This window comes from Drosophila innubila, assembly GCF_004354385.1.
Source record: "Drosophila innubila isolate TH190305 chromosome 3R unlocalized genomic scaffold, UK_Dinn_1.0 2_E_3R, whole genome shotgun sequence".
In the NCBI taxonomy this organism is placed as follows: domain Eukaryota; kingdom Metazoa; phylum Arthropoda; class Insecta; order Diptera; family Drosophilidae; genus Drosophila; species Drosophila innubila.
The window spans coordinates 21,054,043-21,113,761 of NW_022995380.1; the positions used below are offsets into that span (position 1 = coordinate 21,054,043).

General features: G+C 39.4%; 8 protein-coding genes and 2 non-coding genes across 11 annotated transcripts; 6 read left to right on the forward strand and 4 right to left on the reverse strand.

The window, feature by feature from the left end:
- Positions 1–3,175: 3,175 nt before the first annotated feature.
- Positions 3,176–10,549, reverse strand: LOC117790305 (cytochrome P450 4c3). The gene is made up of 8 exons (XM_034629716.1): positions 10,212–10,549; positions 6,399–6,514; positions 6,223–6,339; positions 5,992–6,151; positions 5,844–5,913; positions 4,312–4,603; positions 3,968–4,247; positions 3,176–3,905 (listed from the first exon to the last, which is right to left on the reverse strand). Exons 1-8 carry the CDS (start codon positions 10,444–10,446, stop codon positions 3,565–3,567), a joined length of 1,611 nt encoding a protein of 536 aa, XP_034485607.1. The 5' UTR covers positions 10,447–10,549; the 3' UTR covers positions 3,176–3,564.
- A 2,436-nt stretch (positions 10,550–12,985) lies between these two features.
- On the reverse strand, positions 12,986–13,151 carry LOC117793068. The gene has a single exon (XR_004618211.1). It is a non-coding gene; the product is annotated as a U1 spliceosomal RNA (small nuclear RNA).
- Positions 13,152–14,047: 896 nt separating this feature from the next.
- LOC117793069 lies at positions 14,048–14,213 on the forward strand. Its single transcript, XR_004618212.1, has one exon. It is a non-coding gene; the product is annotated as a U1 spliceosomal RNA (small nuclear RNA).
- Positions 14,214–17,164: 2,951 nt separating this feature from the next.
- LOC117792657 lies at positions 17,165–22,614 on the forward strand. The gene is made up of 7 exons (XM_034632873.1): positions 17,165–17,324; positions 17,421–17,514; positions 19,303–19,585; positions 19,645–21,463; positions 21,525–22,012; positions 22,078–22,219; positions 22,284–22,614. Exons 1-7 carry the CDS (start codon positions 17,279–17,281, stop codon positions 22,286–22,288), a joined length of 2,877 nt encoding a protein of 958 aa, XP_034488764.1. The 5' UTR covers positions 17,165–17,278; the 3' UTR covers positions 22,289–22,614.
- A 142-nt stretch (positions 22,615–22,756) lies between these two features.
- LOC117792658 lies at positions 22,757–24,659 on the forward strand. Its single transcript, XM_034632874.1, has 3 exons — positions 22,757–23,115; positions 23,170–23,258; positions 23,318–24,659. The coding sequence occupies exons 1-3, from the start codon at positions 22,844–22,846 to the stop codon at positions 24,133–24,135; spliced, it is 1,179 nt and encodes a 392-aa protein (XP_034488765.1). The 5' UTR covers positions 22,757–22,843; the 3' UTR covers positions 24,136–24,659.
- Positions 24,660–27,118: 2,459 nt separating this feature from the next.
- LOC117792217 (mediator of RNA polymerase II transcription subunit 15) lies at positions 27,119–31,168 on the forward strand. 2 transcript variants are annotated; one of them, XM_034632267.1, is made up of 5 exons: positions 27,119–28,047; positions 28,584–28,693; positions 28,769–29,131; positions 29,255–29,617; positions 29,822–31,168. In XM_034632267.1, the coding sequence occupies exons 1-5, from the start codon at positions 27,435–27,437 to the stop codon at positions 30,164–30,166; spliced, it is 1,794 nt and encodes a 597-aa protein (XP_034488158.1). In that variant the 5' UTR covers positions 27,119–27,434; the 3' UTR covers positions 30,167–31,168. The 2 variants fall into 2 exon arrangements, with proteins under 2 accessions (XP_034488158.1, XP_034488156.1); XM_034632265.1 differs by lacking the exon at positions 29,822–31,168 and having other exon boundaries at positions 29,243–29,341.
- A 629-nt stretch (positions 31,169–31,797) lies between these two features.
- On the forward strand, positions 31,798–33,718 carry LOC117790383 (putative uncharacterized protein DDB_G0290989). The gene has a single exon (XM_034629820.1). It carries the CDS (start codon positions 31,818–31,820, stop codon positions 33,207–33,209), a length of 1,392 nt encoding a protein of 463 aa, XP_034485711.1. The 5' UTR covers positions 31,798–31,817; the 3' UTR covers positions 33,210–33,718.
- Positions 33,719–36,167: 2,449 nt separating this feature from the next.
- Positions 36,168–37,352, forward strand: LOC117792875 (the record flags this gene model as incomplete). Its single annotated transcript, XM_034633181.1, has 2 exons — positions 36,168–36,410; positions 36,467–37,352. Coding segments are annotated over 2 exons (1,029 nt in total), but the record flags the coding sequence as incomplete, so codon positions are not given.
- A 2,207-nt stretch (positions 37,353–39,559) lies between these two features.
- Positions 39,560–40,989, reverse strand: LOC117791860 (cuticle protein 3). The gene is made up of 3 exons (XM_034631763.1): positions 40,820–40,989; positions 40,496–40,743; positions 39,560–40,437 (listed from the first exon to the last, which is right to left on the reverse strand). Exons 1-3 carry the CDS (start codon positions 40,829–40,831, stop codon positions 39,975–39,977), a joined length of 723 nt encoding a protein of 240 aa, XP_034487654.1. The 5' UTR covers positions 40,832–40,989; the 3' UTR covers positions 39,560–39,974.
- A 15,577-nt stretch (positions 40,990–56,566) lies between these two features.
- Positions 56,567–58,190, reverse strand: LOC117790935 (protein tailless). The gene is made up of 2 exons (XM_034630550.1): positions 58,112–58,190; positions 56,567–58,011 (listed from the first exon to the last, which is right to left on the reverse strand). The coding sequence occupies exons 1-2, from the start codon at positions 58,185–58,187 to the stop codon at positions 56,735–56,737; spliced, it is 1,353 nt and encodes a 450-aa protein (XP_034486441.1). The 5' UTR covers positions 58,188–58,190; the 3' UTR covers positions 56,567–56,734.
- Between the last annotated feature and the right edge of the window lie 1,529 nt (positions 58,191–59,719).

Genomic DNA, 59,719 nt, shown 5'->3' on the forward strand with positions numbered 1-59,719 from the left:
TTGTAACTTGTTTAATTAGGAAAATTTTGATGAGAATTTTTTTACAAATTTTAATAAAGTATATTCTTGAATGCAGTAGTTTTTTCTTTATTCGTAACTTGCAACAGCTTTTAACCCAAATCTTTGGATAGAGTGAAAGATTTTATTCAAAAATTTTTAATTTTTTAGCTATCAGTATTTTAAGAAAGTATCTTTAATTTATGAGCTTATTGCAGCAGTTTAATTAACATCCTTTTAATTAACAATAACAATTTTTAATTATTAGTATTTTTTTTATAAATTTTTCAAATATTTAAATAAATTTATTTTAGAAATAAATGCAGTAGTTTACGCAATTTTAGTTGAAGTTGTTGACAAACAATTAGGCAAACAACTACCAAATAACATCCTAAATTAACAAAAAATTAATGTTGATTTTTTAAATAGTAATTCAAATATCTGCATTCGAGAGCTTAAGAAAGGGTATCAGTTACTCGTTGTTTCTAGCATGTTTTTCTTATTTTTTCTGGCATATTTTGCTGGCTGCTGTTGCGTTTGCCGGACGTTTGTTTGCTTTGTCATTGGCATGGCAATTCAGCAGCAAGGACACGCACGGCAGCAGCTCAACGTTAAGAGTGCTGTGAGTCCTGAGAGAGTCCTGCTACATGAGTACGAGTATGTCCTGGTTGTTTGCTTCGCGCATTAAGCTAATTATGCCCAAATAAAGCGGCACGAATTGAAACGCGCGCTCTGATCAAACAGAGCAGACACTGAAAAAGTAAGGGAGTGCTCGGATGTCCTGGATGTCCTGGATGCCAGCACTTAACTTTGGTTTCCTTTATGCGGATGTGGTTGCGTTTTTCTTCTTTTTTTTTTTTTTGATTGTTTTTCAATTTTCTGCATTGTTAAACTTTTTGTTACTCATGTTTTCAGGGGGCCTTGTTTAATTTGCCGGGATGTCACGTGTCGCCAGGCAACTGCAAGTGCAGGCTCGGCACGTGTCCTGATTTCTGCTCTTCCTCACAGTGTCACCAGCTGTTTAATGGAGGCGAGAGATGGCAAATATTTAGCTTGTGCATCGAGCAAATCAATTTCGTATGCCGGTCGTCAAATGGCAAACGAATTTGACATTGTGCACACCCTGTTTTTCCTGCTACTTCCTCCATTCTTTTTTGCTCCTTCCTGGTCCAGTCAACATCATCCGACTGGGCCTGGTCACGTGTCGTCCGTCGCGCCTCTTTCGTTCTTGTTGCTAATCTATCAAAAGCGTTGGCAGCACACCAAATTGAGTTTGTTTGGATATCATTTCTGTGCTTCTACTTGCATCCTTCCGCCGGTTTGGCTACCTGCCCAAAAGCCACTGCCAAAGCCACTTTCACTTGCTCGTTTCAAGCCTCCATTTCCTCCATTTCACTCCAGTTCCCACATTTCTCCCCGCCGCGTTGACGTCCACGTCAATCAAATTAGGCCGGGCGTTTGTTTTCCGTGCCAAAGTTCACACATCCAATTCATGTATTTTTTTAGGGGTGGTTTCCATTTCCCTTTTTCTTTTGTCGGCGCTAACTTGCGATTTGCGTTTTGTAAATGTTTTTCTAATCAGATTTGTGTGCTTTACACAGGGGAGTGCAATTTGTTTTGATGTGAAAGGCGCAATCCGTTTAAGTGACATCAAGGAGTGAGTTCAAAGACAATGCCTTCGAATCACATGTATATAATTACTTCTGCTGGGAGTCGTAATGCCTGCAGCAATAATGTCATTTCATATTTTTGGATGAAATGAAGACATGGCATATGGTCATGTCAGTATCCAGTTTTAGTTGCAGAGTGACACATTTGATTGTTGTACTCTCTCTCTCTCTCTCTCTCTCTCTATCTATCGCTTTTCCCTGTGGCAATCAAACCACATTTGATCGATTGCTTTTTAACCCCATCATTAAACTAAAATAAATAGTAATCGTTGATATTGTAAATTCATAAATTAATATAACAACTGCAACTGCAATTGGCAATCGATTTATTGCGACAATTCAAAAGGCAGCCAAGTTAACAGTTGGCAAATGTTTCCATTTTGCGTGCAATTGACCATGCTCGAGTTTTCTAGTTTTTCGTGCGCTAACCGATTGCATTTCCTCAGCTTTTTCTTGTATGTCTTTTTTTTTAGAATAATTTTCGCCATTTTTGATTTTGGTCGAATCGCATGTTTTGCTTATTTTTTGTCTCGCTCGGGAATTACTTTTTAAGACCCTTTTGCGTTTTGTGGATTATTAATATTTAGCAAGATTTTGCCATTCTAATTGATTGTTTGTCCATTCCCCCCCCATCTCCTCGTGCTTCCTCTTGCTGCTCCTCCTCTCCACAATCGTGGCCAGTGTCTGCTTATCTATCTCTGAGTAACCTATCGATCTAGTTATCTATTCCAGCTCGGCCCGGGGCTTCCACTAGGAGTTACTTAACGCTTTGAAATACGAGTACATATGCTCATAATATCCATTTAGATATAACCAATCGCCAGGTAACCAGGTAACCACTCGCCACATTTGTTTACCTCGCCCGGCATTTATTTGTGCATTACACAGCGTAAGCGCACTTAAGTTCCCTTTAAGCCCTGGCGCCGCTCCAATTGCGAAAAGAAAACGGGCCACAGCCACAGTCAGATACACTTACACACTCACGCAGATACACACACACACACACACACACACATATGCCTGGCATTCATTGGCCAGGCCAACAGCTAACTGGCGCCATTTGTTGATGACTTGATGATTGTCCATTTTTCATTGAAACGTGCGCAGGTGAGCAGCTAAATGAGATCGTGATCAACATGCTAATTAGTTTGACCAATCAACTGATTGTTACATGTGGCGCCATCTATGGAGCATTTGCATTTTCTGCGCTAGCGGTGATCTTTACAGTTGGGTTGTGGTCTTGGCTAAACTGCGTTCATATGTACCCAAAAAAACGCAGCTGTACCAAAAAATGAATTTTGTGGTACATTTGATCTCAGTGAGAATGCTGTGAATATTATACATAAGAACAGGAATTCTAATAAAGTATTCTATATTGCTTGTATTTATCTTAATCAGTTATTTTAATCAAAACTATTTAATAACTAATATCGATCAAGATATCAAGTCTCAAGTCTAGATCAATAGATATCCTAGCCAAAAAAAGAGGTCAAATGAAACTACATATATACGATCAAAATGTCGGCAAGAAAAAGTGTATTTAATATTCATAAAGTCTTTTTAAAGTACAGATTATACTAATGAAATTATAATTAATAATTTTAATAGAGAAAAAGATATTTCAAAATTGCTTATGATGGATAATTTTAAGTTGCTTTCAATAAAAATGAAGATTCTTTAATATAGCTTATTATGGATAACTTTAGCTAGGTTCTCTTAAAAGTAAGAAAATCAAGTCACTGAGTTGAAGGCTTATACTACGGTTATGTATTCCACAGAGGTCAAGGTGTTATTTGCTAATTTAGCATATTAATTGTGCGTACTTAATAATAAATTAAATTTAATTATTTACAAATTAAATACTTTGGAAAGACTAACTGTTCAGTATAGATACTGTTCAATTTCGTGGCGTAATCTTGACTCTAAGGCCATCCTTGGGACGCAGGATCAGCTCTCCCAGCAGAGTCAGATCCTCGCGACGATCGACAGCTTCAATCTTGTATTTACGCAAAACCGTCGAGATGACCGCCTTCTCCTCTAAAATGGCAAACTTCTGTCCAATGCAGTTACGTGGCCCAGCACTGAAGGGTATATAAGCAAAGGGATGACGTCCGGCACAGTTTTCGGGCAGGAAATTGTCCGGATTGAATTGCTCCGGTTTGGGAAAGATGCGGGGATTGCGATGAAGAGCATAAGTCATAATAATCGCCTGAGTGCCGGCGGGCACCAACTTGTCGCCTAATTGAAGAAAAAATATTAAATAAGAATAAACAAACAAGGAAATATATTTTATGTCTTACCTATGGTCACATCCTCGCCCACCATGCGAGCCCACATGGGCACACTGGGAAACAGTCTGAGGGCATCCTTGATGCAAAACTCCAAATAACGCATGTCCAACAGATTCTTCATTGTGGCTGGCGTATCAGTATCCTTGCCAAATATGGACTCAAGCTCCTCCACAACACGCTCCTGATATTCCGGATATGAGCCGAGTAGGAAAAGTGTCCAGGAAATTGCCGCCGAAGTTGTGTCATGTCCCTCAAACATAAAAGTATCCACCTCCTCACGTATGTCCTCCTATAAAATTAAAATTCATTTTTATTTATGTTAATTTATAACAAGTAAATTATATATTACTTACATTCGATAGCACTGTGCCTTCCTTGGAGGCATCGATTAACAGATCGAGAAAGGCCAAGCGCTTCTTTTTGCCAAAATCATCGTAGGCATCAGGCATTTCGTTGTTGTTGTTGTTGTTATCGTTATTGTTGTTATTAGCCACCTCACTCTTACGCTCACGTATCACCATATTGGAGAATCCATGGAGCGTATTAACGTAGCTCTGATGTGTCTTGTAATCGTCGGTCAGGCGGAAAAGGAAATCGTTCTGCAGCCAGATCTTTGCCTGACGACTCTGCACAATGGAACCAATGCTAGGACGAGGCAACGAGGGTGCAAATTGGATGGAGAAAGTATTGCATTAAATTGAAAGTTAGTCAAGTGTTTTGCTGTCAGTCTGGTACGTCGAATGCGAGTATATAGTGTATACACTGTAACTATATCTGTGTGTGCTTTATGAGCCATGTTATCAGCGAGAACAGCAGCAGCAGCAACAGTCGCTCTGGAAGCATCCCATTGACATCTTAATCTCGCATATTTTGCGCTTGAGCGGAGCACACCCCAAATAATGTGTGTGTGTGCGTGTGTGTGTGTGTCTGTGTGTGTTTGTGTGTGAGAGCCTGCCACACCCACTGACAGTTGCACTGACAGCTTTCAATATCTCATACAATCACCCCTTCCCCGAAATGTTGATAACTAGTTTGCTCATTTAACTTGCACTATGAAATTGTGTTCTCTTAAATAATAACAGTAATCTTATAAGAGCAGACCTATTTCCCATCTGAATAGGAGTTGGAAACCAAAACCATACCATTTTTAAATTTGCATTTTAGTTGTATACCTTAAAAACTTTTTTCTATTGTGTTTTTTTCGTTTCGATATTATGTGTCAAATGTTAATTTTAAAATTTTGTCGTTAAAAGATTATAACGCGCTTTATATGAATTAAAATAATTAAAACATTAACACGAGAGTTCAATTTCTGAAAGTTCAAATTGTTCCTATAAAAAAGCGCTATATATCTTTATTTTCTTCGATTTGACGGGGAATTTTAAATTGCGTTTCATTTTGTATGTACTTAAAAATGCACAAAATATAGCTTGAAAGTGTAGATGTTTTTTGTTGTATTTCATTCACGACTGATCTCATTTAGCTTGGCAGGGTGGAAATCGAACCCGGTTGTTTTTTCGAAGGTCGGCGACATCTGTCTGCCTAAATTTTTATTCATTACCAAAATTATTCCAACTTTCATACCAGATATTATTCCCAGTTAATTTCTTCCATTAAAGTTTTCTAAGTTACAATTACTTTGCATAGAAAGTAATATCTACTAGAGCCTTAAAATCGTTTTCTTTCCCATTTCCTTCATTTTCTACCCGTTATCGTCTCAAGCTATCAAAACTATAAACTTTTTCCTGCATTGTTTCTAAGATAAATATTTTTAACCACATCCGAATCAACGGATAGATCACATTCACACTTTCATTTTTGTACAGCAAATTTTAATAAATATTTGAAGGTATTTAATTAGTCCCGTATTTCCCCCTCAGCTTACCCATATACCGCCTTCACATACTCCGATTCACTGTTGCTCTGTGCATAGATTTTGCGACCCATGGCAGTTTCTGTGACGCAATTAGAAAGAAACCGGTTACTTGATACATGATACGAGTGAGTACAACAATTGTAACATTGACACTCACCGCAAATAATGTCCAAAGTGCAAAGTGTGACGTAGGGGAATAAATTGAATGCCTCGCTGCCCAATTCGACGGCCAGTTTGCGGGCCAAGACGGCGCTTTGCTCATTAAAAACATCAATAAAATCATCCAAGATTTTGAAATGGAATGCAGGTGTCAGAATCTGCAAGGGTTTATATACAAATAATAATGGTATATAGTTCAGTTAGTTGATATTGTGACCTGTGACCTTACCTTTCTGCGGGAATGCCATTTGCGATCGGTGCTGGTGAGGAGACCAGTGCCCAGCCAAGGATGCAGATAATCATAGTCATGACTCTTGTTTACATACTTCTGACTGTTTAATATAGGCTACAGAAAGAGTTGCGTAGTGATTAGACAGTCTCCTCAATAAATTAATTGCCACTTACCTCAACTGTCTCGGGCTCGAAGAGCAACACTCTTGGCGCAGTTCCTTGCCACACGCGATTGATGCCAATACGTGTGCCCCACAATTTTTGCATGCCCATAACTCGATTGAAGAGCTCTGCAAAATAAAAACAAAAAAAATACGAAATTGTTCGACACAGTCAAACCAGTTAACACTTGTACTCGTAACTGTCTCAGAGTGTTGGTCGGCCTGAGTGACAGCTAACGAGCGTTTAAGTGTAAATAAATGACAAAAACAATAAATCTGTTGTCAATGTTTCGAGCTACCATCCAGCTACCAGTTTCTGTTTCACGTGTGAAAACTGCTTGCGCCATCAATTAATGAAAAATGAAAAACCATCTCAGATGTGAAAAACAATCAAGGTCGTCATCATGTAAAGCGTTGTGTAAATTTTAATATGTTACACTTGTTTATCACAAAGGTAAACACAAATGAGTTAAGCTCAGGGTTTCCCCTGCCCCTCTTTTTCTTTGTCTCTTTTTATCGCTCTTTCTCTGTCTTTGTGTATGTTTATTGCAAGCGACCTGCGCATTCGCACGTTGCTCATACGCCTGGTTGGTCGCCCATTGCATCAATTAAAACTATGACACACTGTGTGTGACACACTAACACATACATACTTACACTAACACAGTTACACACTTGCTTGATCTGTCTTTGAAGATGTCTTACAATGATTTTATGTAACCCAAACTTGAACGACAACACGAACTACAGAAAGCAACAACACCCCACAACAACAACACCCAACAACACTCTCCGGGTATGCGGCTGCTCTTCTTCTTTTGTCTCTTTCGGTTGTCCGTTAGCCATTCGTCGGAATTTTGCATGTTTAAGGTCGAGCCAAGTTAGGCTATCAAAATGAGTAGCAAATATTAGGCGTGCAAGAAAACAAAACACACAAAATACAGCAAAATAAATTAAAGAAAAAGAAAACAAAACACATTTCAAAAAATTTTTACCGGCTCTCATTATAATTTCCCTTTGAAATTGGTTTATGACTGCTTGTCGTTGTTGTTGTAGTTGCTATTAGCAAAGTTGTCAAACAGCAACAATTTTTGGGCCGCTTCAAGTTGCGTTAACAATTTGCCATAATTTATTTGCCGCTTTCAACAATGTGTCATTGGGCGTCTCGGACTGTGGCATAAATAGTTGCATATTAAAAATTACTTTGCGACTAATCGTAGCTACATCATAGAGCTGTCGATGTTGCATGTTGTTGCTGTTGTTGTAATTATTGTTAATGTCAATCAAGCTGACTTTCAATGCCACGCAGTGAGCACCCACGACCACAGACTGAAACTCAGACTGAGACTTAGACTGAGACTCAGAATCAGAATCAGACGTTAACCGAGACCCAGAGACACGTCGGCACTGACTGCCAAATGTTCTTAACTCGAATTCAAAACCAACGCGGGCCTTGGGGCAAGCACACAGTTCAACGTGTTGCAGTGCTGCAAAGTTGTTTAGAAGAAAAAATAAATTATGATTTAAAAACTGCTGACACTTGGGCCATTTACAGATAGACAACGGATTCTGACCTCGAGTTAAACAATTGTTGCAGCATCATTTTGTGGATGCTTCTGTTTGGCGCTTGATTCGTTCTTAAGTATTTCTTGAATTCTATAAAAACCACTTGAGGCGACATCTCAAGTTGTTGCTTATTCCTCGATTGCCTTGAACCAAACTGACAACCGGCAAAAAGTCAAATGAATACAAAATTAATTATTATCTCTTCTTATTTCAAATTTGAAATTTGCATAATTTGAATCGTCGACTGAGAACATGCATGCAAAAACTTGCAGTAAATTTGATGTTGGAGAGATGTTTATTTATTTCTTTATGTTTTTATCGATTATACGATAAGAGAAAAACTATAAAAAATCAAAAAAATAATTTTAAAAAAATATTGTAGCATATTAAATTTACAATGAAAATCAATATATAATATTGTATTAATTGTGTGAGAACTGAAATGATGAAAGACAAAATTAATAGACTAGTATAGTTTTTATCTTTAGCTAAATTTATTTTATGTTTAACTACAATTAGCACCACTTTTACTATTATTACTTATGAGTATCTTGATATCTCGTCAATCGAATTAAATCGAATGCATTAACATTTGAAGGCAAAGTAGCTGCCAATTTCCGACAGTTTCAACTGCTTAAAACCAAAGTTGATCTGCCACACTAAAACCCATCTAGCCAGAAAAACCACTTCAGCTCACTCCATAGAAGTATTTTTAATGATATAGCAACAGAACAAAGAACAAAGAATGAAATAAAATTTCATTGCATACCAAATTTTTGGAAATTGATTATTCACTTTTTCAATAGCAAGTTAAACATCTTCAGTTGAACTTGGCCAACTGATGAGGCTGAGACTGCTGGCCGAATAGCATGTGCTTAAATCTAGGTAATTTAAATCGATAGATACAATATCTATCTATCTATCTGTTTACCGTGTTTCTTGCAGCGTTTCCGCATTTAAATATCTCTGTGTTTGTGTGTATGTTAATTGGTCCATGTTTCTAGTTTCAGTGCGGAACTGTTATATAAGCAATGAATTAATCATGCAAAGATTTATTGAACGCAGACAATCTTTTTGTGTATATTTTTGGCTATTATCAAACGTTTACGTCAACTGCAAAGCTGCAGAAAAAAGCTTTTGAATGTCAAGATCAAGATCAAAACCAAGTCCAAGATCGTGTACTCCCGATGGCGGCACGTCCGCCTCAAAGACATCGACTTAAGACTGTATTAGACCTTTTTTTGGAGATGAAGTTTATGACCGTTTTTTATAACTCTTCGAGTGTTTGTGTTGGGCTCGTTATACAACTCATTTATGAGCGACTACTGTTTTTTATTTGTTTATTTGTTTGTCTCTCTGTTTTTCTTTCGTTCTTTATAAAGTTGCTTAATTTGGTTTTAAAGCTAATTTCATTTCAATTGCATAGAAATTTTAAATTTATTCATTTAAACGTTTCCGTCAATTTGCTCTTTTTATTTTATCATGTTTTTTTCTGATTGTGGTGAAAGTGATCTTTTATTTTTTGCACTAAACTAGCCACATATTAAGCTCAAAATGGGAACTAGTGCAACCCACGAATTTATTTAATGATTTGTGCTATACATTATTTTTTAGTTATTTATGTGCAGTTTATTCTAAAACTTGAAAAGAGTTTAAACCAAAATTTAATGTTAATTAATGATGCAATATTACTCTTCAAATCAGCTTTAAAATCACTTTTGATCATTAATGTTAATTCGTTTTGGGAATCAGACTTTGTTATAAACATGTATCATCAATATATGGCGCACATACTTTTAATTAAATCAATTCAAAAGTTCTTAACGGAATTATATCCATATTTTTAAAAATTTCGATTCTTTTTGCTTGACATTTGCTAATGATTCTCTGTTAATTAGCGCATTTTGTTCACTTGACATTTGTCAAGTCACGTTCTCCAGATACTATATTACCTACAGATAAATGTAAATACGTAAACCGATGACATTTGGGGCAATGAAAGTAAGACTGAGAGCAATGCAAAGTTCATTAACACTTTCCAATACTGATTCCACACTTATGGTGGGGATCTATCGAAACCCAAACATCATTGGCAGTCGACGAATATTTGTTTATTTGCTTGTCATTTAATTAGCACCTCATATATACGCTTTATTTAGTACATCTGCTTTGTTAGCCAAATCAATCAGATCGATCTATTACGAGCAGTCTAATGACTCAGGGTCAAGTAGAATGAATAGTACACAGTCATGAAACTCACCATCATGATCCACATTCATTTCGATAGCATTTCCAAGAAATGGAAGTGCAGCAGGTCCTGGTATCCTTTCAATATATTTCACCAAACGAGCCCGTCTCTTGTTGTAGACCACAAAGAAAATTGTAATTACGGTCAATAGAAGAATTGTTATAGGCGAATAGCCTGCCACGATTTGAGCCGCTTTTGAGAGCAATAAGCTCTCGGCCATCAATGAACTAAATACTTTCGAGGACATTTTTCAGGCAGTCTCTGTTCTAACACTTGGCCAAAAACCCTTTAGCACATGTCCTTAATACACAAACACACAGAAATTAATTGGCGGCTCTATCGAATAAAACCCGAACCCGGCTCAATGAAACTCGTATTAATTTAAACTCTTTCTCTTCGACACAAACGCCGCGAACTCCGACACACAACTAACACAAAGTTCGAGATTGCACAAAAATTTAAAAAGAAGTGCTAAATTTTTCGGTTGGCGTTTCGGGTTTTCAATTTCGGTTTCGCCTCAGCTCAGCTCGGCTTTAAATGTGTGCATGTGTGTATCTGTGTGTGAGCCGGAGATGGAGCCGATCGCTGGCTGTGAAAAAGTAGTAGAAAATCTACTACTATTACTACTACACTCTCAGTTGGCAGCTCATGTATATCGCAGTGGTAACCAAATGTTTTGTCATGAGCAACATGAGTCGGCGCTTTGTTGTTGTTGCTCTTTGTGGCACTAAGACACAAATTGTTGTGCATTTGTATTTCTCTTTTTTTATAATACATTTTTTTTTTTGGCTGTGATTGCTGCCCTTGTATTTGTATCTCAAAACTCATATGCAGTTAATTGTGTAGACAATTGCTTGACAGTTCTCTTGGGCCTCCTCCTCCACCTCCTCCTGCTGCTTGAAGTTTACTCCCGTTTTATGGCAACGGCCTTTGGCAGCAATTAGCAAGTGTTTAGGATGAAATCGCTTATTCTAATAAAACTCAACTCTATTTTAAAGTGGAAACTGTGAGCAGTAGTTACATATTTCATTATATGAGTGCAATTAAAACAACTTTACTGTGTCATGTCCGCTGACAAGAGGACCGTCAAAATGGGAGCGTTTAATTTGAGTGGTCAGAATTTCATAATGCTCTCGTAAAGTTGTTTCTCTCTCTGTTTTTTAGCCTTCGTTTAAAAGTCTGAATTAAATATATATTTTTGCACAGCTATTAACAAATTAGTTGCAAATTTGTTAGTACTTGCATGCTAAATACAAATTCTAAATTCTTAAATTTAATTTTTATATGTCCCAAGGTCAATACCAACTGTCGTACACAACACCATCCGTCTAATGGAAAATATTTTCATGGCCATGGAAGCCGGCACATAGAAGAAACAAAACAAAATATCAAAAACCACATCATATAACTGGTTCCGCATGTTATTCTATAGAACTTCGAATTAATTTAATATGAAGCGACTATCGCATCTGTCTGGGTTGGTAATCAAGTTAAGTTGAGTTAAACTCGGGTTCCTAGCTCTTGAATCAAATATCATTATATTGGGTTAAAATACCCTACGAGTTTTAAGTTGCAGAAGAGGTTTAATAGTCGAAAGTTACATCAAAATTAAATCATCTAAAAGTTGTACGCTTTGGTTTCAATTTAACTCAAGAAATTTTAATATTAAAATATATCGTTTCGAAAATAATATTATATTATTTTCCATATTTTAAGTTAAGATGGATGGTTTAAAATTGTTTTCAAATAAAGTATGGTATAATACATAGTCGATCAATATATTTATATTTAGATGCTTCAATGGAACCTGTTTAACACACCCAGACAATGGCTAAGGCATGCGAGAACCTCTTGAAGACCTTTCTTAGGTTTGTTTGTTTAAGCCAACCAATTAGTTATGCAACTTGTGGTTCAATAGAACTTGTGGCATAATCAAAACAAAATTATTAACGACTTTAAAATGTAGATGCCAAACAAGTTTTTCATATAAGAATATGCAAATTACTTTCTAGATACGCACACTTAAATTTAGGAGCATCTCTGCGTAAAATTACATAATAGATTGTGGAATATGCCCTTGCGTCAATAAAAATTTATCTTCAATCAGTTGTTTACGTATCATATACATCTGAAACCTATTTTATGTCCACTTCCCCAACATTTAATTATTCTATCACGTCTCAAATTCAGAAGTAAACTCTTTGTTTATGTCCGTCTAGGAAGTAACAGCTGTCCAGTGAATCGTTCTTTAATTATACACAAATTAACAGCTTCTATAATAAAAAGCAGCTCTCTCAAAAGAAGCAAGTCACCGTCTGTTCAACACTTCCCCGCACTTAAGAGATACTAATCCTTTACCATAATATCATTTATTTTTTGCTTTTATGTTTATGAACAACATTTACGAATACTGGCACGCAAATAAAATTCTTGACAATTGAATAAGCTGCTTGCCTTTATCTACATAGGAATGAGTACCATTAAAAAGAACCCAAATTTTAGCTGGGTTTCCCCCTATTAAGTAATACGTCGTGCAGATAACTCCCATTCATATAAATCATAATTGCTACATAATTTCAAATTATTATAATTTGGCATATTTTAAAATGTTGATAGTCAACATATGAAATAATCTGACAATTCACGAGTTTAATAAACTCTGTAATCTTAAGATTTATAAATCTACTTAATAATATTAATCCTCTTATTAATTCAAATAATTTGCAGTTTTTAGCACATTGGATTATAACTATAAGTATATTAAATTTTTGAAATTTATTAATTATTTCGGGACGGCGCGAACGCCATTCCCGGCTACCAAAAATTACACGCACGAGTTATTCACATTAGGAATAATCGCAGAGGTCAACTCAGCCGTAAGTGCAATGGCCAAGCCTCACTCCGGAGGAACCGCCTTCGTGATCACGGTTAACCTCTACGCCAGGTAAGTATGCTTTTCTCTGCTCTGGAACAGTCAGACCTATCCTGCTGTGCTAAAACTGTTTGAGAATTATAAGGAGCACGCAGTTCAACATTTCTACAGCAGGAAAAAAGCAAGCAAAGCCAACTGGTTGTATGAAACTTGGTGGATGATTATGCTAAGTAGAAAGCAAGCCATTTCTAGGGGTTGAAAATGGTCAATGGGAAGTTTGGTAAAAATGAACAGTGATGGAAGAAAATTCAATTCAACAATTTTAATGCAGAATCAAAATAGATGCAAAATAAAAATTAAATTTATATTCCGCAAGAAAATCGGTCAAGATTTGACAAAGTTATGACAATTTGAAGATTTTAAAATAGCGTCATGGGAGAAGTATGGAAAAGTGTCAAGAGGAAATATAGAAAAATGAATAGGGATTTAAAAAAAAATAAGTTTTCTAATTTTGATACAGTGCCATATTAAAGGACAAATAAAGGTTATTTAATATGACTTTATAACGCTTTTCTCATATGCGAATTAAAATTGCTTTATTTCCGGTAGAAATAAAAAATTTATCTATGTATCTACATACATACACGTATGTATACTCGTATTATAGACCATTAATTAACACTTTCCAACTGAAATAATCTGTAAACATTCATTTGCAGTGTTTTGTCGTATCTTTCGCATATTATATGTCCTATTCACTTGTCAAGAACTGTGGTCATGTTGCTTTGCTTTCCACATTCCCGTCATCCCTCTTATCAATATACTGAGTCGGACGGCTGCACACAGATACACACACACAAACATGTGAAACAGCTGGCTCTGCACGTTGTGCCAGTTTTGCTTGCTTGCGCCTTATAATTCTCAAACGGTTTTAGCACAGCAGGAAAGGTCTGACTGTTCCAGAGCAGAGAAAAGCATACTTACCTGGCGTAGAGGTTAACCGTGATCACGAAGGCGGTTCCTCCGGAGTGAGGCTTGGCCATTGCACTTACGGCTGAGTTGACCTCTGCGATTATTCCTAATGTGAATAACTCGTGCGTGTAATTTTTGGTAGCCGGGAATGGCGTTCGCGCCGTCCCGAATTTATTAATAAATTTCTAATTTAGAATTGTGTGTGTTGGGTGAAGAAAATGTTTGCTAAAAGAGATATTATTACTGTGGACTGGATTACTTTAAGATAATTCTAAGATATATGCATCCACGGTTTGTTAGACTCTTTTATTCTGCTCGTATGTTTATTCAATTAAGCTGTTTCATATTGTAAAAGGCAGTCTAAATTAATGTTTTTTTTAACGGGGTAACTAATTGTTAAACGGCCTAGATTTTCCGTTCTTTTAGTTGTGCTCCTATGTAGATGAAGGCTAACAGCTTATTTTAAAAAGTATCTCGAGAGCTTCGTTTTGTATGGTTTGTTTATGTTTCTAATAAAACCGAAAAGAGCAAGTAAAATATGATTTGTAATATGATGGTGGTGGTTTCATAAGATTCTTCTTAATAAAGACAGATTGTCGGCTTACCTATTATTTGATAGACAAAAACTTCACTTTTAAAAATGCTACATGATAGAATAATTACATGTTAAATATTATTTTGATTAGCAGCTGAGATAGCTTCAATAAATTTTAAAAGAAAAGATACATAAATTACACTAATTCAGTTCAATTAATAGGAAATGTTTTTTTCTTTTTAAGTAGCATTATACCGTTCATTGAAATTTCCGATATATCCGATTATAATTATCAATAGTCAACTCGAATTTACATGAAGATACAAAGCAAACTGGATTGACAACAACGAAACTAATGTGAATTGGGGTCGATGTTCAAACAATAATTCTAATTCTTCGATAGATACGAGTATACTTGAACTAGATCTTCTTGCAAACAAATTGCGGAAGAGAAGACTTCGATCTTGTACAATGGCTTAAACTGTTGCTGTGGTATCAATTTGTTGTTATTGTTGCGGTGGTTCCGTTGCTTTATTATCATAATAGTAACAATTTGACTCACAAATATAATATCGACAAATCCGTGGCTTTTGTTGTTGTTGAATTTATTAACTCAAGTTTTGTTTTATGCTGTTCGCATAACCGCTAAAGCTGTTGTTGGTGGTGCTGTGGGGCTGGCTTCACCGTTAAGGTCAAGTTCATTTCCGCATGGCTCTGATCTTGGTCAATGGGCAATAGCCAAAGAATGATCGTTAATGACTACTATTTGGCACTTTGGCTAGCTCTTTTAGCCGCGGCAAGTTGCAGCTTTCGGCCAGTTATCACACGTCAAGGAAGTTGCACAAGTTTTACGACCAGTCACTAACGAGAGGGCAATAAAACAATTTACTTTTAGATGAAGTGTATGTGACGTACCTTAAGTTTCTCTGCCACAACTATTGCCACTTTTGTCCGGCTGCAACCACTCGTAATTACGCACGTAATTAGGGTTATAACCAAAACAATCTCTCGCTGTCCGTCTTCAACAATGGAGAGTACTCATATGTATCTATGTCACGCTATAAGTCATCCAAAAAGCAACATAAATTCCCCCCTAAAACCTTAAAGCTGGTAATAAGTATTTGGCAATGAGTGAGCTCTCACCGTGTGAACCGAGAGAGACTTCCATCCCAATTTCTATGCGTTTTTAATTTGTCTACAGTGTAAAATAAATTGTTACAACTGAACTTGAATTAAATCTGAACTTGAATGTGGGGGCGCCTTTTTAGCCGAACTGAGTTGAGTTCTTTAAGTTGGCCAATGGCCATACGTCATTGTCAATGGTCAAGTGCATTCTTAATTTCGCAGCACTGTAATTAAATCTAGTAAGCCTTGACCATACCACTCGACGACTCGTTTCAAGTTTCCTTCGGCGGCTTGACACAGATTATTGCCATATTGGATAGATCGGTGGTTGCTGCATTTGGCATTTTGGTTGCAACAACCACCGCCAGCCACTAGCTGACCTCGACTTTCAACTAAGGCTTAGTGCAACAACAGCTGCACATGCCTCAAACATTCTTGATTGCGTGAAGTTCGCACACAAAATTTGTTTACAAACAATAAATAATTACAATTGAAAAATCGCATTTCGATAAACATCAACATCAAAGATTTGTTTGAATTTTTGTGTGCGAAAAAAATGAGTTAATTCAGATGTGAAAAATCTCAAGATTCCCCATTTTTTTTATCTATTCAGAAAATGCAGCACTATGACGGCACTCAGTCTGGGCTCGGTTTCAGTTTCAGCTGAGTAAATTGTTCGTTTTCGTAGATCAACATCAATCAATTATTTTACAACTTGTTGACTATAATTAAAATTGAATTTTAATGCAAAATTGATTTCTGCTGGGGCGGTAAGTGGTAAGTATTTGCCTGGCTAAGCACTTATGAGAGTTAAACACTTAAGCAAGAGTTCAAGAACATTCTCAGATGGTTATTGCCACAAATTAGTCAGTCATTTAATAACGATAAAAACAGAACTCGTAATAAAGGAAGGAATGAGTGGCTAAATTGATAACAATTTAAATATATAAAATACTGCAAGCAAATGTGATATAAAGTGATATAATCAAATTAACTATTGTTTTCAGACAGAACATAACATTTTTATTATATGAACAACAATTATTTTTTACCATCGAAATAAAACATCGTTATATGTTCTAACATGTTTTTATTAAAAAAGAAACATAAAAATGTCTTTTTTTTGTTAATTAAAAATTATTATTTTACTTTGAACTTGCTGGAGTTCGAACCTGCGTCTTCATAAATTTTTGTTCTACGTAAAAAATTAAATAGAGCTGGCGCTGCCACCTTTTAGGAAAAAACCTGCTATTTACTTTAGCGCTGCCAGATCTAGAAAATTTAACACATTGTGGCAGCACTTGAATTGCAGAAAAAGGTCAATTCCCCATTTTCAGATGAAATTGCAGTTGGCGATAGTTTGAAAGTCTGGCAGCCTATCGATAGGTCGTTGTAGCGCTTTTATCGATAAGCACTGCAAAATAACAAAAGCAAAGTAACGCTATTCTGTTTTTTTCATTAATCATCAAAAAATCATTGAGTGCAGTTGCAGTTGCAGCTGGTTCGTTAAAAGAGCAAGATTAAGTAAAGATTAAATAAATTTACTCAAGTGTTAGCTAAAATATAATACACACAATGCGTAACGCGGGCCTTTTGGCCATTTTGGCTGTGTTTGTTTGCGGTAAGTTACGATGAATATATATTTATTGCGTGTTTGTTTTTCTCCAAAGTGGAAAATGGAATGTTATACATAAACGTATGTACATTTCTATTTCAGGCGTTTGCGTTTCCTCAACGCCAATTGCTGAGCAGCCGCTTGTTGGTGCCAGCAAGTGCACCTGGGGCCCCTCCTATTGGTGTGAGAATTTCAGGTGAGTTTCGAGTGCGTTTAGGGAAAAGCGCTTTGTCATCACATTGACAAAAATATGCAACATGCAACACCCACAACCACACCACCCCACCCGTAATTACGCCCACTGCTTGCAATAATAAAATGACAACGGCCACTACGCAGTTATTAACCCGTTGCAAACTTCCCGTTGTTTCTTATGTCTGTTCATTGTTTGTGATTGTCGTAGCACAAGAGAAAGAAAAGCATAAGCAAAAGAACTGTGTCTCTGATAAGACAATCTGCTAAAGGCAGAGCCGCCATTCTGCTTAGTCTATCGATAACCTTTGTTATGGCTTTACAGTTGCTCTAATTCTCTATTCCCTCTCTCACCTTCATTTGCTCTATTTTTATTTATTATTTGCACACTTGAATTGCCATTGCTTGTGACTGATTACACTTTGCACTCTCTCCTCTCTCTATCACTCTCTTTCGCTTTTGTTTTCCGTTTCAATTCCGCTTTAAATTAAATTAACAGAAATGCTTTCAGCTAAGTTTGACTGTTACAAATATATTCATGCATATACAAATGTCACAATCATCAGCGGATAAAAGTGACTAACCACTTGGGCTCGTCTTAGGGTTATTTTTTATTCTCAGCTCAGTTTTCATTTCTCTTATATGTGTCATACAAACTGTATTATATTATCAACTGTCATTATTTCTATTGCAACTGTATGAGTTATCAACAAATTTCTCTGTATGTAATTCGAGTACCAAAGAAATAATACTGATTTGTCCTAGGCTGATATAGTTGGTTCAAACAATAATCGAATTACATGCACTTATTGGTACAAGTATTTCTCCCTTAGAACTGCCATTTTATATATAAAATATCTTATTTCAAAGTGTTTTTCTGTTCTTATCGTAGGCTTTCCATTTTCTTTGTTTTGTTTATTGATTTGTTTATTTCTTTTCTTAACTCTTTGTTTGGCAATTCAGCTAAAATTCGTCGACATTTTTGCGTCTTTTAAATACCAATTCGTAGATATACATACAGTTGGTGAAGAAATTATTTTGACAAAATATAAAAATCACTTATGATTAACAAAAATTAATGTTTCTTGATAAATACAAGACATAGTAGTATTCCTTTGGCGTATCTATTTTAAGGTATAAAAATTAAATATCTGAATGGTTTATTTTGAGAAAATAACTTCTTAACTAATTGTATACTCAAAAAATTGGTTTGTGAATTATTCGTATAGCTAGTAAATAAAAATATATTTAAGTGTTCCTTGAGTTCAAATAATTTTAGAAATTTTTATTGTCAAATCAATTACTGGACATACTGTAGATATATTCATACTTGTGTATGCATGTTATAGCCATGTCTGTGCTTATCATTAGCTATACATTTATAAAATTAGCACATTATTGTGCCATACACTCAGTTTAAACAGTTTCAGTTGGATTTAAAATGTATTCATCAACAACATTATCAGATATAGGGGAACTCTATATAATTCCCCTTGTTGCGCATTTACTTGCGGTATTTATATATATACATATGTACATGTATGCAACATAGTCATATGCCGCGGGTGCATTCAACTAGAGGGTTCTTGTCATGCTTTGGACTCTGATCTCTCTGCTGACTTGGCCCATTCAGTAAAAAGTCTGCGTTGGATTGCGAATGCGGGTCATTTGATCCATTATGATTTTGCTTAATTGCAGTTTGATTGCTGATGTATAAGTCACATTCTTATATATATTTTGTGGCCGCTTCCTATTATCTTGTCCGGATATAATCTTTGATTTCTGTCTGCAGCAATTCCAAGGACTGTAGAGCGACCCGTCATTGTATCCAAACTGTGTGGGAAAAGCGCGATGTGCCCGAGGACAAGGACTCCATCTGTGACATATGTAAGAAAATGGTAAATGAGGCACGTGATCAGCTGCGAAGCAATGAGACCGAGGAGGAAATTAAACAGGTCTTGGAGGGATCCTGCAAGCTGATTCCCGTCAAGCTGGTGCAGAAGGAGTGCATCACACTGGCCGACAACTTTATTCCCGAGCTGATTGAAGCCTTGTCCTCGCAAATGAATCCCGATGTGAGTATACAATTTAATAAATTAAGCTACATTATTAATTGATCTCTTTTGAATTGCAGCAAGTTTGCTCAGTCGCCGGTTTGTGCAACAGCGCCAGAATTGATGAGCTGATGCATCGTGCTTATCAGGGTGCACTTGATGGCACTATCAAAAAAGAGGATGTCGTCATGGAAGAGAAGATCGAAAGTAAACCAACTGATCTGACCCAATTGTCCTGTGGCAACTGCAATCTGCTCACGCGCAAGATGCAGCAAACGTTCGAGGCAACCAATCGGGATAATATGGTCGAGCAGCTGTTGCACGTTTGTGGAAGCATGTCCAGCTTCTCAGATGCCTGTGCCAACTTGGTGTTGACCTATTTCAATGATATGTACGATCATGTCAAGCAGCATCTGCAGACGAATGGACTTTGTGATCTGTCCGGTGTGTGCTCAGCCCGTTTCCATCAGCACGAGGATGATGTTAAGGAGCCACAAGGATTGACCACTCTTGAAGGTGTCAGCGATGATATTCCATGTGCTCTGTGCGAACAGCTGGTGAAGCATTTGCGTGACGTGCTGGTGGCCAATACAACTGAGTCGGAGTTCAAACAGGTCTTGGAGGGATTCTGCAAGCAATCTCGTGGCTTTAAGGATGAGTGCATCAGCATTGTGGAACAGTATTATCATGTCATCTACAGCACTCTGGTGAACAATCTGGATGCCAACGGCACTTGCTTCCTTATCGGCGTTTGTCCGAAAGGTCTGGACCTAAACATCGATGCTCCAATTATGCCCTTGTTGCCGGTGATTGCACCTGCCGAGGTTGTTATTACCATAAAGAAACTGGGCGACAATGAGCCCAAGTATAGCCAACAGGAAATCCGTGACAAGCAGCTTCCAATTGATCATTTGATGGGCGCAGCGAATCCCAGTGAGTTGGTGGAGGGTGGTGAACTCTGTACCCTTTGCGAATACATGCTGCACTTCATCCAGGAGTCGCTGGCCACGCCTGCTACCGATGATGAGATCAAGCACGCTGTGGAGGGCGTCTGCACGAAGCTGCCACATGGAGTTGCCACACAATGCCGCAACTTTGTGGAAATGTATGGCGATGCAGTCATAGCACTGCTCATCCAAGGATTGAACCCACGCAGCGTTTGTCCCATGATGCAAATGTGTCCCCGTAACATTGAGAAGCAAGAGGACATTGAAGTATTCCATCCGGGGACTCTAAACAATGGGGACCAAGATAAACCCACTTGCCCACTGTGTTTGTTTGCCGTGGAGCAGGCTCAGATCAAGATCCGTGACAACAAGTCCAAGGATAATATCAAGAAGGTTCTCGACGGTCTCTGCTCGCATCTGCCAAGCAAGCTGCGTGTCGAGTGTGTGGACTTCGTGGAAACCTACTCCAATGAATTGGTGGACATGCTCATCACAGACTTCAAGCCCGAGGAGATTTGCGTGCAACTGAAACTGTGCCCCAAGACAAAGGACTATTTGGATGAAATGGGCATTACCCTCATCGAAAGCGACGAGAACGACAAATCATCCAGCAGCGAGGAAATCGAAGGAAACGAAATCGAGTCCAACGAAAAATTGCAACTGCCTTTTGAGGTGGTTTTCGACAAAGACTTTGGCGTTTCGCCCAACTGTTTGCTCTGCGAGGAGGTGGTCAAGACTGTAGAGAAGAAGATTGGAAAGCATGCAACCAAGGCCGAAATCAAGGATGCACTAGAGCACAGCTGCGACAAGTTTAAGAAGCCAATGGCCAACAAGTGCCACAAATTCATTGACAAACACGGCGATCAGATTGCCGAGTTTCTGCTAAAAGAAATGTCCCCGAAATTGATATGCGCTGAGCTTGGAATGTGCCTTTTCAACGAGCAGGAGGATCGTAAGTCTATTATAATATAGTGTTATCTAACAATACTAAAATTTTTTTACACAATTTTCAGTTGAAGTCGATGAAGCCTTGAAGTACGATGTCATTGTGCTGCCCAAGTTCCAAGACGATAAACTGGAGCGTCTGGAATCCCCAAAAGTCGATGATCCACCAAGTTGTGTGCTTTGCGAGTTTGTTATGACCAAGCTGGAAGCCGAGCTGAAGAACAAAACCGAACAGGATGAAATCAAGAAGGCCCTTCGCAATATTTGCGATCACCTGCCGAAAACAGTTCGCAAGCAGTGTGATACATTTGTAGATGGTTATGCCGCGGCCATTATCACTCTGATGAGCAGTTTGCCGCCCAAGGAAATATGTCAGAAACTGCAGCTTTGCTTGAGTGAGGTGGTCAACGATGAAGTCATTGAATGTGGCGTCTGTCATGGCGTTTCCCAAGTTCTGTTGCCTTTCTTCCGTTCGCAGAAGGAGCACGATAATGTCAGTACACAGGACATGACCAACTTGGCCTGCGAGAACTTGCCAGCCAAGTACTACAACATTGTAAGAGTTAGCATTCAATTCAAATGGGATTGTCTTATTAACTGCTTTATTTTATATATTTTCAGTGCTCGGAAATGATCTCCATTTATGGCATCAGCATCCTGCGCCTGTCTGAGCGCTCCTACATGGATCAATCGCACATCTGTGCCGAGATTGGCAAATGCTTCGACAATGAGAAGTCCGCTTTGGCCTTTGCCAGAATTTCAGGTGTGTAGCAAATCGAAATATGTCGAATCCTTATCTCTAATCTATTTCAATTATATGATTACAGCTTAAAATGCAGCAGTGATATAAAAACAAATTCACAATTGCATTGTGATGTGTGTCGCAATTGGCGCCATGATTTATATATATACATATACTATAATCTTTACTTATCTGTTTACATTCTGTAATCCATTGTGACTGTAAATGATCGAAAACTAGCTACTTACTTTTCTGCACTTTTGTTTATATACGATTCCTTTTATTGTTCGCTGAATTCGATGATCGAAATGTGGTAATAGCTTAAATGAGAATGAAACTGATTGATTTCTGTGTACGCGAAATGGGCATCGCAATTAAACATAAACTGTAATTTTAAAGTAAATACAAATAAAAAAGACTAAAAATACACGCCTTGTCCGTATTATTCTCATGTTTCTTTCTACCGAACTTAATTTAGAGAGGGAAACAAAAAGCATATCAAACCAAAACCAAAACAGGCTGAGATAATGAAATAATGAATGTTAAACATGAAAACAAGAATTTTTAACTGATAAATAAATCATAGAAATTGAATTGAAGTTAGTCATACAAAAGCATATTATTATATTTATATATTTCTTGAGAATGTTTGAGGATTCGCTGCTGATTATAAAGCCCGATTATATGCACAAGCGTCGTCCGGTGCTGCTGAAGTTACTCTCTTGTGGATTTCAGATTCAAGGCAGCCGCAAGTTGAACTTTTCGCCAGAATTGGCAGCCGAGTTCTATGCAGATTATGTGGATGAGAAGGGTTTTATGCTGGAGGTTATATTGCTATCAAAGGGCATCTCTGAGGCATTTATACTGACCAAGGAGAATGGAGTGCAAGAGTTGCTCAACATTATGATTTGCTATTTGTAAGTTAATAGTGAAGATAAATAAAATATTTATATTAATCTGGAAGTCTTCAGCGGTTCCACACCCGAGCTGGAACGCAATATTCATGTCACCAAGCATATTGATAGCGTGGCACGTGAAATCACTTTTATATTTCCAAATTGTAAGTAAAGCGAGAATTTCATTCCGATTATATGACTGTTAATTTTCTGTACCTTCCAGATATCCATGAACCTATACAGCTCTTTGACCAAAGCATCTTTTGCAATCGTCCCATGATAAAGCCCTTGATCTCGGAGATCTATGATATCATGCAGAATGTGGACTGCAGTCAGGATGATTGGAAGCGTCGAGTTGCCGACTACTTGGTACGCAGTAATCCCACCTTGCCACTGATCAGCAATCAGTGTCAAGTGACTCCTGACATGGGCATGCAGGAGAAGGGACAACAGACGTCCATGACATACAAATCTGTTGGCAAGACCAAGGCCAAGCCCAAGGAGAAGTCGGTGAGCAGCAGCTCAATCTTGTCCAGCAGCACTCCACACTCATCCATGCTGCTGACCACATCCTCCTGTGTCACTTGTGGTGGCTTCGATCACACCGAGCCATGTGTCTCCGAGTTGGATCTTAACAAACGCGTTGAGCCGCAAAGCGACGAACCTGTTTGCATGGATGAGGAGATTATTTGGAAGGAGATTGTGGTGTATGAAGAAGAGCAGCCCGAGGAGGAGGAGCAGGGTAAGACTGAGATGGGATTATTCGATGAGGGTGGACAGGAGGGTAAGGACGATGAAACGGATTCGGAATGCGATGAACCAGCACGTGCGCCTGCTCCAAAGATTGAAACGGATTCCGAGATTGATGAGCTGGATCAAGAGGTGGGAGAAGAAGCTGGTGAGGAAGCTGCTCCGCCTGCTGAAGATGCTGCACCAGCTGCAGCTCCTCAAGATTCGCCAACTACAGCTGAAGAGCCTGCTGCCGCTGCCGAGGAACCTGCTCCAGCTGAGCCAGCAGCAACAGTCGAGGAGGCGGATTAATTTGCACCTGTTGCAAACCGCATGTTTATGCTTTGCCAAATATTTTGTTTTCGTTTGGGGGCATCTAAAAAAAATTGCTGGTGTACAGAAAAAGAGACAATCAAAAAATAGAGCGCCTAACCCTGCATCACTCTGCACCACCCACTTTACACCCACTCGACTTGCCACAGGAGCTGCAATGCGCATTCGCCATGACCAGAAGGACAACATGCACTTTTCACTCCAAAGCGATTCACTCACACTCACAACAGTCCAGTGGCAAGTGGCAAGTGGCAGGTGGCAAGTGGCAAGTAGCAGTGGCAAAGTGTCAGTGCAACAGGACGAGCAGCTGCAACATTCAATGTAGAGTACACAATTCGCGCCAGGTTTTATCAATAGCGTAAGCTAACTGCCTTTTTTTAGCTGTTATTTTGTGGGCAATAAAAAAATGAAGATAAATACGAGTATCTGTGTGTGAGTGTGTGTGTGCTGGAATGTGTGTCAATTGGGCGCGAAATGTGTGTGCCTTTTAAAATGTAAACTAATAAAAATATATTCTTAATAACTTGGCTGTAAATATTGATAATTTTTGTTGTTCTTAATTTTTTATTTTTTTTTTTTGGTTTTAGCCAAATTGCAATTTGAGTTTTCATCGATTTTCCCAGTTTGGGGACAGGTGAGTGGGCGTTTATAAGCTACACAAAATAGGCGTTTTTGTGTGTATTGTGTGTTCAGCTATTAGCCAAGTTCGATTGGCCAACATGTAGAGGCGGTCAACAAAACTGAATTTCCAGCTGCAACAATTTGAGCCCGCGCAATTCGTCATGTTGCACGGCAGCAATAGACAGTCTCAGCACTTGCAACAACAAGAGCAACATCAACAACATATCATACAGCATACAGGTGCAACACATGGCAGCCACATGTATGCGGCAGCAGTAGAGGAGGAGGCGGAGGAGCAGTTGGGGCACGAGGTGAATCTTAACTTTAGCACCTTCAATGAGCTCTGTCGACTATGTGCCATTCATCAAGGTGCAACCAAGTTGCACATCTTTGAGCCGACGGCAGAGCAGCGACAATTGCTGTACAAGCTCCGCACAGTGCTGCAGTCGAATGTAAGTATGCAACGTGCAACATGCAACACAACATGCGGCAAGCTTAGAGCGTTCACATTGACAGATCACCAAGGACGATTATCTGCCCAAGCTCATCTGTGAGTTGTGCCTGGGAAGATTGGAGCACTTGTACGAGTGGCGACAGATTTGCATAAGGAACGAGCAAATGCTGCGTAATTATGCCGCCTCCATGCACACGGTGAGGGCCACCATTGACTTTCAGGTGAGTGCCCCCAAAAGTGGCAGCCACAAGCAATGACACAGCTGCTGTTGCTACTGTTGCTGCTGTTGCTGCTGCTGCCTCTGATAAGCGGCCTTCGTTGACTGCCATTGTCAAAGTTACACTTGTTCCCGCTTCTTGCGCGTGTGTGTTTCAATTCCAAGTCGTTCCACACTTGCCACAAACAACCACCCCCAAAGGAAAAGAGAACAATTATACTCGTCACGACGAAGATTTAATACCCTGGCAGACTATTTAATTTTCAGTGGATTTTTTACTATGTCAACTTTATAATACAGTAGTCTGATATAAGAAGAGTTCTCTCAGGATTTTTAACAAAATACTCAAGACCCAACAAAGTTGTTTATATTTAATGTTACATTTTTATTTTATCATACAATATTTTAATTAAATTTCTTCAAGTTGTATAAGAGAAAAACAAATGGATAACCTGTAAAATGGTTTGAATTAGCTTGAAAAATAAAAAACTTTTCTTACTAAATGTGGATTCTCGATCGATTGTTTTTATGATAAATATATGTGTGTTACAGTGGACCGATTTAAAGCAAATTTGGTCAGCATGTATAAGACAAAATAAAAAGAATAATCTGTGAGGTTGATTAAGATTTCTCAATAAAACACAAATTTATCCATACTAATATTTAGTGATCTAATACAGCTCATCCCGGGTACCAAGTTTCATCAAGATCGTTTTAAAACTTAAAGACGAGTTTGACTTTATGACTACATCAACTCTGCCCGAAGTTCTGATCTAAAATATATATACTTTATGGGGTCTGACAAGCCTTCTTTAATGCGTTACACAATTCGTGAGAAGATGCTAATACCTTTTGTAAGGGTATAACAGTGCGAGCAATTTCAGACTCTCCACGAATCTCAGCCCTGGCGCCGTGTTGTATGCAATACGTTTTTTCCAACGCTTCCGCTTTATTCACTCAAGTTCAGTATCTGTCTGAACGTCGTTGTCGTTGTCGTCATCGTTCTTGTTCCTGCTTCACGTACAAGAATAACAAATAATTACTCAAATTCAACTCGCTGTCGACGGCGACTGCGACGGCGACTGCGACTGCAACTGAGACTGAGACAGAGAGGCGAGCGTCGAAATTGACTCGAAATCAGTTTCGCAATACATACACAAACAAAAGGCGCTGGGCTTTGGCTCGAGGAAGTGAACGGCAGCAGTAACTAAATTTTGTTTAGCAATACTATATAATAAATATAGATTTAGTTGAGAAAAATCATCCGCAAAGTGTGCACAACAAATTCAAATTCAAAGTGCGGCCTGTGTTTTTATTGATTTTCAATTGTGGTAAGAAGGCCTGGAAAACATTGCAAAAATTCAAGCAGAAAGAAGGAAAAAAAATGCGTTAACGGGCAAAAAACTAAGGCAATGAAAATGTCAATAAAGTGTACGTGAAAATTATGAAACTGTGCGACAGTGTGTGTGTAAATAGCAAAATATATAAACTGATCAAATTTGTTGTGTAAAATTTTGCGAACGCGCTTAAAATAAATTCAGGCAGACACGGAAAACCCTCAAACCCAGTGAAAAACGCCGCCAAAGCCAAAAAGGGAGCACGGCCGGCAGACACACATACAAACGGCTTCCTCAGCTCAAAGGGGGGGTAGCAGGAGGAGTGGAGGGGGCAGAGGGGGCTGGGCAGCAGTAGCAACCAGAGGCAGAGGCAGAGGCAGAGTCAAAGCCTCGACAGCATTGAAAATCAGCCCGAGCAAAAGCTCAAGTCGCAAATTTTTGCGCAAGGGCAGGCAGTTTGAGTATTTTGAAAGCGCTGGGGGTTGGGGGTGCGGGGGTTGCTTGAAATTTCGCAACACTTGCGCGCCATTTAGGGGTGGCAAGCGGAACGAAACGAAACGAAGCGAAACGAAATAAAACGCGAGAAAACGAAACGAAACGGAAGTGAAACGCGAGTCGAGTGAAGTGTTTCAATTTGCCATTTGTTCCTATGTTTCATATACAGGACGGCACCGTTAACATGGACAAGATGACGGTGGCCCAGAAGAACGCATATCTGGAGGCGCACATGGCCGTGCAACAACAAATGGCCCAAGCGGCCATACAATTCAAGCAACAGCAACAGAGTTCCGTGCAACAACAGCAGAGTTCACCGACTGCCAACAATAACAACAGCAACCAGAACAACGGCAGCATGCAACAGCAGCAACAACAGCAACAGCAGCAGCAGCAGCAACAGCAGCAGCAACAACAGCAGCAACAACAGCAGCAACAACAACAGCAGCAACATTATGCGGCCACCATTAAAGTGCCACAGATAAGTTCCTCCAGTTCGGCGGGTGGTGCTGGTGGTGCAGCGGGTGACAGCACCTTCACCGTGCCCGACGACGGCATGGGCTTCGAGGGCGGTGTCCGTGTGCTCCAAAGCCTGGGCACCTGGTCGGCGGCGGAGCAACTCACCTACAACATACCGAAGCCCAATCTGATACCCTTCACTGAGCCCTACGTGGAGGGTGGCTCGATGCATCCGGCCAGTCGGCTCAAAGCGTTGCAACAGGTGCAACAAGCCTCGTCCGGTGTGCGCAAAACAAATCCCTCAAAGTGTGAGTAAACAAAATGACTCTATTAATATGTTTTTTTTCATTTATTTTATTTTTTAATGAATAGTTCAATTATTTATTTAATGTCAACAAAAGACTTAAAAAATTATTTTAATAAAAAAATATACATAATGAATTTTCCAATAATTCATTTACTTACTTAATGCCAATAAAAGACACAAAAAATTATTTTAATAAAAAAAATATACAAAATAAATTTTTCAATTTTAATGCGAAATTAAATGGTAGACCAAATTAAATCAGCTAAGATTTGGCGAATTTATGACAGTTTGAAGATTTTGAAAAAGCGTCTGGTACAAGTGTACCATGATGGAAAATAAATGAATGATGCACAATAATTTTAATGTTTCAGTTCTTTTAAAATTCTCTTTAAAAATATTTAAATGTTCTATCTTTTTACATACTTATTTTTCAAAATAATGTTTAATAGTGTGTAGTTTTTTTTGCATTTTATTTGTTGATTTCTTTTTGCTTAAATAAATTTATATAAATAATAATAAATGTTGAAATCTTTGTAGCCACCAACAAGGCATTCGAGTGCACAGTCTGTGGCAAAGGATTGGCGCGCAAGGACAAACTCACGATTCACATGCGCATTCACACCGGGGAGAAGCCCTATATTTGTGAAGTATAAGCAGTCCTTGAATCTTACGGCCCTCGCACTCTTGACAGCTATTTACTAACCTCAACTCATCTCTTTCAGGTGTGCAACAAGGCGTTTGCCAGGCGGGATAAACTTGTTATTCATATGAATAAATTCAAGCATGTGACGCCGACAAATATTGCGCCGCTGGGCAAGCGTTTAAACAATATGGTGAAGAAGAAGGAACAACCGGATCCGCCCCCGGAGGACAATAAACAGAGCCTGGAGCTGCAGCTGCAACAGCAGGCGGTCCAGGTTGCGGCACAGAATATCATAGTGCAATCGGCGCAGGGGGCGCCAACAGCAATACCGGGCATTATCATTCCACATCATCAGCAACAATTGTCGTGGACGTGCGAGCTGTGTGGTCGCATGTTCTCGAGCCGGGACGAGTGGTCCATTCATGCCAAGAGTCATCTGGAGGTGAGCAAATGTCGGTTGAGCCACCCGGCCAAAGGGGCCTAAGGGCGATCTTCGATCTTTGAATACATTTGAGGGCGGCTCTAAACTGGCCTTCTTTGAATATCCTTGCAGTATTGACAACAGGAACGGTTAGTCGTAGAGTCCACAAAACCAGCAGTCGCCATCGTTAAGAACAACAACAGCAACCACCACAACAACAACAGCAGCAACAATAATCGTGGCTATCAAATGGATGCAAATCAAAACCAAATACTCAACAACAGCAACAACAACAGCCAGAAGATAATCATACAAAATCAGATGATCCTCAATGCCAACCATCAGCAGCAGCAGCAGCAGCAACAGCAACATGTTGCTGGCGGCAAGAAAGCGGCCAGAAAGCACCACCAACAACAACAGCAGCAGCAGCAGCAACAACAACAGACCAGCGCGCCTATGTACAATAATAATACTAACAACAACGGTGGCACTCAACAGGGACACGAAGTAACTAACTATTAACAACAACAACAACAACAACAATAACTACAACACCAACAGTAAACAAGAACAACAACAACAGCAAAAAACAACAACACGCAACAGCACACGCCATGAGCATGAAAATCTATTGTCACTTTCACTGTAAACCATTTGTATCTGTATCTTTGTATCTGTATCCTGTATCTTCATCCTCCCCTTTCCGCCCAGGTGTCAGTGCCCGTCTCGCACATCATTGCCAACTCACCAACAGCAGCTAGTTATATGCAGGCTCAGCTGAGTGGCCTGCACGCCAGCAACAGTGTGAATGTTGGTGTTGGTGTCGGTGTCGGCGATGGCGGCAACATGAACATGCCCATCGTCACCTATAATGGCAATCAATATTGTGTCATAACTCGTGCCCCGGAATCGGATGCCATTGCCATGCAGAAGCAACCAATGCCGCTGGACTATGGCCAGGCCACCACCACCAACATTATTGTCATGTCGCCAATGCTGCCCCCGCAACAACAGCAACAACAGCAGCAGCAGCAACAGCAGCAACAACAACAGTAAGCAGAGCTCGTCATGATTTGCAAATTAAGTTTAAGTACTTACAAAATGAGGCGGAAAATTTAAGCACATTGCCGCGGGGTGTGTTGTGTTGCTGTTGTGCCCTCAACGGCAGTTAATGGCGACTCATAACGGGCATTTGACGATGGCAGAGAAAGGCAACAAAAGGCTGGCAGCTAAATGGCCAAGTTAAGTGTGTGTCGCTGCCTCAGGATCCTCAGTCAACCGTCTTCAAGCTGATCAGCAATCAGCGCCAGCTCGCAAGCAAGCTATAAATACAAATTGTAAATAAAGTTTTTAAAAAACTAAAACAAAATGAAAAAAATGATGAAAAAAAAAATGAGATATGAAAACCCTTAAGTGTATGTTTAAGTATAAAAGAAGAGATTCAATAAATACGATATGCCAGCGAATAGAGGATGTTTAAAAATTAAATTTCGCATGTAATGCTTCAATTCGATTCAAATCGTTTTTCAAACGGATTCAAAACTAATTGCAATACATGAATGTAAAATCCGCATTAACTATCTAGTCTAAGTAATTTTACATATCCATTTAAAAACGATGATGATGATAACTTTAAATTCAAATTTCACCCATAATGCAGCCATAACACTGAGATATTATGTTCTTAATTCTAATTTATGTTCATCTTTCTCATCTTAAGTTCGGCATTAAGCAAATGAAATGAATACCATATTCATCAAATATGAGCTATAAAACTTGTAAGTGCATAAAGTGAATGTGTTTGTATTTGTATTTGTATAGTACGCGTTTAAATCAATTGTTTCTAATTAATTACGCTAAACAGATAAACAATATTTATGTCTTACAAAAATAAAACCAAAAATTACTTACCTATACTTATGTAAGTAGTTCCAGTAGCGTGTCCATCAATGATACTCATAACCCAAAAGAAAAGGAAAGAATAATCGTACTACGGCAAACAATGTGAAAAATGATTGAACATATATTAAATTAACAATAAAATTTAACAATTTTTGAGTTGCGCTGTCAGTTTGTTATAAATAGAATTTAAGTTGAAAGAATACAGAATTTTGCAGCTCTAAAGTAAGTAAGTCTCTCGTTAAGTATACGACATGTTCTCCAAATTCTGTGATACACAATCACTTTTTGGCCATTGGCAGCAATGCCAGATCGACGCATTACCAACATTAAGAGCACACAATAATTGGCAGCTGTTCTCGGCAATTGCGTTCCATTTGAGCCACTTTTTTGTGGTAGACTTTTATGCGACTCAATCGAAGTTGTTTGGGCTTAATTGAGAAGACAACTTGGAGACTCGCGATCTTCAGACTTTGGTCAACGCAGCTCACGAAAAACAACTTTTCGTTGAACGGATTGAAAAATGCGGCAGGTTGACCTTAAACGGAAACTCGTCGCGACGTCGCAGTCGGCGTCGCAGCAACAAATAAATTTATACTTCAAATGTTGTTTATTTTTTTATTTTCGCAAGAATTGCAAATTAGTTAAGCTCGCGTCGACGGCAACTTGAACGCCTACGCCGATGATGACGACGGCGACGACGCCGACTGCGACTGCGACGCTGACTGCGACCGAGATTCAGGTGGCTTTTGGTGTTCTTTGCCACAGTCTTAGTCGAATATCGGAGTTGATCGGTCACGGCTCGCAAATGCTCAATGGAAAATTCTACACAGGGCTGCCGCCCAAAATGGTGGAACGTCAATGCGGCGTTGGCCAAAACCGTCAGGAGTCGCACTTCTTTTGGCCCGATGACTCGCAGGTCGACAGCGCCTTGGAGACGCGAGTGAAGCGACGCGGCAGTTTCCAACTGGACTCGGGATCTAAGCCAGTTCAGAGACTCAACTCGCTGCAAGAGGCGGCAACTCCTGAAGTGGACACACGCAAAATGTTCCACAAGGAGTTTGCCAAATCATCCATACAATTCTACGACAACTTGCAGCCCAGCAACAACAATCAATCGAGATTGAATAGAGCTCGTCGAGAGGTGACACCCAAGTTGACGGATGTGGAGCCTCGACAGCTGCTACCCATGAAGACTGTGGAGGAGGAAGATCCAAGTGCAGCCAGACGCAAGCAAGCTTACAGCTCCAAGATACAATTCTATGATTACGTCAACACCAATGAAGGCGACGTGACACAGAACAACACACGACGTCCCAAAATGGACATGAACAACAAGCGTGAAGTGGAATTGAACTCGAAGAACAGTCCCAAGTTGCAGGTGAAGCACAATGTGCGGCATCTGAGTGTGGAGCCACCGCCAATGCGAGTGCTTACCAAGAAGCCGCTCAATGATGGCCAGCAATGGGAGCGGGAGCGGGGCAGACCAACTTTTGTCCTACCCAAGAAGATACTGAAAAATCAGGCCTGGATTGAGGACTTTGATGACTCGCCGCAGGATTATCTGGACCATGGCATGCGAATCTTGCGTGTGCGCAGCCCTGCGCCCGCCAAGAAACATGTTACCTACAGCGAGGAGGCTGACGAGTATGCCTACTATGAGGAGCGACCCCAGAGTCGAGCTGAGGGCCGACAGCTGCGACAGTCGCTGTCACAGCCAAATATGCGCACAGGAAGTGGCCAACAGCAACAACAGCAACATCAACAACCAGGTCCATATGTGGAAACTGGTCGCGATACAAAATCATTAAATAACTATCATAAAAGTCCCCATAATAATTATAACAACAGCAATTACAACAACAACAATAATATTAACTTGCGCTCACCACGGAAAATCTTGCCAAAAATGCCAGACAACACAACAGCAACAGCAACAACAACAGCGACGAGAACATTGAGAAGTCGCCGCTTTGATGACACACAAACAGCAACTGCTAGAGGAGCAGAGGTGTCAATGCTAGAGCAGCAGCAGCTGCCATCTCCCTCTGACCCACGCAAACACCTGCGCAGCAGCCTCTGCTTTAACGGCGACGCTTTGGTGGTCGATGTGGGTGCTGCTGCGCCGTCGACGTCCGCTGCTGCGCTGGCGCGTCGCAGCTCAGCCGGGCAGCGCGTCAGCGTCGGCTTGCCAGACTGAAGCTGCAATGATATATACATATGCATATATATTATTTGTTATTCGATATTTGTGTTGATTGAATGCAACTTGACGTTGGCGTCGTGCAGTCTTAATTGAATGCGTCAACTGCTGACGCCGACTGCGACGCCGGCAGCAGCAGCTTGTATACTTTTTGTTGTTGTTGTTTCGACTTCACCCACAACTTAAAAAATGTTTTTTTTATCGTTTAGCTGAATATAAATAAATTATACAAAGTGCTAATGATCTTGCCTAATATGCGAGCAACAAATGTTAATAACAAACTGTATTGTTGTTGTTGTCCAGCCAAAATGTATTAATTTAGTTTCATAATTTGAGCTAAAACAACAACTAACTAAAACACGTGCACATAATCAGAGACTTAATTAAACACAGAGAGCCATCTAATCGTAATCTTAAGCATTTATTGTACACAACTAAACAAAGACTTAAGCATAGATATTTACTAATAAATCAAGAAATAAATACAAAGATTGTAAAAATTAACATTTTATTTTGGCTTTAATCAAACTAAAGAAGCGGAGAAAAACTTTTATATTTAACTTTGGGCAAATAAATCTGTTGGCAATATTATAAAATATGCATTAAGATTGCTTTGATTTTTGCATAAATAAAATTCCAAAACCTGCTAAAATATGGTCTTTACAATATATATAAAATTCGATTTCTTTCTAGAGATTACGAACATTTTAATTGCTTTTGCGATGTGCTGTGTACTTTATTTCAATTGATTACTTTTCAACCAATAAATAAGTGCCATACCTAAAAAGTAAATTTCCCATTCGCATTTGTTGTTGAAAGCGTAAAGCAGTCAATTAAATATTGTAAATGTTTAGAAAAGCGAAACAATCGAAAGTATCGAAATTTGTTTTAGTGCATATTAGTTTAATTTATAGTTCAATAAAAATAAGCGACTTAATTGGAGTTCTGCTTAAGGCAGTCAGGAATTGCCCGAGGCTGTTTTTCCTCTCTCTCTCTCTCTCTTTCTCTCTCTCTGGCTTCTTACTTTCGCTCTGGCTAGTTGAAAGCCTTTCACCAAATTTCCATTTCACTTCAACCGCGTTGACTGAACTTGTATTGTTAAAACACTGCTAACGGAACTTAATCCCGCCAAGACACAGCTGTGTCGGCCTGGCCAGTTGACTTTTCATTTTTCCACAAGGAAAACGGAAATTATGACATTCGAATTTGCCGGCTGCCTCTTTTTGTGGCAACATACTCGTGCAACAATTGTCATGCGTTTTAAACTTGAGCTTGACCTTGCCGGGAAAATGGGAATGAAAATGAAAATGGGAGAAAATCACGAATATGGTTAACAATAAATTGGCTCTAATTGAACAATTATGCAAACATTGGCAAATTACATCAATCAAAGTGTGGATTAAATTGCTGCTATTTAATAAGGGGACGGCATTTAATTTGTTGCCAAGTTGAAGAAGAAAACTTACAGGATAAATGCGACGGAAAAGCGTTGTTCAAATTGCGCGTGATGAAATGTTATGCAATTGTTCACGTACATTGGCCAATTCCATTTCTATTTCCGACTGCAAAGAAAAACAAGAAAATATAATGAAAACACAATCTTCCGCATTGCAATTTCGACTCCGAATCCAACTCCGACATCGACTTGGACTGTGCCGCATCCTGGCATAGAAAGTAGTCCAACCAAAAGGCCAAGACATGTGCCAAACTTTGCCAAGCTGCAACTGGAAGTAGCTGTCATTTCCTGGCTTTGACTCGGTTGCAACTGAACCTGAACTTCGGGCCAAACAAACGACAAAAAGTGCAAGTGGATGCCACCAACTTTTATTGGGTAATACTACTGGCTACATATTCAGTCAAAACTAAGAAACCAGTTACCAACTAACTAGCTGCAAAGCTGCTAACAGAGATCTTAACCATCAGATAGAGCCATAGAGTCATGGTCTAGCTGAGGAGACACCATCAGAAATGGTTTTTTCTCTCTTTCTTGCCAGCCAACTAACAAATGGTAATCGTTTTTTACAATTACAGCCATAAACAACATTTTATTTATGCCGCGTGCTCCATTTCCTACACGCTTGATATGCAAATGATGCCCCAGCTGGCAGCAATCGTTGTTGTTGCAGCTTCCTCCACAGTGGCAACTAGCCAAGTTAGCCAAGTTGGCTAGTTAGCCAGGTGTGTGCGTAAAAACGTACCTGTGAGTGAGCTAGCTCTACACTTGCCGATTTCAATCTCTTGTGCTCTGCGTGCGCAGAGTCAAGACGACTTGGCCAAGTTGCAAAACATGTTGCAGCAGCCCGTCTTGGCCGTTAGAGAAGCAAGGAAGTTGGCATAAAACTGTTGCGTCCATTGCTTAAACTTTCAGTTTCGTTGGGGCCACACAGCGGCTCAAGACGTGCCACAGATACTTTTGAAAAAAGATTTCGTTATATCGACCGATCGAGTGAGAGCAAGTGCATCTTTGTGTGAAGTTCGAATTCAAATAAATCAAATAATATATATTATTATGAGACTGTGCTGGAATGTAAGCGTGAAATCATTAAATCAATTTATCAATAAATATACTTGTTTAGAATATTTTCTCCATCACAATTCATTTTTGGGATTCTGAAAATGTCAAGTAAACTTTAATAAATTTAAACAAACTCTTCTCCTGATCCCGAACCTTACCCCTAGCTTAAAAATGGTTCGCATGGAATAAAAAAGAATAAACTAAATTTCATACGAATATGTAATCTACTGGTTTAACTTGTTTAAGCTTGATTTGAAACCATGATAAAATGTCAATAAAATCGTTAGCTCAACTTAGGAATAATTAAAAAAAAATAGTTGTATGGGCTTAAAAATTCCAGGAAACATAGAAATCCATTCAGAAAATAAAAACTAACAAACTAAACATACAATTTTCAATAAAAATATTACATCTTGCCGAGTGCTGTTAATCAGTTATAATTTTACTTGCAGCTCTTGGCAGCTGCTTTGCTGCTGAGTTCAGTTGCTTGTGGCCTAAGACCTCCGAGATCCTTTTATCGACGCAGCTACTATGGTGCATCGGGTCCACCTGGACCTGTGAGATTGATATCGGCAGCAAGTGGACCTCCCAGCTACCGCAGCGATCTGCAGACCAACGAAAGCAAGCGACGCGATGTGATCAAGAAGTACCCCAAGAAGACGCACTACAGGCCCTACACATCGGTCAGTTGGAATAGGCGGGAGTAAAAACTAAATCCTTAATAAATTTATCTCTTTAGGAAGAGGATGATTATTCCAGCGAGCGCTACTCGGGCGAGTATTCGTCCGAGGCAGCTCAGGACAGTCGAGAGTACACCATAGGCACACAGATTCGAGTTCAGCATCCCATCACAGTGCCCAAGAAGGTGTCACCAAGCTCTTCGTATCCCAAGCATCATAAGTACACCTCTACTGGGCCCTATAAGAGCAGCGGCAGACCAGTCTACACGTCCGACATCAGCTCTGGCGAGGATCACGGTCCAGAGCCCCTTTCATCCAAGCGAACGAAATGGTCACCATCACAGTTCGAATCAGACGCAGATCCTTTCCATTTGGTGCCACCGCCCAAGGCAGCCGCTGCCTCCAGTCAGTCTTACAGGGTATACGAACCCGATCACGATGATTACGAGGTGCCCACACGTCCCAAGAACCATGAACGTTATAAGAGCGTTGCATCTAAAAAGCAAATCGAGGCTTTTTTGGAAGATCAGCAGAAACTGCTCGACGAGGCCATAAAACTGCAGTTGATCAACAATCCCAAATTGCATAAGTTCTTAAAGCCCGATTCACAAGAGCAGCGACCTGACCTGGACATCGAAGACTTTGAAACCTTTCCGCCAAATTTATCAGGTCCCGGTCCACTGCACAATAGCTTCAGCGTGGAGCATCCCCCACTGCCCCCTCCCAAGGGCAGTCGACCCCACAGACGCCCACCTGGCATTGAGCTGAAGCGATCCCCGAAACCCAAGCACATTCTAAAGCCTAAAAGAAAGTACAGGTCAACAGCGCTGGTCATCAATGTTTGAGGGGGAAGATTTAACTAACGATATAGTCCCTAAATCGTACTTATTTAAATATCTATTTTAGTTTGTGTACTGTAAAATGTATAGACTTGTTTTATGTTAATGCTGTAAATATAGTAAACCATTTATTTTACACATAATTGGTTTTAATCGTCGTAAAAAGTATCTTTCTTAAAATTTACTCTGTAGGTACAAAAAACCGAGGGCTGCCCATCCGGTAAAAGTTTCCGATCTGGCTCGATTTTTTGTACTTAAAAAAACAAGTACATTTCCGAAATTGTGAGCTTTTTTATTTTTGTACTTTATTTCGGATTTTTTATTTTCTAGAATTTTTTAAATTTTTGCATAATTTTTTTTCGAATTTTCTTGATATTTCGATATAATTTTTTTTTTTTTTAGAATTAAATTAGATAACTTCTCTTCCCGACGGCAGTCGAACTTCAATCCTTTTTTAAAATGTTGAGCTTAATTTTGTCTAGTTTCTAAATTTTCACCAAATTTATTAATTTTTTATTGAGTTTTTGCATTTTAAAATTTGCATTTTTTGTCAGTGATGGCGGGCGCCATCTATTGGGCAGGCGCACAATATTGCGCATGACTAGTTCACAGATAATAGATGGCGCAACTTTCCAGCTTTCCAACAAGAGATGGCGCCAATCGAACTTCAAACTTTCATAGCTCAGTCAAATCTTATCCGATTTGCAAGCGGAATGTCAATTTAAATGGATTGGCCTCTAAATTCATTCTGCATTCAAATGTTGTTCATTAAGAAAATTTTATAATTTTCTATCATAGCCATGGTTTGATGGTAAGGGTCCCCCCTTTGAAATTTTGAAAATTCAAGATTTTAAATCCCAAATTTTCACTTTTAATCAATTTCTTATATCGTAATTATTATAAAACAACACTTTAAACTTGATTCTGCGACCTTTCATTTTTCTGTAAAATATCATGTAAAAATTAAGAAATATTTGGACTTGTAAAGTTGTTAGGTCAGAGGCTTGACTAACTATGAACTTTCATAACTTAGTCAAAACTTAACCGATTTTAAAGCGGATTGCCATTTTGATCATGGCTTGGCATCTAAATTTATTCTCCATTTAAACTTCATTAAATTCGTTAACAAATTATTTTCCTTTAAATCGATTTATTAATTTCAATGCTGATACTTCTTCATTTTGGCCCTTGTTTCAATCCCAAAGTAGCCACAACAAATTCTTAGCTTTTACCTCTTTCGCAAAAATTTTAACGAAAATCGGCAATTGAGCAAGCAATTGAAATAACCACAACACCACCTATAACAATAACAACACTAAAGTAGGTGCAAAATCAAAAGCAAAAATGGATTTTCTTAATTGACTGAACAATTTCAACAGCAATACGAGTCCACAGGCACAACAAAACTGACCTTGAAAGCAATTCCGAATCCAAATCCGAAGCCGAAGTCGACACCGAACCTCTCGAGACTCGAGTTGTTGCCAAGAATGTGCACAGGAGAAGTGAAAAGTAAGCGTTAAAGTCGATTTAAACTTGGCTCTAGACAACACCTGTTGGCATGAAGGGAAGGAAGGCTGAAGGGGGAGTTCTGCAATTCGACAAGGCAAATCGATGGTGCAGATAATTGAGCAAACACGCAGAGAACTCACAAATATTAGCGCATAATTAATGAACAACAAGTTACAATAGAACAATTGAAGCGTGACAAATCCAAAATTCTTATGGATTGTTGCAGAATTCATAGTATTAGATCGATCGTATATATAAATTTCCGGTTCAGCCCACACGCCAGTCGACAATTTGCCGGTTCTTTGGCTATTTTTGCTGATGGGTGCGGGGGTTGTGGGTGGATTACTTGATTTCATTTTCATTGGAATTCAGTTATGCTCAGTTTTCTTTTTTTATTTGTTTTATTTTTGCACAATTGCTCACGGTCTTAAACCAGTTTCGTGTCTTTCCTTGTTTGTTGCAAAGAATTGCACTGGATCTGGAGCCTGAAACTTGTTTACCAGTGTATGTGTGTGTTTTTCTTATTCAACACTTGGGTCGATTGAAAGTTGGTTGTGCAATGTGCATGGGGGCGTTTTCCGGGCAAGGTGTTTAGATAAATCTGTTCAAAATTAAATTACTCGCAAACGAAAACTTGTTTGTTGCAACACAAAAAAAAAAAGGAGAGAAAAAAGTGAAAGAAATATTATAATTTGTTTGAGGGTACGTATATTGCTTAAATGTCTATACAAATTTGTATCTGCTAATGCTACAATATATATTGCGTATACGTCCCGTGGCCCGTGGTCGAAATAATTGTAGAAGTTGTACATTTTTCATTTGATAAACGTCTTCAACCGCACACACTTACAAGTTTATTGGTTTCGCTTCACAATAGGAGAGTAGAATTGGATTTGACAGCATTGAGGAGTATTATAAATTACAAACAAAAACTGCTAGTCTCCATATATATGTAGGATCGTAGATAGGAGTTACGAGGCAGTTTCATTTTCATTCTTTTCTTATACATATCACAAAAAGTTTCGATGAAGTTACTAAAAACTGCAATAGAACAGCACAACGAACAGCAAAGTGAAAAAGTGATGGAAATTCAAGAAAATGCAAGAGTGAGGCAGACAGAAGTGAAGAGAGTTAGAGTGTAAGAGATAGAAAGAGTGAAAGAGAAAAGTTTAAATTACAATAGAAACAAGCTCAATCTATGTAGTTCTCTCTCCAGCGCTTAGACCTTGTTGAAGGAGTAGGTGAAGCCATCGGGCGTGCGGTTCAGCGACAGCTTGCCGGGAGGCGAGAAACGGTGAGGATTGGGCGTAGTTGTGGTGTAATAGTTGGGCTGCTGCTGTGGCTGATACTGAGGCTGCTGTGGCTGAGGGGCGGGCTGGTGGTAGGTCTGCTGCGGGGCTGGGTTGTACGAGGGCTGCACAGGCGCCGGGGCGGGACGGTACTGTTGCTGAGGAGCTGGCTGATGGTACGACTGTTGCTGCTGGCCGAAAGAGGGATCGTTATAGCGAGTATCGTAGGAGCCATCATCACCATAATCGTTGCTGCGGAATGAGGACTGTTGTGGTGCTGGTGCCTGGTAGGATTGTGGCTGGTACTGCGACTGTGGCTGATAGCCCGACGTGGGCACGGGCTGTGGTGGTGCTGGCGGAGCCACTGGCAAATGGTCACCGGATGCTTGGAAGCTGTCAAATTAAATTATGAAGATAACTTAATTTACTAAGCATTTAATCAACTGCTTACCCATTTTTGCCGGCAGTGTAGGAAATGGTGCGACGTTCTCCGGAGGGATCCACATAACTGTAGCTGCCATGACGAGTGCCATCCGCATCCGTCTCCTCTTTGAAGTTGATGCCATCCTCTTGTGTGTATGCGGCACCGAATTTACCATCCCCAGACAAATAACGCTGCTCACTTATGATGGCCGCCGTCTTGGGATCCTGGTGATAATTTTGGCCTGCTGCCAATGTGGCAAGCATGGTTATTGCGACCTGCACCAAAACGGAAGATCAAAATCAATAATTAAACAAACACACACAGATATATCACACTTATTTAACAACTCACAAAGCGAAACATTTTGTAACTTTCGTTGTTATCCTTGAAAAGCTACTACGTAAACTGCACTCAGAATCAGAATGAGAATCACACGCGATTTATTTCGATGTGGTGCCTTTACGAGAAGAATTTATTGGGGATATTATCGTATACGACACCAGGTGAGTGCCAGACCGACGGCAATGGGTTTTGTAAGTGAACTGCCTTCCGCAATGGTGCCGCCCAAGCTTTTATAGTTGCCAACCAGCTGGGAAAACCTTGGAACGACGCTACGACGGGCTCTAAACTCACGGCCCGCCTAGGCGGTAGCTGGCCAACATGTTGTTGCTGTAATTGTGTTGGTATTATTAACAGTAACAATAACAAGAATTGAGCTAAGTGCTCTAGTAAGTCAACTCTGTTGTTGTTGCCGCTGCCGCTGTTGTTGTTGTTGTTGCTGTTGCTGTTGCTCTGGCGGCAAGCTGTTTTACCAGTTTTGTGCTCTTTCGCTTTTTAGCGGTTACTTTTGCTTTCTATGCTGTGGCTTAAACTATTTTTTAATTATTTTTACATTTAAGTTGAAGCCCAAAGTGTTGCAGTCCCATAAATTAATCCATATCTCGAGCAATTGATATCCCTATGCGATGTTCTGCCCGTTGCATGATGCAATTATTGTAGCAATCTTTGTATTTGGCCATCAAAACTTGTTCCACCAATTCAGTCCAACCAGCCAACAAATCAGACAATCAATTGCACATGACCAACCCAAAAACAAAACGCCAAACAATCAAATCCAATTTATGAAGCATTATATTGACAAGAAACTGAAGAGTCTATACGCTAGTTTTATTATCTTAAAATTAATGTAATTTTTTAATCACTATTATAAATTAGAAAACTATAAATATTATGTTTTAAAAATTGATAGAAAAATAGAACAAAAAAAAAGCAAAAATACGTATTTAAATTGACGTAAGAGCAATAAAAATAAAATTAATATTCTTTTAAAAAATGTCTAAATAAAATTTTTTATATAACTACAAATTTAAGGTAAAAAATGTAGTTTTGTCGATTTTATAAAATAAATATTTTATATAATATGCATTCTCCGTAGTGACTAAGGATTTAAAATAAACAATTTTGATCTCATACTGTAGGAATATTAATATTAATTCTTTAAGTAATTATCTTTCTGCTATAAAAATAATGGTAGAAAATGTATAAAATTATAATAAAATAATTTGGTAATATTTAATTAAATTTCTTATATTGTAAGTAAAGTTTTAATACATTTCTTTGTATGTTATAATTATAAATAATTGATGATTATCACTATTATCGTCATTAATTCTGCATTGATATTAGAACATGTTTAACAAGATGACAAAGTAACATTTATTGGTCTCCTGCTAGAGTATTATATAGATAAAAGCAAAGCAGAACGATTGGAATTATTGACGAATACTGCGGCAGTTATAAGTCGGCTTAAGATTAAGAAATTTGCGATAAGTTGCAACAGGCGCGGGTGCTGTTTATAGTTGTTGTTGTTGTTGTAGTTGTTGTTGTGGTTGTAGTTTAAGTTGTAGTTGCTGTTGTAGTTAAAGTTGCATACTCGCATTTAACTGCTAAGTAAGCATTATAAATAGGCATTAACAATCTCAAATGCTGATTTATATCACGAGCTATTCTGTGGTGTGGTCAGCGGTTGGCAACAGCTCCAAGCAGAACAGTTAATAAAATGTGTTGCTGGTGTTGTTAGTGCTGTTGTTGTTGGCGTAATGTCTTTGACTTGTTGACTTTGTGCTTGGCTTCAATAATTTATTGTGTTTGAAATGCCGTCAGTAAAAGGCATTGTTTGAGTTGCTTTATGGCCAACAGCTGCTTGCAGTGGTTGTTGTTGTTGTTATTGGGTGCATTTGGAGCGCCCACCCACGCCATTACCATCACCATCACATACATGGCTTACATTTTCGCATTTGCATAATTTATGGCCAACGGCATTTGAGTGCCTTGAATTGAGGTCTCTGTGTGGCGACACGTGTATGTGAATACGTCTATGAACCAAAGTTGGTGTTAATTGCAAGAGATCTAAACGATTTTCCATATTTTAATGAGCAGTCGCTTTGCATACGCATGGAAAACCATTTGACTGACACTAAAGCAGCCACATGTGGTCGACCAATTTTCAAGTACTCATAGAAACATTTTTATTTACAGCATTACGTTGAGGATTTGCCCTTTTGCAAGTCGCCATCGCCATCGCCAGCGTCAATGTCTCGTGTCTTTGTTATTGTCATTAGTGTGACCAGAAACACCAGAAACAGTACACGCCCTCTCACAGCGGGGCGGCCAAAGGGGATAAAAGTGGCAAGAGCAGCAGTCCAGGAAATTAAATCAGTTGACAAACAACTACAGCAACAGCAACAGCAACAACAACAACAACGACGAGCAGCAGCAAATGGCGTTGATGAAGGCCAGAAACGGCGTCTCTGTTCATTTGGATTAGCTTGAGGGTGCAACAAAAAGTACACACATACATATAACTACATCTATATGTATATGTATGTATTTGTAATTGGGAGGGTTGTTTGCCCAGATCTGCTCAGTTGCTCCGCTCCCTCCTCCTGCCCCTGTCCATGCCCTCTTACTCTGTCTGATCAAAACTATTGCAAAAGTTCCTTGAGCTGCCTTTTTGATTTCGAGGCGTTTGCCTGATGCTGATGTGACGATACTGGCACCCTGGGCAATACCAAAGGCAATCGCAATGGCAACGAGAATTCATCTCGATTTTAATACCCCAGGCACATTGAATATGGATAAAAAAGAAGGGTATATTAGTTTTGTGCAATTGAATGTAACACTCATAAGGAGACATTTCTGATTCTACAAAGTATATTAAAATAAAAAGACATAATAAATAAAATAAAAAAAATAATTTATTAATATCTCGAAAAAATTTGTCTTACAAAGTTTAGTTTTATATTTTAAAACATTTGATTTTCATTATGTTCATTTAATTTAAACTGTTTCAAACAACATAATAATAATAAAACAAAAATAGTACAATTTTTTTTTTAAATTATTCTCCGTGTTTTTTCGATGTGTCCTTAAAATAAACTATATAGTTAAGCAATATAATATAACTAAATATAGGAATATAAATAAATATATCGTAATTGTTTATTTTAAGTATGTAAGTAAAAATACGTGAACAGGATTTTTAATGTCCTGGGCGCAGAGTATATCGTAGTCATGAACTCTCGACTAGATAGCTCTTACTGGATTTGGATTCCGCCTCGTTGTTGTTTTTAAAGGCTTTTATTTTGATGCTTTCACTTCTGGCGAGTTAATCACAATGATAATGAGGGTTGCGGGCTGCGGGGTTGAGGGGTTGATCAGCCCATTTTTATACAAATTGCATGCAAAACGAACAACAAACTCAGTACTCATATCATCTCTCTTAATTTTGCGTTGTCTCTCAATTATTTCAGCTGCTGCCACACCGACCACCCTATATGACTACTCGAAGCGAAGGGAGACGGACAAACTGACAGACGGACAGACACCCAGAGAACTAGACAATTGCGATTATTTGTAATTTAAGATGCAGTCGAGCGTTTGGAAAAATCGAGCGAGTCAACTGAAAGTTGATGTCTACTCATTTGCCATTGTCTGCACAAATTTTCATTCAGTTTGGGAAGGTTAACAATCTATTCTTTTTATGTATGTTCGGCATTTTTCCTCAACTCAACTCAACTCAAATTGAATGCTAAACGCTTATCAGCGTCGAATGATCGCCCAGAAGTCAAACTGAAACTCGCTAAACTTGTTGAGAAACACGATATGCTCTCTATAGAGAAACATGCGAGTAGAGTCTGAGAAAGAGAGTGAGTTTGGCAGGGATAAGCCCCAGAGATTCACAGGATTCACAACTTAATGCCATAGATGGTGATTTGATAGCCAACACTGACATGACTCATGGATGACCCGTCAGCGATTTCCTCAAAAGTCAGACAGTTTTCAATTATTTGTAATTCGAGAGAGAGAGAAAGAGAGAAGCGAAATAATTACACATTTACTATATAGGGAATGAAGCGCTAATTGCGCATCTGCCAGTAATTTTGGATAAAACTGGGTTTCCATTTCATTACGATTCGAATTTCATTTAAATACATTTAACTTTTCTTTTTGTCTGCCGGCTAAGACTCGACGCAATTGCCGCAACGTGGCTTTTAGTGTCACTGGACCAGTTTACAGCCCCTTACCCCCAGGTCTAATACACACTCATACTCACACTCACACTCACTCTTACAATATCAAGGTCAATAACGTCAGCCTGCTGGAGCTGCGTTTGAGCCAAGTGCGTGTGTGACTGGACCTGGCTGTAAACGGGTTTCAGGCGCATGCGTAGCGGTTTTTTGCAATGCAGACTTCCGCATAAAAAATGGCAATTCAAACTGGAACTGAAGCGGGGGGAAGCAAGTGGTATAATTGTAACGGAAAACTGGAAGTGTGTTGACTAGACTGACAGAGCACACAGCTAAATCTCTGGGCAGCATCTTCAGGCGAATTATCCTCTTGGCCTTGACTGTTGACTGTTGTCCACACACAGTCTGCGGTTGCATTTCGAAAGTTGTTTGACAGCCCCAAATTGGCAACCTTGAGAGGCTGGGCACGTGCATTGAACCCCTCGACATGCAGATCAAGCCGATATCAGACTAGAACCCTTGCTCAATTTAAGTGGTAACTACTCTTAAGTAGTTGGTTGTAATTAGTAGACCATATAGATGTTTGTCTCAAAAGCGGCTTTAATTTGTGAATCTATTACAATTTGGTTTTTTCTAAAAAACTAATTGAATGACATGTTATTTTGTAGGCCAAAAATATAAAGGTTCATCAGAAGAAGGTCAACTGCAAATATATGTGCTGCACTGACCAAGTGAATCATTAATTTAAGCCAAATTACACATTAATTAACCAAGCTGACAAAATTCGATTAAAAGCATATTATAATTTTCATGTCTCGTTGAATATAATCACAATTTCAATGTCAGCGGACTTGTTGCTGTATGACATGCCACAACAAGTGAACTATTAATTGCAACACCAACAACAAAAGCAACACTAACAAGTCACAACAGCAGCAACAACGGCGACAAATGGCCAATAAATGCGGGTAATTGTACACCATTGTGGGTTTGGTCTTGCCTGTTATTATATTCGTGAATGTATGTGAGTGTGTGTGTGTGTTGTGTGTGTGTGTACCGGACCTGCTGCAATCATTGTTACAAGTCAAAGTGCAAGAATTTGACAGGCAATAACAAAAATAATAATAATAAAATATAGCAAAAGAAAAGACAAACAGTCAGGCAAACACTTGAACCAGTTCCAAGTTTCAAGTTCCAGCGCCAGTTCCGCTCCCATGACATGACAATTTATCAACGTCATCAATCCATTGATCTGGCTTATTATTCAATTCATTTTTTTGAACCTCAACTCAAGTGTTTATTTCGTTTCTTTTGAGTGAACTCTAGAAAAGACAAACAGATAGGCAAACACTTGAATTAGTTTCAAGTTCCGCCCCCATGACATCAATCAATTCATGTTTTGAACCTTAACTCAAGTGTTTATTATAAAACTCTTATTCCGTCACTTTTATTTAAAAGTCGTACATTAATAATATATTTAATATTTATAGACAAATTTAAAATATTTTTTATTTCGAATTGTTTAAATAAATATTAATATTTTAACATTTTTTAATAAAATTTAGCTTTGTCGCTATTCTTCTATTTTTTTTGGATCCCGATTTATTTATCTTTATTTAGGAAAACTAATGCTTAAGACTTATTTACTGATAAAGAAATATTTAAATATAACTGAAAACAACGGGGCCCAGCCCCCTGCTCGCTTCGCTCGCCTACCCCCATTTTTGCCCATTTTCAATGGGCTCAGGGTATAAAAAAGATTTTGAATAATAATATATATTTTTTTTATAATTAATTATTTTAAGTTTAATTTCAAGGGAACTCTATCCCTGGCTACTGTCTGTTGTCAGCCTTTCAGCCATTTTTAAACGCATATTTCAGCCACTTTTCAGCCTTTTTCACAGGTGATTAGAGTGCCCGGCGGCGACTTCAACTGGCATTGCGAGCTGGTTAATTAGCCGGTTAGCCACTTGTTGTTGGCCAGTTGCGGTAGTTTCATTTGGGCCTGGTTGAGACGGTCTATTTGCGGTAATGATATGCCAATCATAATTAGCATGCTGAGCGGAGCTGCTGTTTATTGATTTCATTTAAAGTGGCATTAGCGAAACATTTTGAAATCCACATCCAAATCCGAATCAAAGCAAATCAAATTAAATTTCGATTGTTTTGAAAAAAACAAAGTTTTTTGGCCTGCCCAACGGCAAATTGTAGCTAATTATGGCAATGGAATTTGGAGCAAAGGTGCTGCTTATATGGCAAGGTCTTAAAATAGGCAGAAATTTCTGAGCAAGAGGGAGAGAGATTTCCCAGAGATTTATTTTAATGCCAACTGTAGCTAATCACATCCTGATTACATGAGAATGTCGCAATCTTGAGTCGTGATGTAAATTTGTTTGCACAGCCTTCGCCTTAGCCTCAGCCTGACTGACAACAAACTAGGCCAATTAACTGCAGCCGACGTAAAATCAAAAAGTAAATAAATCAACAAAGAATGCCTTCTTACTCGTATATAATGGATGTTACGGACTCTGTTAAAATGCCGTTAATATTTCCTGCGCCTGCGCAACAGTAGCCAGCTTCAGGACTCAGTTTTGACATCCCATCGACAGTTGGCAACAGCAACATCAACAGCAACATCAACAGCTCAACTATGGCCAGAGTTTTCCATTTTCTATTGTCCACACTTATGTACAGTGCGTAGACAAAAGTCTGTGGTTGATTTTTTGTCTTTATGCCTCGCTTTTCTTTCCGTTCCTCAAGCCGCCTGCAATTATTTGGCAATATCTTACACGTTTTTCGAAAGAAAATGCATTGCATTTTTCCTTTTATGAGCTGGATTATTTTGGTCATTGCCATGTTCTCACATGTTGCCTGTTTCATTTTATTCTTTCCATTGTGCGCCTCGTTTTTACTCTCTACGAAAATATTTACACATGCTTCGACGGGCATTGAAAACACAATTAAAAGGTTTTTCGAAACTAATTGGTTTCAATTATTTCGGGTTTACGAGCAGACACCAAAGAGATCTTTAACATACCTGTTAAGATGATATGCTACCAGATTTCTAGTTCCAACAGCGGCTTTTGCATTGCGTGATTTTACAGTTCATTGAATTTAAGTTAATTGGCTGAGACTATTGAGGATCGATAGCTACATATATGATATAGTTGTTTGATATATCTGAGAAAAGAAACTGCATTCTTGAATGCTTTCTAGTTGTTTTTGGACTTTTCAATTTCTTTTGCCGGATCGAAATAGAGACCAAATAATGATCCAAATGATATTCCGCTTAGGATTTTACAAACTTAAGACATTTTCAAGCTTTCTAAAAATCGCCCAAGTATAAAAACAAGTTGTGTATCTCTGAGCAGATGACATCTCCCAATCTCTTTCACTTAACTCGAATATTCGCACTTGTTTATCTTACAAATTTCCTAATATATTTATTTAAAAAAAAAAAAAATACCTTTCGTTTGCTAAACCTCTTGTACAGTATGGATAAGTGCTTAAGGCATTGTTTGCTCAACTTTAATCTCACGCCCCATAAATAGCAAACTGGCAATTAACCACAACAAAGCACAAATTATGTCATAAGTATTTATATGTTGATGAGTTTTCCCATTTCCCAGCCTGAGAATTATGACAATAATGTGACAATTTACATAGCTGCATTCAAATCGCGCGGGGTGCAAACGAAATCGTCTTCCCTCCCCTCTCCATCCCTCCCGCTGGCGGATGTACCAAGAGACACCCTTAAAAACTGAACCAGTCTAAAGCTGAAACAGTTGCGTCGGGTCAGTCAGACAGTCAGTCAGACTGCCACTCATTAAAATTAAACGAGCCAACGCACAGATCACACTTTGAACTCAGTTTAGACAACTGCTGAGGGCACTACACACACACACACACACATAATGTATTTATGAAAATAATGTAGATTCTAAAAAATATAATAACTTTTTATATTCTAGCTTAATTTTACTAAGATAATGAATTTTAAGGCTTATATGAAAAATTTATAATTTAAAAATTAGTATTAATTTTATTAATAAATTTGATGGATATATTTTTATTAAGAATATTTAGATATACCTCAAAATAAAATGTTTTAAATATTTCTGCTTAAGTTTGTTAACATCAACTATTTTTCACGCTACACTTATAATTTTTTTTAAAATATTTATTTATTAAATGAAAAAAACCTTTGTTTTTTTCGGGTTCTTTATTTATTTGATTGGGACAAAATTAATTCTACAAAATTGGATCCGAAAATGTCAATTTTAAGCTATGTTAAAAATTCAAATTTTAAGATGCTTTTTTTTTGGACAATAAAATATTGTGTGAGTTTTAATTTGTGAGTTGATACAGGGCATCTCTGCTGTCGGTATAGTCATATAACAATTGGTTGCGTGAGCTTAACAGTTTTGTCAACGTCTCTCGAGTGTGATCCGTACGGTAAACACTGACGGGTCATAGCTATTTTTTAAGCAGCTCAACTCAATTCATCGCAACTCAACTCGGTCGCAGCACGCGCAGCCGGCGCATCCTTGTTTACATTTGATTGCCACCCCGTGGCAACATTCGGAGGCAGCCGTGGCAGTTGAGGCAGCCCACATGAAGCTGACAAGCCACGGCAAGTCAGTGCCACCTAACGCGATCCGTTAGATACTCGCTCGTGATTTGGTTGAAGTTTTATTTGACTGTCGCCATGTTTGCCCAAATGATAATCCCCGCAGCGGGCTGTCGCGTCGCTTGCCACAAAATGATGCAAATACATGGACGTGAATGTATTTTATGAAGTGTTCAAGGGCACTTCAGAAATTAGTTCCCATGTAAGCGCTTAAATTGTGCTCAGGCTCGGGGGATGCGGGGTGCGGCAAGCATTCTCGCTAATCTCACTGCTGGCCCAAATTGAAAGCGTTTTCTTTTCGTTTTTTTTTTTTTTTTTTTATGATGAACTCTAACTGTCAACAGCAGTCAGTTAACCAGCTGTTGTTCTGGCTCTTTGTCAATTTGCGATGTCAGAGTTGAGGCGCCCCGCCTCATTGGGAGAGAAAGTATCTTGCAACTCGTGGCCGCAGAGACGCGCTGACAGTTTGTCCCATTTGCGGATTATTGCACTAAATCCCTTTTATTTGACAAAATGGCTTCGATAAAAAAATAAAGTATGTGTGTGCAGTACATAATCATAAAATTGAAGTTGATTTTGTTGTTGTGGCACGCTGACAGCTGTCGTTATTTGGCTCAAAGGTGCAACAATATACGAGCTGCTGCACTTCAGACGCCAATTCCAAACCCGAACCCGTACCCATAACCAATTCCAATCCCATTTCTCAGCTCTCAGTTCCAATCTCTCGCCAGCGATCATTACCAATACCCACTTGAGAGAGTTGGAAACAAAGTTGCCTCCATAGAAAAATTAATTTTGAGCCGCAGCATCGCCATCGCCAAGTGGCTCGCTTGCTGGCTCTACAAAATAATTCTCGAGCATTGTTGATCCTTTGTGGCTTACTCGCGTCGTTCAGCGAAACAAAAGCTCTCGAAAATTGGTTTGCCAATATCCCAAAAAGCAACCCTATTGTTTTTGTCAAACTCCACTCCCATATCCTGGGAGCGCAAATGCAAAACTAATGTGTGGTGCAGCGCGCAACGCGACGGCTTCGAATTTGCTGCCCTCTCTATGAGTGATAAGTGGCCACTTGGGCGGTGAAGTGCCAGCCACGCCCAGTTCACATACGCCGTGTGTGCTGTGGCTCCAGAGCTTTGTCAAAGTCGATTTGTTACATTCTCAAGTGGAAAGCCCGTTACCGTTACAGTTCTCATTGCCGCACAGTGGGCGAAATGTTCGATTTACATTTGAAAAATAAAATATTTTACATGATCTTATGCATTAAATTAATTAAATACTATACTGTAGTTAGATAGAGCTACAAAACCAAACTTAAACAAACTTTTTTATAATATACAATTGATTTGTATTTTAATTGAAATATATTTAAATCTTCATTTTTTTTTTTTTTAATTTAAAAATATTTTTTATTCAATACTCACTTACTTGACATGAGATGTATATTTTTTTGTATGTTTATTTGTAAAATTGGAGAGAAAAAATTTAATGAATTATATTAATGAGATTCAGTATTGAGTTAATTTAATTTAAAAAAATAATATGACTACAAAAATAAGTAAATAACATAAAATTTGTAAAAAATAAAATAATATAATATTTTTTTATTTAAACCCTTAGGAAATGATTACTATATTTAATATTATTATTATATTTTATTTATAATATTGCAACTCTGTATTCAGTGCCAAAATTTCGTTCTAAATATTTACATGTCATACCCATTCTCATACTCAATTCCGTACCCCTTTCCATTCGCATTCCCATTCCACGTAACCTTTCAATATTTGCATTGCACTCTCATCAATTGTCGCGCTGCTTTGGAATGCAGCACAGGGTTGCATTAGTTCTTCATTGGCTTTGGCTAAATTACCGTTACGGCCAGGGGTGGATGCGAGCCTTGTTATTTTGACATATGGCCCTACTGATGATGATGTTGCTGATGACGCTCCCGGCCAAAGGTGAGACCAGGACACGGTGGTGCATGCTGAGTTCGAGTTTGTTGGCTGGATGACGCGACTGATTTTCACTTTTTGCCGTTGTCGGTCAACTTGGGCCAAGTTCCCAGGACTTCAATGTGGCTTGCGTGTTGTGTTCCGTATTATGGTAATGGCTTTATTCATTCACGGATGCGCCATGCACCTGATGGCCACCTGCTTTAGTGACCGGAAGTTGAAAAGTTTCAAACTTTTCCAACCCCACCAGTTCAGTAGTTCAGTATTTGGGGTTGGGGATGCAGCCGGAGTGGGAGCTTCGTGTGACAGCTTAATTAAACGAGCGACTTAAATAATAGTTTACAGTCAGCAACATAAGTACACGTACTTGCCTATCAAATTTATAGTTTCCCTACTGTAGCTGCGACGCCATTTTATAAACGTTGAGTTCGAGACTGAGGATGAGGATGAGGCTGACTCTCTGTTGTTGTTTTGAGTTACCCTAATGAACTATCTGCGTAGTCTCTTAACGCCTCGGGGCAGTGAGTAGTCGGCATTGTTGTGATAACGAAAAAAAGCAAAAGTAAAGACAACATCAATTGTGAAAGGCAACAAATTCAATTAGGCTGCGACGTCATCAATTGCCCAGAGGCTAATACAGAGGCAGCATCCTGATAGACAGCACCACTTCCTTTCCAACTTCCAGTTGCACAAATCGAAATGCAAACGATTTGTATAAAGTTTCCCAGACTTTGCCCCTATTTCAGCAGAAGGAAGCAGAGCTCTTAACCCAAAGAGAACACACACAACGCAGCATTGTCGTCCTGGTGGTCCTTGCGCAGCTTTTGATCGGGCATCAGAAAGTAATCATTCCCGACATGACGATCGAATAACACTTGTTAGCCTGTCAATACTCACAGAATTCAAGCGAATCCATCACAACGGATCAAGGAGATTCGCTGCACAAAAAAAAAACATGCGGGCAATTGCAACTTTCTTGAGGTTAAACGCAAGTTGCACTTGAGCTCGAGTGCCACCGGGGGCCATTGTTCATCGCAACATCGTAACGTGGATTTGCCCTCAATATTTTTCTCACCTCCAGGAGGTCCACTCATCAGCTGCCCTTGTTACCCTATTGTCCCTGTTCGCAGATTGTAACAATATATAAAAAAAAGAAGAAACTGGGATTTACGATAGACTTAGACTTGGGCATCAAGTACCTAAGAGCCTAAAAGACGCAAGGATTTGGCAATGTGGCAAGTACAAGGACTTTCAATTAGCAGACGCTTCACTGGCTTTTAATTGTCAGCTAAGCAAAAGTCTGCGTCTTATTGTCACTTGGGAATATCTTGGGAAACTGATCAAATGATCTTCTGATCTATTGATCTTTAATACTTGCAGCTGCTTCGATTGAACGGTCTTCATTAAATTGAGTCAAAAGTCGATGTAACTACAGTTTTTCATATTTTTTTTTAAGAAATATATTTGCAGCTGCTTTGATTGCACGCATTTCCCTAATGATCATCATTAGATCTAGCCAAAAGCCAAATTATCTTAGCTAAGCGCTAAATACAATGCCGCTTCATGCCATTTTCTTCTGATTTGAGGAAAATGCAAAACAATTTTCTGCTGAAAAACTGCTGCCATTTGCCCACTAAAGTAAGTTGAGCTACCCTCAAAGCGGGTAGAGGAGAGGTAGGGCTTAGCATAAGCCACATAACAATTAGAATACTTATAGAAAGAGTAGGCATATTATATACTTCTCCCTCTCTCTCTCTCTCTCTCTCCCTCTCGCTCCCTTATCTCTGCGGCAGATATAGAAAATTGATCTGGCGATAAATCGAGCTACTCAATTTACAAAAACAACGCCGACCTCGTCCGCTTTGACTTTCTCGTTTTTGGGCGTTCAGGCGTTTTCTCTCTCCTCGTCCAGAGTGCAGAGTTTAGAGTATAGAGTTTAGAGCGACCAACTGACTTCAGGTACAACAATGAGGCAAACGGAAGCCGGATTTGCAGCGGCTTGCTGGCCAGGATCAAACGGATGTTTAATATTTTGGCTTAAAGACATTCTCATTATATTTGAAAACAATAAGCAATACATCGGTTGGTCGACCGCTCGACCCAAACCGGCCAGGACCGCCCGGCCAGGATTTGAGCATTTAGCAAAAGGGTAATCCAGCCCATTAAAATCTATTTGCATACTCATAGTTTTGTTTTCGCTAGGTAATTGCGCATGGATAACCGCTAACCAACGCAATGATCCGTAGACACAGATCGAGACACGGGTCCCGACCTGTCTCAGGAGTTGAGCTTGTGATATTGAAGACCTGCCACAGCAGGGATACGTGTACTTTCCACACCTGCCCCGCAGATCGCAGCTCGAGGTACTTTGTGGCATCTGCATTGAATCTCTTACGCGAATTGCGTTAATCGTGTGTGTCGCCCTTCATTGATCAGGAGACTGCTCTGCGGATTACTTAATCAACGAAAATCTATGAATTAAAAGTGTTACTGAAAATCCGACGGCTTCTAGACAGGATTCTGACGAAGTGCAGGCCGCAACCACTTGAACTGAAGAGTTTTTCTCTTGGCTTTAAGCTTGGCTTAAGCATAAGCAAACCCACTGACCCACCGCTGCCCGAGTGGGTGGAGAGTTCAAGTGGTTTGCGATTTGATCTGAAGCTTCTGCCACAAGTTAAACCTTGGTCTGAACGCTTAGCCAAGGGATCAATCTACAGCTGAAGGCTCAATTATGGGCTAGTTCGAAAAAATTCAAAAAAAATAATATGAAAATCAAAAAGTAAAGTAATTGCCAATGCCAAATGCGTATAAAAGGAATATTAACAAATTTCGCAGAAATCAAAAAGTGAAAAAAATTTTATTGCAAATGTGAACAGCGAAAAAAAAGGAAAATTACAAATTAAGACCTAAACAATGGCAAGGCGAACAATGTGCAGAAAAACGTCACTGATGACAGAATGATGAGGATTAAAGCAAGACAGGGCAGCAACAACCACAGTCGCAGAGAGATACACACACATACAGCTATACTCACACACGGACACACACATACATCGAGCAGAAACGTCGCCTCTGAGTCTATTAAAAGTCTAAAGGCAGATAATAAAGGGCCATTAGGACTTAAAAGGGCTCAACAACCCGACAGCAGCAGCTACAGCAACAACAACAGCAAATGAAACGCTTTGTGCCGTCAGAGACAACAACAACAACATGAGGAGGAACAGCATCCAAGTCGAGTTGAACCGTTCCAAGTGTGGACCTTGCCAAAGTCGAAATGGCAGCAGCAACGAAGCATATTTAATTCTAAATCCCCGCAAGCATTGAGCTATGGGTGCTACGGGTTAGGGTAGGTTTTCTACTTAATATGGATGTGTGTCAGAGAGACACACACACACACACACACACACACACACACACACACATCTAGCTAGTGATGCATTCATCATTCTATTTACTTTGGCCAACGCAATTTCAACAATTTTGCAGCAGGAACAACCAACGATTGGCAACTGTTTTTGCTGCTCGCGTTGTTTGTTCAGCCTTCTTGCCCGAAGAACAACTCATTTTTGGCTAACCCGGATCCATTTGCCATTGTCGATAATAGGGTGCTGCTTTTGTTAAAGGATTCAATTGTTATTGTCTGTCCTCGGCAAGCGCAGCGATCCAACAACAACAACAACATGAACGATCCAACGTCCGTCGCTCAACAAAGTCATCAAAAGTGAATTTTTGCTTTTTAACTTTTTGAATTCTGTTTAGACTGAGGGATAGAATGAGAGTTGGCTGTGGCTATGATATTGAACTGGAGCGGCCATTTCAAACCTACAACTCAATTTCCTATGCTCGACAACAGCCATACCAAATTAATCCCGACTTTGGTTTAACTCATGTGGAAAAACTATGCTAATTTGTCGGATTCCAATGCCAAATGTAGCATCTTTTGTTCCCGGATTTGCATAATGCATTTTGCAATCTGTGCGAGCAGTTACTGTGGTTGGTCTACAAAGAATTAAAGGCGCCAGAGGAGCTCGCCGAAAAGGTTAACTTATATTTAATATCCGTTAAAAAAAAGACAGTAATTTGTTTTAATAGTAATTTTCATATTTTCAAACTATGTTCACAGTTGATATTTAGTATGAACTAAACTTTAAAAACGTTTTTCCAATACATCGAACAGAAAACCAATAAAGCAATGAAGAATATCGGATGATTAACGTTCGCAAAAGAAAGCTTAAAAAAATGTGTGCTTAAAAATTTGTTATTTAAACTATTTTTTAATAATAAAAAAAACTGTACTTAAAAATATACAGAATAGTATATTAAAAAAGCTTATTTTTTCAGTGTCTAAAAAAAACAAGTGAAAGTAAAGAATTTAATGTTAAACTATAAATTAACTCTTAGATGTGATTATAAAAAATCCGGCCCAAAGGAGTGATTTTATGTAAATACTTTTGCTTGCAATTTTTGGACAGTTCAAGATTAAGCTTACGCCGTTTTTATGAGTCTAAAAAAAATCTGGATACAGTTCCTTAAATTTAGGAAATTTGATTACATCTTCCAATATAATGGAATTAGAATTTTTCAGTCAAAGAAGAAATATCAAAAGGAGAAATTTTCAATTATTTTACTAAAACCAACTTTAATTTCCCATTTCAAAGAGAGAAAAGAGAGAAACTAAAAAGTTTTTAGTAAAAGTTACCATTCACCCAAGAAAAAATTAATCCAAAAATAATTAAGTTTTGAAAAGATTTAGTTATATATTTGAACGTTTTCTTTTTGTTTTTATGCTAATTTTATTAAACATATAAAGTAAGTCACTAATTCTAAGTATAAGTACAACAAAAAGTTACAACTTTTCTGAATGCAATTTGAATCACGTTGTGGATAGATTACGTATAACGAATAAGTACATTTTTTAAGGCTCAGCTCCGAGAGATTTGTAAGCTTTCTGCAGCAGTTCACTGTTGAATATTGTCCAATTTTCTTGTAATTTTTATTTTTTACTGTCACTGTCTCAGGCAGTGTTAATTCCGTTTCCAACTCCAATTTTAGATATCACAGTTTCCAGCACTACGAAGGCACTTCAAGTGCACGGATGCGAATTTGCCGACGGCAAATTAACGACTCCGACTCCGAGTCCGATTCCGATTCCGACTTAGATCTTACGCTGACTGTACATGTCGGAAATAAGACGAACGATGGTAATATCTCCAATGGTTTTGCGAAAGAACAGCTCCTCGATGGTGAAGCTGGACACCTTGTGCATCAACGAGACGACGCCGAGGAGCGTCTGGAAGCGCAACGGTTGATTTGGATGTGTCCTCGAAATATAATTGTGGAGAGCGTTCCGGGCATCATTGTGCATAGCTGCCACCTTGCTGGACTCCAGCAGACCACGGGATTCAGCCGAGGCACTCGAGTTGGGACTGCCACTGCCAGTCAAGATGGAACTGTTGGCCAGATCCTCAGTGGAGCTGGCAGCTGGTGGTGATTTGCGGAAGAGGGAGATGGCACGCAGACACTCGTATTCCGTGCTGTCGATATTCAGATGACAGAGCTGATTCAGGACATCCTGGAAAGCGTGCACCTCACGGGAAACAATGGCCACAATCTCACGATTGGCATTCTCCGATTCGTAGATGAACAGCAGCTGGGCAAAGTTCATGGGCATGAGATACTGAGCCATGGCCAGAATGAAGAACTCCTTCCAGGACTCCTCGAGCAGCAGCAGCTGATCGGGCATTGGCAGCTCGGTGAAAGCGCGCACACTCTTGATCCAGTTCACATTCTTGAAGAGATGCTCCGCGGCAGTTTCCTTGATGTGCTCAGCGGCCATCAATGGCGGCGTTGGCGGCAATGCCCGAGTGGCCAAGGCGTTCATATAGGCGGCGGTGGGTGAGAAGAAGCCATGGTGACCCTGGTGCACTGGATGATGTGGAACCCGTGGCACGGACAGATCGAGCACAGCGGCAGGCGGTGGTGGCTGGAAGGCGGCACTCAATGCGGCATGATGGTGACTACGTTGCACGCCGGGAATGGGCATTGGCAGGCCAGGAAATCCAGTCAGAGCAGCTGTATTCATCAGGATCTCTGGTGGTATCTGTGGCATCTCGCCGGCTCCCATCATGGCATCCTTGTACATGGCCATGTGACGACGCAGCGTGGAGTTGCGAGGTCCACGCTCATGCTGCACTGCATCCTTGTTCATGCCGACATCAAAGCACTTGCGCAATCGACAGGCACGGCATTGATTCCGATGTGTCTTATCCACCACGCAGAGTCCTTGCTTCTGGGACTTGCACACATATTGCCGGGAACGGCGAATGCTCCGCTTAAAGAATCCCGCACAGCCATCGCAGGCATAGATGCCGTAATGCTTGCCGGAACTGTGATCCCGGCAAACCTTGCACGGCACATGGTACAAAATGCGACCTGAAAGCGGCAGAAAGGAAAAAATTAAATGTTAGTTTGTTGATTTTGAGAGAAAAATTGGGAATTATGAATTTTCATTTGAATGCTTATCAATACTTACTTGATTGCGCTGGCGACAATCGCACGCTGTTGTATTTTTGATCCATCATATCTGGTGAACCCTCCGACGATTGCATACCGATGTGGGGCGTAATTTTGGCGATTTTTAAAGGCACAATTTGTTGAGAACTCTTTATAGTTTTTGACACAGCACTGCAATTTCAATCAATTGCTTTTGAGTTTGTATTCAGTTTGAGTTCGAGTTGGTTTCTTCACTACACTACACGACGTGGCTGAGGACGAGGACGAGGACGAGCGAAGTGGACTCGTTGAGATCACGATTGATTGTGTTGTCTGCTCACCACCCAGCTCCTGTTTTAATAGTCCTTACGCTCACAAATCCTGTGCGCTCATTCAACGAACAGTCGATCACCCCTAGGTAGCTGACGGGCTGCGTTCATTGGTCGATACGGTTGTGAGAGGGTTGCCCGGCTATTGCCTGCTCACTCGCACTCACTGCGCTCTAACGAGAGCGAGAGATGCTCGTCGGGCGGCACGGACAGCGATTTTTGATCCTTCGGGCTGCCATTGCGAAAATTTTCATTGAGAGCAGTTGTCGCTCATTCTCAACTTTTGCCTGCGGGGTTTTATGGTCTTTTTCCGTTGAGAGCCGTTGACTACCTGCCTGCGCTCTCTCGCTCTCTCTCTCTCTGTCCTTGCGACAGTTGTTAATATGAGGAGAGACACATCCTTAGAACATTTATGGCGCTGGCCATTGTTGCCGCTTTGTGATTTGTGTGAAGTACCTGTGGGTACATTTGGGCTTTGTCTCTCAGCAGCACCACCAGCGCACCACTGAGTGCAAGGGTTGTTGTAGTTGTTGCTACAACCACGGGTGCTTTTATTGTAATTGTAATTCATTCATCTATTGTATAAGCGACGCTTGCAACATGCAATTGCTTTATTTGTAGACTCCTTGATTGATTGGGCAACTTTGCACTCCCCCCACCCTATCACCCACCATTCTCCTTATCCTAACTAAGCCAGCTTTTCGACTGCCTTTTTAGCCAGTCGCAGCTCAAATTAAGTTCAAGTGGCAGCAGTTTAATCACCCCACGCTTAAGCAAAGCAACCAGACTAGGAGCATGAAGTAAGGGGCCGAGACAGAGGCTGTGGCAAGCGTAAGGGGCAGAGGCTGTGGCAACAACCTAATCGTGTGCCGCTTAAGCAGATTAAAGTGTACCAGGACGAAGATCAAGATCAGCCAAGGGCAAATAATTTAAAGCAAGCTTTTCGCAGAGGCAAAAACTCAACAAAAGGATCAACCGTATTCTATCGCTTAAGTAAGCACTTATTATAAAATTCAAGCGAAAAATATTGTACTTAATAATGTTAAGCAAGATCCCGTAAGTCTGGTGCGATTAAAATTGAACGCCTAGCGCGATCTGCGATGTCCGAGGGGTTGTTAAAATCCGCCGAGACTACGTGGGAAAACGGGACACGCAAATGAAAGATGCAAATACAATGAGAGTGAGAATGGAAATGTGAACATTGTGTTGATATATGACAAGACACTTAAAAAGAGCAATTATATTTCGATTCATATTACGGATGCGTAACTTGATCAATAAAATGCTCTGACATGATATCACAAGCAATTGTCTAAAGG

Bases quoted from the DNA above. Each gene is read 5' to 3' on its own strand.
- LOC117792658 (XM_034632874.1), top strand. From the start codon at position 22,844: ATGTTTGAGGATTCGCTGCTGATTATAAAGCCCGATTATATGCACAAG. The intron at 23,116-23,169 runs GTAAGTTAATAG...GGAAGTCTTCAG, and splicing joins AACATTATGATTTGCTATTT to CGGTTCCACACCCGAGCTGG. The intron at 23,259-23,317 runs GTAAGTAAAGCG...TGTACCTTCCAG, and splicing joins CACTTTTATATTTCCAAATT to ATATCCATGAACCTATACAG.
- LOC117792217 (XM_034632267.1), top strand. From the start codon at position 27,435: ATGTTTCATATACAGGACGGCACCGTTAACATGGACAAGATGACGGTG. The intron at 29,132-29,254 runs GTGAGCAAATGT...TATTGACAACAG, and splicing joins ATGCCAAGAGTCATCTGGAG to GAACGGTTAGTCGTAGAGTC. The intron at 29,618-29,821 runs GTAACTAACTAT...CTTTCCGCCCAG, and splicing joins GCACTCAACAGGGACACGAA to GTGTCAGTGCCCGTCTCGCA.
- LOC117792657 (XM_034632873.1), top strand. From the start codon at position 17,279: ATGCGTAACGCGGGCCTTTTGGCCATTTTGGCTGTGTTTGTTTGCG. The intron at 17,325-17,420 runs GTAAGTTACGAT...TTTCTATTTCAG, and splicing joins TTTGGCTGTGTTTGTTTGCG to GCGTTTGCGTTTCCTCAACG. The intron at 19,586-19,644 runs GTGAGTATACAA...TTTGAATTGCAG, and splicing joins CCTCGCAAATGAATCCCGAT to CAAGTTTGCTCAGTCGCCGG.
- LOC117790383 (XM_034629820.1), top strand. From the start codon at position 31,818: ATGCTCAATGGAAAATTCTACACAGGGCTGCCGCCCAAAATGGTGGAA.
- LOC117790935 (XM_034630550.1), bottom strand. From the start codon at position 58,187: ATGCAATCGTCGGAGGGTTCACCAGATATGATGGATCAAAAATACAAC. The intron at 58,012-58,111 runs GTAAGTATTGAT...TGCCGCTTTCAG, and splicing joins ATTGTCGCCAGCGCAATCAA to GTCGCATTTTGTACCATGTG.
- LOC117791860 (XM_034631763.1), bottom strand. The intron at 40,438-40,495 runs GTAAGCAGTTGA...TTAATTTGACAG, and splicing joins TACACTGCCGGCAAAAATGG to CTTCCAAGCATCCGGTGACC.
- LOC117790305 (XM_034629716.1), bottom strand. From the start codon at position 10,446: ATGTCCTCGAAAGTATTTAGTTCATTGATGGCCGAGAGCTTATTGCTC. The intron at 6,515-10,211 runs GTGAGTTTCATG...TTTATTTTGCAG, and splicing joins AATGAATGTGGATCATGATG to AGCTCTTCAATCGAGTTATG. The intron at 4,248-4,311 runs GTAAGTAATATA...TTAATTTTATAG, and splicing joins AAGGCACAGTGCTATCGAAT to GAGGACATACGTGAGGAGGT.